This window comes from Sorex araneus, chromosome 2, assembly GCF_027595985.1.
Source record: "Sorex araneus isolate mSorAra2 chromosome 2, mSorAra2.pri, whole genome shotgun sequence".
Lineage (NCBI taxonomy): Eukaryota > Metazoa > Chordata > Mammalia > Eulipotyphla > Soricidae > Sorex > Sorex araneus.
The window spans coordinates 290,536,641-290,608,729 of record NC_073303.1 but is presented as its reverse complement, the minus strand read 5'-3'; positions in this window follow the sequence as shown (position 1 = coordinate 290,608,729).

Here is a 72,089-nt window from a genome sequence, read left to right as displayed (position 1 = left end):
TTTTCTTCCTGTCTTCACTCAATGACTGGAAAGCTTCACTCAATAACCAAAAGAATAAGTGTGAGCAGAATGTAATTTGTTGAGTATATCTTCATGTGACCACATAAGCAGACATGTACTTTAGGAGTTGTGGTGTGGACCCACTTATATAGCAAAGGTTTAGTGCAGAGTGCTGCTGGGACCTAGCCAGAAGGAAGGGCCCTTACCTCCCATTTTGAAGGCCAGTGACAAGCCTCATACATCTCACCTGGAAAGGCAGAGCAGAAAGCAGAAGGTCAGGAGCTGAGATGTGTGTTGCTTTATTTGGGCTGAGTAACTGTGGTAATGAAAAGTGTTTAATTTTCTTTTCTTTATTCTCTCTCTTTTTTCCCCCATTTTGGGCCATACCCAGCAATGCTCAGGGGTTACTCCTGGCTCTGCACTCAGGAATTACTTTTGGGACCATAAGCTCGTGGGACCATATCGGATGCTGGGGATTGAACCTGGGTCGGCTGCGTGCAAGGCAAACACTCTACTCACTGCACTCTTGCTCTGGTCCCAAAAAGTGTTTAATTTTCATGCACTGTTGAGACCCTCTGGTGTTTTGAGTGCCAGGCTTTGTACTAAAGGTTGACATATAATAAGAACAAGACAGACACAACCCTATTTCTTGACAGTACATGTAATCATAAAAATAATAAAGACTGGTTGATTTTTAGAGTATCATCTTTATATCATACTTGAGGAAATGATAGTCATGCAGGTGGTTTATTTCCAGTTCTATTCAAAGAAGAGTCCTAAGTGCAGGACTCAGCTTCAAGGTCAAGCCTCAAAGCAGAGTACACCTCCATACAGCACTGATTGTGTTTTGTTCTTTTTGATACACATGTCAATCTCACTGTGTGAAATGACATCTCATTGTTTTGATTTTCATGTCCCTGGTGATGATGGAGATCAGTATTTCAAAAGCCTATTGACTATACATCTTCTTAAATAAGTTTCTTCATCTCTTCTCCCCATTTTCTACGAGGTTTTTGTTGCGGTTTCAAAGTTTTGTATGAACTAAGAAAATAAGCTTCCCAAGCTGTGTGTGTGTGGGCAAAAGTGCAAAGGGAGGCTAGTAGGGAAGTGTTCATGATGACTATATTGCATGCTGGGATCAAACCCAGGTTAGTCGTGTGCAGGGGTAACACCCTACCCACTCTACTATCATTCCATCTCCTTGAATAAAATTTTAAAACAAACAAACATAGTGATTTCTTCTTCAAAAGCACACCACCAAGACAACAGTAGAGAGAAACAAATATTCTGGTAGAGAATGTGGTATTGGTGCATCATGCATTAAATCTTATCATTAAAAGTATTATTAATCACAGAACCTCAAATTAGGAAAAAACATTTTTGATTTTTGGGTGACAATCGGTGATGCTCAGAGGTTACTACTGGCTCTACACTTAGGAATTAATGGTGGAGGGTGTGGCGTTGATGCACCATGTATAAAACCTTATCATTAAAAGTTTTATAAATCTCAGGATTGCTTGCTCCGCTTCTTTGAAGAATGCCATGGGTATCCCCATAGGGATCGCGTTAAATCTGTATAATGCTTTGGGGAGTATTGCCATTTTGACAATGTTGATTCTCCCTATCCATGAGCAGGGGATATTTTTCCATTTCCTCATGTCCTCTTTTATTTCATGAAGTAGCGTTTTATAGTTTTCTTTGTAGAGGTCCTTTACTTCTTTAGTTAAGCTGATTCCAAGGTATTTGATTTTCTTGGGCACAATTGTGAATGGGATTGCTTTTTTCATGTCCCTTTCCTCTGTCTCATTGTTTGCATATAGGAAGGCCATGGATTTTTGGGTATTGATTTTATAGCCTGCGACTTTACTGTATAGGTCAATTGTTTCTAAGAGTTTCTTACTAGAGCTTTTAGGTTTCTCTAGGTATAGTATCATATCGTCTGCGAATAGTGAGAGCTTGATTTCTTCCTTTCCAATCTGAATCCCCTTAATATCTTTTTCTTGCCTGATGGCTATTGCTAATACTTCCAGTACTATATTAAAGAGAAGTGGTGAGAGTGGACATCCTTGTCTTGTCCCCGATCTCAGAGGAAAAGCCCTTAGTTTTTCTCCATTGATGATAATGCTCGCCATAGGTTCATGGTAGATGGCTTTGACTATCTTGAGAAAAGTTCCTCCAAAACCCATTTTGGTGAGAGTTTTTATCATGAATGGGTGTTGGATCTTGTCAAATGCTTTTTCTGCATCTATGGATATGATCATATGGTTTTTATCTTTACTTTTGTTGATGTGATGGATTATGTTGATTGATTTCCGAATGTTAAACCAACCTTGCATCCCTGGGATGAATCCCACTTGGTCATGGTGTATGATCTTTTTGATGAGTTGTTGGATTCTATTTGCTAGTATTTTGTTGAGAATCTTCGCATCGGTATTCATCAAGGATATTGGTCTATAGTTTTCTTTGTTAGTGGTGTCTTTGTTTGCTTTTGGTATTAGGGAGATATGTGCCTCATAGAAACTGTTTGGAAGGGTTCCTGTCTTTTCGATTTCCTGGAAAAGCTTAAGGAGAACTGGCAACAAGTCTTCTTTGAATGTTTGGAAGAATTCGCCAGTGAATCCGTCTGGACCAGAATACAAAGACTATCTACAGAATGGGAAAGGATATTTACACAATACACATCAGATAAGGGGTTGATATCAAGGGTATATAAAGCACTGGTTGAACTCTACAAGAAGAAAACATCCAACCCCATCAAAAAATGGGGCGAAGAAATGAACAGAAACTTTACCAAGGAAGAGATACGAATGGCCAAAAGACACATGAAAAAGTGCTCTACATCACTAATCATCAGAGAGATGCAGATCAAAACAACTTTGAGATACCACCTCACACCACAGAGGCTAGCACACATCCAAAAGAACAAAAGCAACCGCTGTTGGAGAGGATGTGGGGAGAAAGGGACCCTTCTACACTGCTGGTGGGAATGCCGGCTAGTTCAGCCCTTTTGGAAAACAGTATGGACAATTCTCAAAAAACTTGAGGTTGAGCTCCCATTTGACCCAGCAATACCACTGCTGGGAATATATCCCAGAAAAGCCAAAAAGTATAGTCGAAGTGACATATGCACTTATATGTTCACCGCAGCACTGTTTACAATAGGCAGAATCTGGAAAAAACCCGAGTGCCCTAGAACAGATGACTGGTTGAAGAAACTCTGGTACATATATACAATGGAATACTATGCAGCTGTTAGAAAAAATGAGGTCATGACGTTTGCATATAAGTGGATCTACATGGAAAGTATCATGCTAAGTGAAATGAGTCAGAAAGAGAGAGACAGACATAGAAAGATTGCACTCATCTGTGGAATATAGAATAATAGACTATAAGACGAACACCCAAGAATAGTAGAAATAAGTACCAGGAGGTTGTCACCATGGCTTGGAGGCTGTTCTCTCATCCTGGGCAACTCAGAGAAGGGAACAGCAAGTAAAATGTGGTTGTTGGTCATATGGGGGAAAGATGATGCGGGCCAAATATAGACTAGAGACTGAACGCAATGGCCACTCAACACCTTTATTGCAAACCACAACACCTAATCAGAGAGAGAGAACAAAAGGGAATACCCTGCCATAGTGGCAGTGTGGGGTGGGGGGAGACGGGACTGGGAAGGGGGGGTGGGATGTTGGGTTTACTGGTGGTGGAGAATGGGCACTGGTGAAGGGATGGGTTATCAAACTTTGTAAGGGAGAAACATGAGCACAAAAATGTATAAATCTGTAACTGTACCCTCACGTTGACTCACTAATTAAAAATAAACTATAAAAAAAAAAAAAAAAAAAAAAAATAAAAATAAAAATAAAAAAAATAAAAAAAAAAAAAAAAGTTTTATAAATCACAGTACCTCAACTGAAAGAAGAATTGATTTTTGGTTCACAATTGGTGATGCTCAGAGGCTACTCCTGGCTCTGTACTTAGGAATTACTCCTGGAAGTGCTCATGAGGACTATATTTGATGCTGGGAATCAAACCCAGGTTAGTCATGTTCGGGGCAAACACCCTACCCACTGTACTATCACTTCAGCCTCTTGAATAAAACTTTAAAGCAAACAAATAGACATAGTGATTCCTTCTTCAAAAAAAAAAAAGAAAAAAAGCAAGATTCAGGGAGAAGGAATCTTCCAATGGTCCTTCTTTTTTCTTTCTTTCTTTCTTTCTTTCTTTCTTTCTTTCTTTCTTTCTTTCTTTCTTTCTTTCTTTCTTTCTTTCTTTCTTTCTTTCTTTCTTTCTTTCTTTCTTTCTTTCTTTCTTTCTTTCTTTCTTTCTCTCTCTCTCTCTCTCTCTCTTCTCTTTCTTTCTTTCTTTCTTTCTTTCTTTCTTTCTTTCTTTCTTTCTTTCTTTCTTTCTTTCTTTTTTTGCTTTTTGGGTCACACCCAGTGATGCACAGGGGTTACTCCTGGTTCTGCACTTAGGAGTTACTCCTAGCAGTGCTCAGGGGACTATATGGGATGCTGGGAATTGAACCCAGGTTGGCCACGTACAAGGCAAACATCCTCCCCGCTGTGCTCTTATTCCAGCCCCCCAATGGTCCTTCTTTTGAATTTGCAGCTTCCTGAAATGCTCACCAGGTTCTGACCACACTATGTTCTGAGCATACCATACTATTTTTGGCTTTTAAGGATTTTGAGTGGAGGATTTTGGGTGTGATCTGAAACTAAGGACCCTGGAAGAGTCTTACTGTGAATCACAATCACAAAAATAAGACAGCTTGTTTAAAGTACCAGAAAAGAGGAGTATGCAAACTCATCGATACCTCATATTTTCCAGAAGTAACACAAAAATAAGAATCAATCCCAACCTTCAAGGACTACCTATCCTGCAAGGAAAAACAACAACAACAAAAAGAAATGCAATATGACTTGACAATAAGTATGCAAACTCTTTCTGCAAAAGGCAAATAGTAAATATTTTCATCATTACTAGGCTTGTGATCTTTGCTACCAAACACAACTACTCATTTCTGAGGCTCAACTACTCAACACTGACACTGTAATACAAAAATAGTCAGAGACAAATTTGCAGATGAATGAATATGGTGGTTTTCAGATAAAACATGAGCACGAGAATTTTAGTTGGTTTATTTTTGTGTGTCATAAAACCTTGTTCTCCCTTTCATTTCTTAACTTATTCCAAAATGTAAAAAAAATAATTGTTAGTTTGAAAGCTGTACTCAACGTGTGGAATGAATCTGACCCATGGACATTTGCCAGCTTCTATCTAGAAGTACCTTGGCAGGAAGCATGCGTTACCCAGATTTAGGACATGTAAGGATGTTTCTCAAGGAAATAATACTTTACCTATTGTGTTTCATCTACCTGTGTTTCAGTAATTAGTTATTTTTCTATTTGAAACAAGGCTCAAAACCATAAACTGATTTCAGTATTGTCTTGTAATTTTTCAGAAGCTCTTATTAGCAGAAATCACATTTTAAAAAGTTATGTAATCGAGATAAGGCATAAACGAAGTGAAACTTATCAAGTACAAGGGTGGGGACTGGGGAGGTGGGAGGGGGCGGCAGGTATACTGGGGGGGTTGGTGATGGAGGATGGGCACTGGTGAAGGGAAGGGTGTTTGAGAATTGTATAACCGACATAATCCTGAGAACTATGTAACCCTCCACATGGTGATTCAATAAAATTAAAAAAATAAAAATAAAAATAAAAAATAAAATTGGGGCTGAAGCAACAACAACAACAAAAAAAGTTAATCAGATATTAGCACTGGATGTCTCTCCTCAACTGGTATATAGAATTGAGAAATTCTCTTGATATAAGGGAAAGTAGGGCCAGAGAGATAATACAGGAAGTGAGGCATTTGCCTTGCAATTCAAATCCCATTCAAATCCCAGGCACCACAGATGGGTCCCTGAGCATGAGCCAGGAATATACCCTGAGCATCACCAAGAGTGCTTCTCCCTATGCCCCACACAACGGGAGATAAGAGAAATTAATCCCTGATTTGGGATGAATAAAATTTAAGGAGAGATGAAGATGAGAACATTACTGAGCATCTTCTATGAGCCAAAATCTGTTCCAGCATTTTAAGTTTTTTCACTATGTCCTCACAGTTATCCTACATAGTCCTAACAGTGTTTTTTCCTACAGAAAGTGAAATTAAACCTCAGAGACATAAACTTCCTCAAAATTAGAAATTTAAAATGTGGCCAAGTTGGAGTTAGAACTCAGATTACCACATTTTAAAACACCATTCCCTTTATCATGCTTCTTTTCTTTATGTGATTGTCATTTTATGAGTAAGAAGGTTTGAAAATAGAACTGAAATAGCACAGAAGGTTATAGAAAAATTATAAATTAATCAAGTACTTTGGGAAAATAACTTTTAATTAAAATGCATCTGGAAAATATCAGTACCACTTGCTCGGCAGCCTAGATCAGAATGTCATTCAATTAAAATATTTCAAACAAAGGATGGTAGGAAGAGCAATAAATTTTAGACTGCCTTTATGAGGACTTCTAATATTATTAGAGACTGAATGATTTATATTTCTGGAGATAATTCTCATGGGGTTAGTTTAGGAATCAACCTTTACATAAAGGAACCCCATTTAAGTCATTAAATCCACTATTGCTTCATTAATACTCTCTTTATACCTCTTTTGCAGAAAGAGAGCAGGTAATATTGCTTCCGGTTTAAGGCCAGTTTGTTTCCTAATTGTCAGGACTTATTTGCAACATATGCTTCTTTCTCTAAAAATAAGCCCCTTGATATTCATTAGAAAATTCACAAAAGAGAAATAAAGCCTTAACTGGTATTAGCTTTCACCCTCTCTGGAACTTAGTCCAGACTGGACTCTCAGACAACTGACTTCTAGTTTCTCAGTTATACACCACAGCACTCACTTTACACTTTTAAAATTCCAATAGGGGAGGGAACTGAGAGATGGTACAACAGACAGGGCACTTTCCTTTCACACAGACTTTGTTGTGCCCAAGTTTCAGATCCCCAATTGCAGAGAGACCCAGTCCACACATGATAATGCAAAAGCAAAGGAACTTTATTACTAGCCCGAGCCAGCACTAGCTTGAGCTAGGGTCCAAGTCTTATCCAACACAGTCGAGTCTTGACAAGGACCCCGACTCCAAATCACAAGCAGTTTATATAGGGTTCAGAGTTAAGAAGCAATTTACATAATGGTCTATTTTAAGCAGGGACCCCATTACAATGGTGGTCAGCAAATAGGCAATGGTTAGTAACAGTTTCTAAGGAGGGTACTGTGACCCCTCATGACTGGCCAGACCCCACTGCCCAATTCCTTATCTAGGCACATTATTCTTGCACCAGAAACTGCAAGTCCTGCTCCAGGGAAACAGAAACTGAGGCCTAGTTGAGACAAACTCTTAGCTGTGCTTGTCATGACATCATTTTTGCCCTCACACCTACACCCCATATGATCCCACAAATCCTGCTGGGAGTGATCTCTGAGCTCAGAGCCAGGAGAGAATCCTCTGAGCTCAGAGTCAGGAGAAAATCCTAACTACCCACAGGCATAGCCCAAAAGCAAGAAAGCAAGAGAGAAAGAAGAAAGCAAGAAAGCAAGGAAGGAAGGAAGGAAGGAAGAAAGCAAGGAAGGAAGGAAGGAAGGAAGGAAGGAAGGAAGGAAGGAAGGAAGGAAGGAAGGAAGGAAGGAAGGAAGGAAGGAAGGAAGGAAGGAAGGAAGGAAGGAAGGAAGGAAGGAAGGAAGGAAGGAAGGAAGGAAGGAAGAAAGAAAGAAAGAAAGAAAGAAAGAAAGAAAGAAAGAAAGAAAGAAAGAAAGAAAGAAAGAAAGAAAGAAAGAAAGAAAGAAAGAAAGAAAGAAAGAAAGAAAGAAAGAAAGAAAGAAAGAAAGAAAGAGGGAGGGAGGGAGGGAGAGAGGGAGGGAGGAAGGAAGGAAGGAAGGAAGGAAGGAAGGAAGGAAGGAAGGAAGGAAGGAAGGAAGGAAGGAAGGAAGGAAGGAAGGAAGGAAGGAAGGAAATGTAACTCTAGTACGACTATTTATGTTCCTCCCCACTCCCCACTGCCAAGTTATAGTAACGTCACTGCTTGTCTTCAGGGATTCAGCTCTTCCTTATCCTCAGTCTTTGCACTTTGGTGTAAAGTGCTTGAACTAAATATGTCACTCATATATATATCATATATATATGATAACATTGGTCCATCCTTTCTTCTTTCTGCAAGGGGCTTACGTTTACTGAGTAACACCCTTCACAATGCTCCCTACGCACTCCCATTTATGAACTTCTTTTTTGTACTCTGCCTATCTGTTAATCACTTAGTTCCCCTAATCAGACCTTGTGACTTGTAACTATTCTAGATTTTATATTTGTAAGTGAAATATTGCTTTTTTCTTTCCCTTATGTCCTTTGCATAGTTTACTTTAGAACAATGTCCTTTTTGTATAGACACTGGAAGACAGCTGATGCTATGTTCTTGTTACTTGAGAGTTAATTGAGTACGGATAATATTTACTCCTGGACATCTGTCATATTTACTCAACTGAAGCCATAGTTGCCCTTAGTTCCTAGCACCTCAAAATGAGATTTCAGACAAACGGACTTGGATGGACTCAGGGCAAGCTGTGAGTTACACTGGCATCAGAAAAGGACAGGCCAAGAGCCATAAAACAAAATAAGAGCATGGTCATGGACAAACTCTGTCATGACCCAAAAAGAAGTAACTGGATAAGGACCCTACTGGGGTTAGGAAGGACTAATCTGGCCTGAAGACTGTAGTCTGGAATCTATAAAGAGAGATTCCCAGGAGAGTCACCCTTTAAGCTTAATTTATCTCTTATTGTGTCCATACAACATGACTAGAAAGATTATTAAGTAAATTTAAGATGATTGCTTAAATGAATATAGACTAAGGAAGGAATAAGTATGTCCTTAGATGAAATTCTGCCCTTGAGCAGATCTAACAGGAATAGATCTTGGTCTTAGAAGAAGCTTCCCTGGAAGGAATGGTTTTAAATATGTTGGTTGTGCTACCTCACCTCTGTGCAGTTGCTACCCTTAGCCTTTGAGGCTTGCATCTTAACTAACACTGAGAGTTGGGGATGGGGGGGAGAATGGAACTGGATGGAGTGTGTGAGACTGGGATGAGAGGAGTATGAGTCTGGTATTGAGATGGAGATTGGAATAAATGGCAACTGATGGTGGATCAGTGATGGATGGTGATCCACAAATGGTGTATCTGTTCCCACCTCATGCATTCCTCTGTGGTGGCAGGCAGGGTTGGAGAAGCGGCTCATGGTCACTGAAGGTGTGTACTGAGCACGCATACTTTTTTTATTATTATTGAATCACCGTGAGAAACAGTTACAAAACTTTCATGTTTGAGTTTCAGTTATATAGTGATCGAATATCCATCCCTCCACTAGTGCATATTTTCCACCACCAATGTCCCCAGTATTCCCCCTTCACAACCCTCCCCCTGGCAATTTCCCCCATACTCTCTCTCTACTTTTGGGCATTATGGTTTGCAATACAGATACTGAGAAGCTATCACATTTGGTCCTTTATCTACTTTCAGCACACATCTCCCATCCCAAACGATACCTCCAACCATCATTGACTTAGTGATCCCTTCTCTATTCCAGCTGCCTTCTCCCCCACCTCATGATGCAGGCTTCCAATTATGGAGCAATATTCCTGGCCCTTGTCTCTACTGTTCTTGGGTGTCAAAAATAAAATAATATGAGACTGACACCCAAACTTTTTGAACACACATATATCCACTTAGGTCAGTGGGCACATGTCCAAACTAACTCATTATTAGAAATCTTGCTAGTAAGATAGAGGTGGGGAGTGGTTTGTACTTCACTCTTACTTGCCAGCCAAATTGATACCCTGCAGGCAAAGTCTTCTGGATAGTGATTGCAATAGGAAGGAGAATAAACGGAGAATAAACCAGTTTTGATGACAGATGAGCCTTGCATCAAGTCATATTTACTACATGTGTTAGATGAAGCAGTAAATTTTATCTTGGACTCAGTATTGACCTTGTCCTTCTATTGTTTATAACCAAAGAGACTCTAGCTGAACCCTTAATCTCCACCTTCTAATAAATCCAGACTTCCTGTCTTGATCCCTGTCCCATATTTCTGACTTCATCGCCCAAAAAGTGTCACGGATTTTCTGCTGCTAGGATCCTACCTTGTCCTGGCAATTTCCTCCTCGTAACTATCCTATAGATTGGACACATCTCAATAACTGCTCTAGACTTAGGAGTGGGGAAAAGACACATTTTATTGTTTTATATTTATTATGTACTAACAACAGAACTTTAATACACAGCTTTCTACAGAAAATATGTTATATATAATCTTTCCTTATGTAAGAAGATTAAACACAAAAAACTAGGGTATCTTTTGTTTGCTGATGGAAGACAAAACTCACCCTCGGTCATTTAACTTTAGACACATTTAAAGCTGACATTAATGGGTGAGAAAAGATGTGCAAGGAGGGAATTGCTTTAAAAAGAAGAAATCGTAAGAGACCTCAGACATGTTCCTTGGGAGCAGAAGACAGCAACCAGGAGGCAGGTGCACAGCTAAGGTATATACAGAAACAAATATGAAAGAAGTGGCCATTCTCCTGGGGAATGGAGAGTGAGCTCCTGTGTCCTGTGAAAGAGATGTCTGATTGTCATGAGTTCCACAGTACTCTACATTGCTTATTATTTCTTAAGATGAAGTTAATTTGGAGGGTGCTTGAGAAATGAAAGCAGGAGAATAAAGTGAGCAGCAAGCAAAGGCTAACACATATCATGCACTTGAGTTAAGAAAGGAATTGAGACACAGATTCTATTGGGCAGAGGACTAGAAACTCCACGGTTTAACAATTGTATTTCTTTCCCAGCTGACCTGAAGTTCTTGCTTGATGGGATATGCAGTCTGGCAAGGCCATGCTTTGAACTCCCATATGTACTGGAGCCTGGGTTTTTTTTTTTTGAAAACGATTAGTTTGTGTCCATGTATTAAATTACGCCTTACTAATTGACATGTTTCACATTATTGTCAGTAAACATATTTTGCATAATTTCTAATAGTATTCCAAAATCTTCCCTCTCGGAGAACCCGGCAAGCTACTGAGAGTATCCTGCCTGCACAGCAGAGCCTGGCAAGCCACTGGGGTGTATTCGATATGCCAGAAACAGTAACAAGTCTCACAATGGAGACGTTACTGGCGCCCATTCAAGCAAATAGATGAACAACGGGAGGACAGTGCTACAGTATTTTTCCAAAATCTTATACTTACTTGCATAAAAATTTAGCCTAGGGCTGGAGTGATAGCACAGTGGGTAAGGCGTTTGCCTTGCACGCAGCTGACCTGAGTTCAAATCCCAGCATTCCATATGGTCCCCTGAGCACCGCCAGGGGTGATTCTTGAGTGCATGAGCCAGGAGTGACCCCTGTGCATTGCCGGGTGTGACCCAAAAAGCAAAAAAAAAAATTTAGCCTATATCATTTTCCTGACATCAAGGTGACTTACATAGTTCTTGAAAAAAGCCACACTGGGTTTTGTAAATGAGTTCTTAAAGGTTTTTCTCATAGTTTCCATACAGAAGTTCCTAGAATATAATCTATAGGTCAGAAATATGTATTTTTAAGTGTGGTTAGACATAAAGGGTAGTGGAAATTTTTTTCTCCTTGGGAAAATCTTACAGCCAGAGTATAAGGTCTTGTTTTCTCTGTAGAAGGTCTCACCTTGTTAGGATGAGAATGTAGATTAATATCTCTACTGAGAACCACAGAGATAAGTAAATGATATTGGAACTCCAGAATTTTGGTACAAAGGTATGAATCATATAAAGACTGGTAGTTTCTTCTTATTCTCTAGATTTCCCTGAATAAAATCTACTTCATACTAAAACAAAAAAGAAAACTCAAACTCTTTGAATCGCATCCAAATTTCCAAAGCTAAAAAGTGATGAAATAGAATGATGAAAGGAACAAACCATTCATTTGCAAACAATGATATAATAGTGTGTTATGATAAGGATCATCAAATAAAGTTATGGCAGGTAAAAAGTTATAGGTAACAGAAACACTACTGTTATATTCACAGGGCGATAAACTATAACCACAAAAGTGACCAATTGAAGTGTAAAAATGCAACACTGTAATTAAAAGATATGGTGGTCAATACATCTACTTACATCAAATTTGGTACCCCTGATAATGGCAGTTTAACATTAGATGTTTATGTCCCCAAATTTTAAAATCACCCCTGGTACAGTCTTATGCCAAAGAGAAAATATTAATTTTATCAAGCTTTTCTAGACTTACTTCTAAGTCCCTCTGAAAATATGAGGAATTTAAGAACAAATTAAATGATACCATGAAAAATAATTCAGAAAAATTGGCATTTAGGACAATACATATTTAAGACATTCTATAATGCATTCACATAAGCTCTACAAAAAGTAATTGAATTAAAACTACGAGACCAAAACATTGGTGGGGGAGAATGGGCACTGGTGGAGGGATGTAGGTGATCATTGTTGGCTGAAATGCAAACATGAAAGTTCATAAGTTTGTAACTGTACCTCACAGTGATTCACTAGTAAAAAATTTTAAGAAATATGTGAGAACCTTTGGGTCAAATAAATAACGCAAAGGGGCTGACCAAAAACTTTGCACTGTGGGGAGGCCCCAACATAGCATAATTCTCCATGTACCAGAGGGAGTATGAACCCTGAGCAGCAAGATGAGAGTGGCCTCTGAGCACAACATGCTGGGGCCCCAAATACAAATATATACATGAAAAATTTAAAGCATAGACTAAAAGAATACAAAGGCACATAAAAACTATGATGATTCATTTAATCCATCCAATTAATGGGATCAAGGGGTTTCCAGATATTTTGTGAAAGATTATTTTTGGTATTTCTGGAAGAAACTTTTGTTCGAAGACTGAATAGATAAGATCCCAAATCAGATTGCTTTTCTAGATGTAGGTGGTATTCGTCCAATAATCTGAAGATGTGAAGAGAACAAAAGCCTGCAGAAAAGAAAAATCCTCACGATATAATATTGTTTTATGCTGAGATATTAATTTTTCTTGACTCCGACTTAGAATAAAGCATCAGCACTCCTAAAACTAGTTTGAAGATCTTAAGAATTATCAATCTCAAGGTCTTCATAAGCACATGAGCTACTTCCTTACAATAAGCATAAAATATTATTCATAGGTACATTAGTTATATAGGTATAGGTAATATAGGTATATATTATACATATGTACATTAGGTTCTTTTCTCTGAAGAATGCTGTATGTCAAGAGTTTCAGATATGGTTGAGAAAATAACTCTGTAAAACATATTTTTCGAGGTTATTTGAATGTGGACAGTATAGTATGTAAATATGTTATTATTAATCTTGTTGGACGTTATAATAGTATTGTGGTTTAAGAGTAGTTACTTTTGACTCTCCAGAGAAACCTGCATTTTCCCTTGAGTACATTACTCACTCTTTTTTTCTCTCTCCTTTTCTTTCCTAAAATCTTCCCCAAAAAATCTGGTTTTACTTCAAAAGAAAAAAATGTAGTTACTTTTACTCTTAGGCAATAAATAACTGAGTACTTCTATGCAAACTAACCTTTTAGTTTGTTTTGTTTGGGGGACACACCTGGCAGTGCTCAGGGATTAATTCTGGATCTGTGCTCAGGGATCATTCCTAGTGGGCTTGGGGGACCATATGAGGTATCAGAGAGAGAACCAAGGTCAGCCACATGCAAGGCAATTGCCTTACTGTATACTATACTATTGCTCCAGCCCTTATGCAAAAAATATCTTGATGTCAAAAACATATTCTGAAATGGTATCAATGAAATATACACACAGAGAGAAAGAAAAATAAATAATATATAACAAGATGTTAAAACTGTTGAATTTTATTAAAGGGTACAAAGTGACATACAATTTCTTTAATGTGCTTTGTATGGTGCAAATTAATGAATATAATATGCTGTGTCAGCAAGGGGAAAGATGAAAATCCTATTAATATATGAAGATAGAGAAAATATCAAGACCGAGGAAGAGGTAGAGGAAGAGAAAGAGAAGTGAGTAGGAAGGGGGATAAGGGAAATAAAGGAAAAGGTAGAGAGAAGGAGAAATAAAGCACCCAAGAAAGAGGTTCATGTACATATTACATGTATATATAATATATATCAGCTATCACCTGTATAATTTTACTTGTCATCCCATTGCTCATAGATTTGCTCAAGCAGGCACCAGTAATGTCTCCATTCATCCCTGTTGCATGCTAGTGTAGCCCAGTGGTGTCTGCTCGCTCCCAGGAACACAAAGAGCATCAAATTGTTCATTCAGGATCTTGACGAAGAAGTCTGACCATCTCGTAGGTGGGTGGCCAGGCGTTCTTTTGCAGTAGAATGAGAAACTGAAATATATTTCTATTTGTTACAATGCTTCAACATGAATAGAACTAGCGGTTACTGTAGTAAGTGAAATAAATCTGAAAGAACAAAGCATATAGTAAATAACCTCATGCGCTTGTGGTATATAAAGTGACAAAGAAAGGGAACTGAAAATCTCCAATTGAAAAAAACCCTTACATTCTGACCACAGAACTGAGGTTACCCAAGGACTGGCTGAGGGGTGGGAGGATCCAATAGTCAGTGGGTGGATTAATATCAGCACTTTGGTGGTTGGTGTAAGGTAGTAAAATAGTAACCCTCAACTATAAACAGCTTCACTTTTTTTTATTGGTCTGTTTCTTTCCTTTTGTAAAAAATTGAATTATGTGAGATTAACCATTACAAAGCTGTTCATGATTGAATTTCAGTCATACAATGTTACAACACCCATCCCTCCACCAGTGTACATTTCCCACCACCAATGTCCCCAGTTTTCTTACAGTTCCCTTCCCACACTCTACCGCACCCCTGTCTGTCTCTGTGGCAGGTACCTTTCTTCTTGCGTGTGCTTGCTCTCTCTCTCTCTCTCTTCTTCTCTCTCTCTCTCTCTCTCTCGCTCTCTCTCCTTTTGTGCATTATGGTTTACAGCTGGGTGGTGGCTTTGGGTTGTGGACATAACATCCAGGGCTTCCGGTAGTACAGGGATGTGGGAGCAGGTAGCCCATCCCAACTCTGAGAGAGCCTGGTCACAAAACCCGCATACCAAAATTTTCAGATTAATATATTGGTGAGATCCCTTCGGAGATGATGGGATTCAGCAGGAGGCATGGGGGAAATTTTGGAATTGTGGAAGCAAGCAGTTGCTGGGGTCTCTGCTTGGGCGGGCACTGGCAAATTCACCGCCTGCTAGGCCTCTTATATACTCCATCTGCACAGCCTTGCATGGGTCAAAGATTAACTGTGACTTCTGTTCTCTTTCGAGATTTATGTATGGGTCTCTAAAGCAAGGCTGATAAATAAGCTTGTATGGCTGAGCCAGAAGTGATTTGTGGGTTTTGCTCCAACATTCCTGACTTTGGGTGGTTTAATGTCTCAGGAAACTTGGCCTTGAGTTGTTGAAGTCCAGCCAGTGGCACAGAAGGAAACCTGAGGTCAATATTAGGCTGCTGATGCACTTGCCCTGTGGGTCCCGGTTGACCTGCCGGCAGCATCTTGCCCTGGGGCCCCAGTAGCGACAGCAACAGTGATCCCAGAAGAAACCAGGACTGGGTCTAGGCCTGCTACCTTACATGGCATGGAAACTCTGGGCCGGTTGCAGCCGCCAGTCCAGCCAAACCTGACTAGTGGGCACACACTCCCACCTTGGGTCTCCAGACAGTTGGTCTCAGGAAGGATTTCCTCCATAAGATGCTGAGGGTGATGAGGGCTAGCCTGGGCAAGAATTGGCAGAGGGGCTTCCCCAAGGGTGGTTAATCCCTAGGCCCCATGATGAAGACCTAAGTCTCTTCTAAACTTAGAGACATCAACACTCACATTTTGCAGCGGTACTGAGTTGACTCAGACCTGTTAAAACTTTGCAGCTTCTCATAGCGCTGAGAGCTGCCGACCTCTACCAGGTAGGTGATGGTCTCACAGCTGCCATCCTCAAACATCCTATTTTGGGTCTGCACTCTGCAGTGAGCAACCACCTGGTTTCATTTAATGGTGCTCTCCCTGCATCAGAATACCCAAGGGTCTCTCACATTCACTCATGCAGAGATTTTGTGGCCCCATTGATTGTTGAGAGCACTGAGAGCTACTGTCCCTCCAGAGATTGCTGCTGTGGCACCTCCATCTTCAACAGTTTCGTTCTTATAAACCAGTGTTATCTCAAGGAAAAACAACAGCAACAAAATCAAGATTTGTATGGGAGAAAAACTGACCTAACTAAAGCATCCCATGCTGCATGCGCTGCACACCTGTGCTTCAGAGTCAGGACCATGTGTCCTTCAGATTCCCTTTCATTCACCATTGACTGGAATGGTCTTCTTCACTTCTCTCATTTTATTTTATTCCTCATGTTTTAACAAAGGGTCGCAGTGATGAATTTAAGCCTTCTTTTTCTGATACTTTAAGGCTTTCCTTCAAAATTCTGTTTTGTGTCTCTAAAGTTTTGATGCATTTTCTTTAACCAACCAAAATATTATCTGAGTTTAACAATTACTGTTTTATTTGATCTGTGAATTATTTATGTGTGCTCCTTATTTTTATATTTATGTGGGTTTTTAGTTACCTTCAGTAATTAATTTCTATTTTATGTGCTTTAGAGAGCAAGATCTTTGATGTTTGTTGAAAAAGATGGCTTGTGGAAATATATAAGGTTAGTATTTATGAATATTTAATATTTGCTAAAAAAGGGTTTTTTTATATCTAGGTACAGGGCCATGTGTATATATAGCAAGTTGATTATTGTGTCATTTCAATTTCCTATGTCCTTACTAAATTATTGACTACTTGGTCTACTCTAATATAAAGAAGAAATGTATAAATATCCCCAAATAATTGTAATTTTGCCATTTTATTCTCATAATTTAGATTATTTTTCTCTATGTATTTTAAGAACAATAGGTTCATAGGAGTTACAGGGTTAAAGTTATCATAATTAAGAAAATTCTGAGAAAAGGTCAGTCTAAAAGCTAAGTTTAAGAGAATATGCCAAGTACAATTTTGGGTGCAGAATCTAGGACACACAGAGAACATTAAGATTAAAAAGATTAAATTTAAGTAAAGTATGGACTTTAACAATAATAAGAGAGTTAACGTAAATTCACAACAGAATTAGTATTGGTGAGTTAGTTATAACAAATACACCAAACTAAGTTAGAGATTTTTTTAAATAGGGAGAAGTGAAAACTCTCATGTTATCATACTAACTTTTCTGTTACTAAAACTATTCTGAAACACTATACTTACAAACAAATATTGTATAGCGTTAATGATACTTCCCTGAGGAAATTAAGTTATGAACCAGGATTTGCAATGTTTCCACAAACAAAACCCTACAGATTTTGATCTCAAAACCTAGTGTTACAGAAGAAAAGGAAGCAAGCTGCCCAGACAGGTATAGTGAACAAAAAGAAATGAGGTAAAGTAATTATTTGCTCTACCATATAAAAACTACTTGAAATAATTAAACATGTACAAAAAATGATTATAAAGGTTAGAAAATAGTTTGAAATTGTGGCTGTACTATATTTTTAAATTTATATAAACAGCTTATACAACAGCAATAACACTCAAAATGGCATAAGGTGATATTTTCTAAAATTCAAATAATAACAATCTTTTTCTCTCCCTGTGGTATAAAAAGCCTTGTATTTTTGTATTTTGTTCTGATCTTGAAGCTTTCTATTAACAGAAACTTACGATTTTAAGTGTCAGCTTAAAGATATGTTTCAAAATTTTTTGGTACCAAAACTCTATCTTCTTTTGAAACTACCACTACTCAATAATCATATATAAATTTGAAAAATAAAGAACATTGAAGATAAAAGTTTCCAACTACGTACAGAACTTTAATTTTCTTTGTATTTTTTTCCTCTGGAGGAGGAACTTACTTTTTAAAGACAAAATTACTAGCTTGACTAATTTAATAGCTTGCAACAAAATCACTACAGTTTCTCTGCAATCTGAACAAAGGATTTTGCAGACTCAAAACTCTTACATAAGGGTGTAATGATATTCTACTTTGTTTTCTTATGTATCTGAATCTTTAATTCCATGATCACTAAGGTTTAAGAGTTTCTTCTCACTTGTAGAAAATGATGACTGATTTCCTCAAGAGCACTTCAGAGCATCTTGACTGAGCATGACTTAAACCAGAAGACAATAGGAGACCTTTTCTTAACAAAGGAACAAGAAAACAATGGGAAAGAGTCATGCTATTGATGTTTAAAAAAAGGAAAGAAAAGACTCCCTGGAGTCCTCGGAAAACCCAGCTGTGGTCTACACAACTATGACTCAGTTTTATGATATTAGCTGTCTCACATCAAAAGTTATTTTATTTTTCTTCTTTGTCTAAAATATAACTCATTCACATGGGAGTCAGTAATCACCATTGTAAAAAAGGCTAAGAAATATGCTCCAGTCTGATTAAATTAAATGTTCGAGACATATGGCTCAGTCAAAGGCATCTTATATTCCTGTTAGGATTTTGTTACAGAGAATTTTGTAAATTTATTGACCTCCACCACTTTTCTTAGGTAAACAGTAAAGGATATTTTAATTTTCTAACAAAAAAAATTAAAGAGAAGGAGTTTTTCAGGTAAATAAATGATTAGTGACAGGAACCAAGTTTTCTAACTCAAAACGTAGACCCTAAAAGAATTTTCTTCTGGGGCTATCTGGAAGATGCTAAGATAGTGAAAGAAAGTGTATGTGTGAAATATAAGAGGTAACTGGGATTCCCTTTATTCTCTCTCTCTCTCTAAAAGTGAGAGACCTTGTGGCCCAGTGAGATGCTAGAATGATCCAGGCAGGTGGTAGTTCCTCAGGTGCAATTTGAGGTTACTTTCTGTTTATTCTGTTAAAGAAAGATTTCCACTGTGGCACTAAGAAAACTGTTTTTGAAAATGGGACAGTAAACCAAATAAGTTTTGAAACCTTTGCTCTACAAAATTACTTCAGCAAGTCTAGGTCACATAACTTCCAAAATTCTCATCTGTTCCCTCCTTAATGGATCTCTACCATTTCCTTCATATTCCAAGCTCAAAATCACATTATATTAGCACCATAATAAAGACCAGTCAAATGCCATCTCTGCCTTTCCTGATCCAGTCTTTCAGTCTATTCTTATCATAACATTCAGAGTATATTTTAAAGAAAAAGAGTCATGTACTGCCTCCAACCCTCTTATTGCTTTCCGTTGTACTTGGAATAAAATTGAGCACAGTCTTCATGACACAGCATAATACACTTGGTTTATGTTTATTCCAACAAAACCTATCGATCTTCCCCTTATAACTGCCCAACCATACTTTTCTTTCTATGTGAGTCAAACACAGTATTACCTCAGGGTCTTTGTACAAGCCATTTTCTAAAATTAAAAAGTTATTCTCAAGGATCTTAAAATGTTTGTCCCCTTCTAGTCTCACTTTAAAAGGAACATGTATAACATCTTCAATTCACTGTCATCCTGTTGCTCATCGATTTGTTCAAGAGGGCACCAGTAACTTCTCTCATTGAGAGACTTATTGTTATTGTCTTTGGCATATCCAATACGCATGGGTAGCTTGCCAGGCTCTGCCGCGCAGGCTGGATACTCTCGGTAGCTTGCCGGGCTCTCCAAGAGGGGCGGAGGAATCGAACTCGGGTTGACAGCGTGAAAGGCAAAAGCCCAACCGCTGTGCTATCGCTCCAGCCCGACATCTCCAAATAGTTGCTAATAATTCTTTCTCCCAGAACTCTGTTATACTGAATTGCTTGTACTTGTTATATTTATTTCATATATTTTTGCAATATTCTAGTGCTTGATTTCATCTTTTCTCTGTGAGGAAGGGGCCCTGACCACCATACAGGAGTTAACTCTGTTTTTCTCAGATCTTCTTTATGGAACCCGCATTGCAAAATAACTTGTTTTTCTGCCCCTGAACAAGGAACTCGGATACAGGTGCCCCAAGTTGCGAGCACTTGCAAGTCACGAGAAGGGTGGTGGTCAGACCAGATAACCAGATGCCTCACACAAGACCCATGACTGTCCTAAAAACCAGTACATTCCTAAGCACTTATGCAAATGCTGACCTTTAAACTGTAGGCTAAGGAGTGATGTCCTTTTAAACAGATTGGTTAGAAAAGTATGTGTGGTTACAAATCTATTGGCTATGAAATGCGCGGGCTCTGCTGTAAAGGCCGGGGAAGGCCTATATAAGATCTCCTTTGGAGAAGCTCAGGGTCTTGCCCAACCTTCTGGACCTGCGTGTCCGCATAGGAGGCTCGACCCTGGCTAGCCAGTCTTACAATAAACCCTGCTTGCCATTTGCAGTCTCTGGAGTCTCTTTGTCGTTAAAGGGTGATCTCTAGATAGATAACACCTCTATCTTTTTCTATTCTCTCCTATTTTTCCCTTCTCTATTATTTTTCTTCCTCTACCTCTTTTTCCTCCTTGATTGTTTTCTCTCTGAGTTCTTACAATTCTGCTGAAATTTAGAAGTTAATTGAAAACTTCAAGATGTTTAGCTCCATAATATATTATGCATTAAGTGTTTTAATTGCAAAGATTTTCTTTTATATGATTATAATATGAAGATCAAAATAATGAAATGAACACTGACACAACATAATATAATATTTAGTTATTTTATTTTTTTCTTATTGTTTCCCTATTTAGAGAAATTGTTTTCCATCAAGGTCATAAATTTCCTTCAGTTGTCATGATTTTTAATACTTTCACTGATATATTTTAATGTGTTTATTGTAGATTCCACATGTTTTTCATTTGGTTCATATATCTAGGCAAGAAAGAAATTTGTTTTGATCATTGATATCCTGAGTATCTGATACAATATTTAATATATAAATGGGAAACATATAATGCTTTTGGATAAGTTAACTAAAAATGTAGTATTAATTGTTCTAAATGAAGAGGTCAAATAAAAGTTGGCTTCATATGCAGAATGAGAGCTTATTGCTTTTTAAGAATAGAATTAATTAGAATTTTAAAGAATGCATTTCTTAGAAAATGTGACATAAAAGTTGAAAGTATATTTTATTTTTATTAGGTGCAAAGATACTAATAAAATACCTATTTAACAAAGGTGGCTGCTGTCTATCTAAATTCAAGACACTTCTCCCTTAATATTGAATTAACAGATAGATATAGGATCTCCCAGTCCTCTGCTGTGCATCACTTACTCCAACACCCATCAAGCTTGTGGTTCCATGTGGAGATTTTGATGTGTTCTAGGTACTTAAATCTAAGAAAAACATGTGCCTGTGCCATGCCTTACCTATGGAACGCTGTGATCATTTCCATGTCCATCTGGCAACAATGGAGACAATGCTCAGGATAGCCTTGGAACTACTATGTTAAAGATGGCACATTATCTGTCAGCTTGGACCTGGAATCACTGAATAGAAGTCACGCTGTTCTAATTTTTATCTGCTGGTACTGTTCTCTGAGTAAGAAATAATTTCTCTTGTATTTGAGTTGTTGCAAGTAACCTGATAGTATTGTCTAAGTTTGAAGCAAATTGAAGATACTAAAAAAAAAATCTGATTCCTGGGAGAGTTAAAGTGAATATTTTTATACCAAATTTAGGAGGCTAGCACAAAGGGAAATACTTCAAAACTTAAGCTCACATAGTCATTGATTTCCAGCTGATCCTGTCCTTCCACAAAGACAATAGTAGATCTACTGTTGGGTTGTGTATGTGTATATGTGTGTGTGTTTGTGTTTTCATGTGCATGTGTATGTGATGTTGGTGGTGGTAGGGATGTATTGTGAAAATGGCAATGTTTTTATGGTGATGCAAAGCTCATAGTTAAGTCATATAAAAGGAAAATTGTACAACCTCTAGTCAATCATAAGCTTCATTAGCTTTCTCCCAAAAAAAAAAGTATTTACTTTTCTGCAACAAGAAAACTAGCTCATAGCTTGGTTTATTCATCAGTTCTATTGAGCTACTTTATCTTGATGGATCTAAAACTTTTACTCTCAAAATGGAGACACAATGGCTAGCAGTTCAACTGGGCATTGTTTTCTACTCTGATACTACATTGAGCAAAATAGATTTATTATCATCAGAGTGATTCAATGTCAGACCTCACGCTTCTAGAGAAACAAATCTCCAAGAACTCACTCAGTGGTCTTTGGGGTGTTGGATAAGTCTTAGACTCAGAGAAAGAAAAATACATTATATGGGCTCTGTTAAAGAAAAATAAATCTCTTGCCATTTGAATGATATTAATTCTGACTGAAGACAGAGGCAAAAACATTGAGTCCCCTGCTAGTCTTTGATAGTGCTTGCTCTGCTCTCCTCTGCATGTTGAGGCTTGTACTCAATTTCCTTTTTATTTCTTTTTCTTTTTGTATTAAAACACCATGATCAAACCTCAAAAAAATAAACAAAACACCATGATTTACAAAGTTATTAACAGTTAACTCTTAGGCATAGAATGTTGCAGCTTCAGCCTCACCACCAATGTAAACATCTCTTCACCAGCACCCCCAGGTTCCCTCTCACCCCTTTGCTATAGTTTGGATTTCCTATTTTCATTGTCATTGACTCTGCAGTTTGGATCTTTCTCTACATCACCAACATACCCAAGACAACTTGACCCTTGCCTTCCATTACTTCAAGTCTGCCTCTTATTACTTTCCCCTTTCTTTCTTTCCTTCTCCTTATCCTCTGGGTTCAAGGGTGATCTGGGTATTTTTTCCCCTTTACTATACTTCATTACCTCATTCATTTATTGTAAATATCACAGATAGGCAAAATCATTCTGTACCTGTCTTTCTTCTGACTTCACTTAATATGATATCATACAATTTCTATTGTCTTTCTATGTAAATGACTTCTCTTTAAAGATAAAATAGAAGTCCTGGTTCTTTATTATGAAACTATTACAATGTACAAGTTGTGTGCAACATCAGTAGGCACATTAATTATCACAAGTCAATCTCCTGATCCCATACAATAGGAGCATCAAGTGGTTCTCGCTAAGGGTCTTAAGTTTCAACAGATTTCATGGACCTACAAAAATACTTGGAATATAGCCTCATCTATTTCCTTATGCAAAAAAGCCGAGCTATATGAAAGTACAACACCACATACTTTGTGGTCAGATGCTCAGAATGCTGAGATTCATGTTTACATATAATCTTTGAAACATTCTTTGAGAATGTTTCAAACAAGCTTTGAGAACACTCTTTGAAAGACTAAGACATGGCTTAGTTTGAATGAACTTATAGATCAAGGTAGGCTTAATAGAAGCTGCAGGAAACTGATTTTATTTTCAAAGCAGAGGGTTTTCCTGGGAGGAAGTGAGATTCCTCTTCTAGAGGTTGCTCGTGTAAGCGTGAAGAATAGCTCAGAAAACATTATACAGAGGTGGATCCAAGGTGGATGTTTCAGAGAAGGAATTTTGTCTTAGTATTATAAACAATTTTGGGAGTGAGACTAGGTTGAGTGAAAGAAAGAGTTACCATTATAAAAATAATTTAAAGAGTTTTAAAATGACGGAGACTCAGAAAACATTCCTGAGTTTATTCAAGTATTGGAAAGTGTGGTTCTATGTATTTTTAGTTTTATTTTACTCAGAGCCTTTAACTTTTTAAGTGGGATTGAATTGATATTATTTAATTGAAATGAAATATTAGTAAAAGGCTCCTTAGAAAGATACAAATTTCTTATGATCTTACTTGCCAGCCACACATTCTTATCTGCCAGCTCCACACTCTTCCATAAAATTCACTCTTATCTATTTATTTATTTGTTTATTTTTAATTTTTCATTAGTGAATAACCATAAGGTACAGTTATAGACTTACAAACTTTTTTGCTTGCATTTCAGTTATACAGTGGTCGAGTGCCCATCTCTCCACCAGTTTTTATTTTCTACCACCAATGGTCCCAGCATCCCTCCCACCACCCCCACCCCAGTCCCCTTCACCCCACCCCACCTCTGTGTCAGGGCATTCCCTTTGCTCTCTTTTTCCTTTTGGTTGTTGTGGTTTGCAGTAGAGGTATTAAGTGGCCATCATGTTCGGTCTATTGTCTACTTTAAGCCTGCATCTCTCATCCTAAATGGGCCCTCCTAGCACCCTTTACTTGGTGTTCCCTTCTCTATCTGAGCTGCCTTTTCCCCCAGCATGCAAGGCCGGCTTCTAAGCTGTGGAGTAATCCTCCTAGTACTTATCTCTACTGTTCTTGAGTGTTAGTCACCCATTCTGTTACTTTATATTCCACAAATGAGTTCAACCTTTCTATGTCTATCCCTCTCTTCTGACTCATTTCACTTAACATGTCTTACCTATTTATTAACTAACATTTGTAATCCTATTTCTAGGTAGTACAAATTTAGCAGAATGGTTATAATAGTATTAACTAGAATGGTGAATTTGATGAACAAATTACTGGACCTTCACCACCACCAAAGTGTTAAAGGTCCTCCACCACTGTCTCTGTAAACCCTAGTCTCTTTTCCCTTCCCCCGCATCCCCCATTGCTTGATAATTTTAGTTTTTCCAATCAAAGATGAAGAGTTTCTCCTCACTAGATATTGTCCATTTACTTATTATGTTTCTCTATCTACCATGAATGAGTAAGATCACCCGGTCTTTGTTCTCTTCCCTCTGAATTATTTCACATAACATGATATCCTCTAGCTCCATCTAAGTTGAAATCCATTTTGTAAACTTTTATTAAATACCTGCATTTCTTTTTTTTTTTTTTTTTTGCTTTTTGGGTCACACCCGGCGATGCACAGGGGTCACTCCTGGCTCGTGCACTCAGGAATCACCCCTGGCGGTGCTCAGGGGACCATATGGGATGCTGGGATTCGAACCCGGGTCGGCCGCGTGCAAGGCAAACGCCCTACCCGCTGTGCTATCACTCCAGCCCCAAATACCTGCATTTCTTAAGCTACTTCCTTAGTGCTCTTCAACAAGAAAATCACTAGAAGTGTTTCCATCCTGTGCATAAAAGTGGCCTTAATAGAGAAGTCGAAACCATTAGGAGCTTCTCTTAGAATGCAGACTGGCTATTCTTTGAGAAATCTGAAGTGCAAGCATCATCTGAAGTTAGGCTTGGACCTTCAGTTGGAGGTCTGAAGTTGGAAACAACAACTGATAGAAACACCTCCACACCTCAGCCGTGAGGGTTTTGTTATTTCACCATCCTAACCAGTTTTAGGAGAGCATCTTCATTTTCTGGCTCTATTATTTGAAAGTCTATTCAGACCAGAAGGACAGCCATTTGGCTCCTCCTCAATGAGGGATCGAAGCAACTCAGTTACTTGAAAGTCACAACCAGAAGAATCTTCCATATGAAGAAACATACCAGTGCTGTCATACACATACTTTCAATCAGCTGATGATTTGAGTTATTTACTTCCAAAGCTTCTGAAACTCATCTTGAGGAATATTAACATGCCCCTCTTTCTTTTAACATCTTTTTTTTCAATTTTTATTAGTGAATCACTGTGTGGTACAGTTACAGACTTACAACCTTTCGTGCTTGCATTTCAGTTATACAGTGGTCGAGTGCCCATCCCTCCACCAGTGCCCATTTTCCACCAACAATGGTCCCAGCATCCCTTCAACCACCCCCACCCTGTCCCCTTCACCCCACCCCGGCTCTGTGGCAGGGCATTCCCTTTTGCTCGCTCTCTCTCCTTTTGAGTGTTGTGGTTTGCAGTAGAGGTATTAAATGGCCATCATGTTCTGTCTATAGTCTACTTTCAGCACACATCTCCAATACCAAGCGGGCTCTCCCACCACCCTTTACTTGGGGGTCCCTTCTCTATCTGAGTTGAAACATGGCCCTCTTTACTATACTTCCTCCCCCAATTTCAGTTCTCTACAAGAACATCAAGGACACCTCCTCACATTTGTCTGCATCAAGAAGCTTCCTCCATCTAAAACTGACAAAGAACCAGGCAGACTGGAGAGCTTTTCTCCTAGGGGGCTATGAATCTCTGCTCTTCTCATTAATTAGAGAATTATATTTCCTTGGGCAAAATGCAGCATAGCTGTCAGTTATCTATGACAGACAAATCACAATATTATTTCAGCTTACCTTCAGCACTCCTCCCACTCACTAAGGTATTTTGGGTGTGATTGGGTTATTTTTGACTCTTCAAAATAATTATCTTCATGAAGAAAAATTGGGGAGAAGAGAGTTGGAGGAGTGGCTAGAGAGAGCAGGGAGCAGGATGGAGCTCTGAGAGATGAGTGGGAGAGACAGGAGGAGACAGGAATGAAGGGTAGTGTGAGACTAGAATGGGGGGCTTAGAGAGACTGGAACAGGTGCATGGGGAGAATGGAAAAAATGGCAACTGATTAAAAAAAATAAAAATTGGAATAGGAGATAATTTAAGACCTCAGTGTCAGGAATACCTGGATTGAAATTTTATCTCCTTAATTACAGCCCCTGACTCTGCTTTTTAGATGTGATCTAGAACATGGGTGGAGCGATAACAGTGGGTGGGGTGTTTGCCTTGCATGTGGCTGACCCAGGTTCGATTTCTCTGTCCCTCTTGGAGAGCCCGGCAAGCTACCAAGAGTATCCCGCTCGCATGGCAGAGCCTGGCAAGCTACCCGTGTTGTATTTGATATGCCAAAAACAGTAACAAGAAGTCTCACAATAGAGACATTACTGGTGCTTGCTTGAACAAATCGATGAGCAACGGGATGGCAGTGCTACAGTGCCACAATTACCTAGCTATGACCTTTTCAGCATCAGAACCTACCATGTTTCTGTCTAATCTGTGAAGTGGATAATAACAGCAACTCTTCAATAGGACAATAGACATATTGTATGATAAATATATATAAATATGGACACATCACAATGGACTACATATACTACAATGACCCTGATACCAATGTGTTGTCAATACAGTGTTCACACTCATGTGTTGAATCAGAAAGAATAAGCTATACCATATAGCCTAAATTAAGCTATTTCATCTAGACTTGTGTAATTATACCCAAATTTTCACACAACAAAGCAATTACTTAACAATGCTGTTCTTGGAACATATCCACATTATTATATGATGCACAACTATAGTTTATAAAGCATACAATATGTCCTCAATAGTGTTATTATTATTGCTATAGGAAAATAAAACACAAGTATGTGTAATTTTGATAGGCATGTTATAGTAGCTTCAGAGTTTAGTAGATTTATTATCACCAGTGTGATGAAATTGATTTTCTAATAGCTCCAGACCAACACTCATAAGAACACAACTCAATGGAGTAGTCATGCTGTTTCCCAGAAGAGTTTTTTTTTCTGCTCAAAAGTAGCCTATATCATATTCAGAAATCTCAACTCTTAGAAAATTGTTTTGATCATAACCAAAAATATGGCTACCTATCATCTTCATATATATTGGTTAAGCAATTGTTAGTGAGCATATGGTACAAATTGATCTGGCCTACAATTCATCTTACTTCGAGGTGAACACGTATCAAATACCTCCAGGAATTTTCTCTTGACTGAGGTTTTGAGGTAAGCATGTTTATTTATTTCCAGAGTTTATCTCATGTCATACTTAAGGCTCCTCCTGAACATTCTTTTTCCTTACCATAAGGGATACCTCAGCATGAGTAGTACCCAAGGCTGAATGTGTAAAATAAGAGTACTTTCACCTGGGTTAAATACACTCATCTCATTCTTAAGAAATTTTAAACCTTCTGAGAACCATGAATATTCCAAAGTGGCTATCTAAGGGACTGGAGGGAGCAATAGTACAGTGAGTAGAGCACTTTTCTTGCACACAGCTGACCTGGGTACAATAGCCACCAGCACATATGGTTTTCTGAACCTACCGGGAGTAAGTCTTGAGCACAGTGGGGTGTGGTCCCTAAAAGCAAAACAAAGACAAAAACAAAAAACAAAACCTGAAATCTATAATTCAGTAAAATAGAGCCTATTAAAACTTTAAGTTGCACAGAAAATTATAGTTAAAAGGTGGTACCTGTGCCTTTATTTATCACAAAGTGTATTGAGTAACTGTGATAGAGAAGCATAAAGAAGATGGGATTCCTAGGTTTTCTTTCCAACTCTCCATTGTAAAGAACTAAAATCAAATTGGTTTGAAGTTATGTCTCCATCCTTCATCAAAAATAAGGATTATAGGTTGTATGACCTTGTTTGTCTCCCTGAACTTTTGTTTTCTCAAATCTTTGAATCGAGATCAATAATTTCTCTCCATCTCTCTCCCCATCTCCCCATCTTTCTCAAAGTGAGAAATTTGGATCAATGCTTTCCTAGAAATCCCCATGAAGAATCTATAACAGAAAGTGTTCCAAGTTACTACCACATGTGTAACTTAGTAATCTCAGCTCTTAGAAAATTGCTTTGATAATAACCAAAAATATGGCTATCTTTAAATATAAAGACTATTCAAATTGGAAGGATTTGTTCTGTTTTCCCTTTTTATATTTAATTTTATTTTGTTAAAAAATTAAGGTAACATTGATTGTTCACAAGTATAAATGTATATGTTTGAAAGGTTTAATTTTCTTATACTACGTCCACTACCAAACGCCAATATTCCTCCATCACTAGTTCACTTCCTAAAAGGAACCTACTAAAAAGAAAATCAGTTACAAGACCTTACTCTGAGTGAAAATACCTGAAAATGGTAGTAGGAATCCTGAAATCTTGTATCCATTACTGTGACTTTGAGTAAGTTTCTGCCTTCGCCATGGTCTCTGTGTATTTACATAACTGAAGATTCTGGTGATGATAGCAAGAGTCCTCCAAAACCTGATATACTGTAATTCTAATTTCCTGGTCACACCATTTCTGGTCACACCATTTTTCATACTTCCAGGAAGCATACTTCAGAAAGCTAAATTTTATTTGTCTCTAGAAATGTGTTGAATCAGAGAATAGAGTTCCTGGAAGCACTTGAGCTAATGTCCCAAATAGTAATTTTAATGATTTCCTCTTACTCCATTCATGACTGGATAAAGTACAGAGGTGCAAAGTGTGCATTATTTTGACTTCCCAGATGGTGAGGAACTATTTTAAGATGGTCAAAGCAAGATCATTCATCACTCAGACCCCTTGAAGACATTCAAATGCATTCCTGGAGAGCAGCTGAGGAAAACAAATTCTCTACCCAGTTGCCTATAAGATTTTAGTGAGATAAGACCACTAGCCTTCAAGCTTGCCTTGCAAGACTGCCTAAATGATGACCTCTCAACAATATACACATAGTTGGAAAAAGTGACCAATTAAGTGTAGAAAAAACACAAAACAAAACCAAGAACTCAACATTTTCTCTATAACACCATAAACTTTTTATCAAGTGTGTATCCCTTGCAGCACTATTAATCCTAACATATAGTTTTATAACTTGTTAGATAATTTTGACCCTGGTTTTTAATATAATAGGGTATAGTATGGGACAATTTATGAAAATTTAAATTTTAAAATGCCACTATATGGTAAATGTTAAGAATTGCAATGATATGAATAACTCCATTTCTCCTGCTAGACTTCTCTGTGTGGACAGAGGTCAGAAACTGTGGTTATCCTGAGAGAATAAAAAACCTGGCTATTAAAGTTACTGTTCTAGAAGATGGATGAGAAGTTTTCACACCGGTGGCATTCCCATTTGTGTAGTTGTGATCCGAGTCCATTACCAAAGCTGTCTTTTTTAAAAAAGTTTTTCATTGATTGAGATTTTGTGATTTTACAGTCCATTTCGGATTATCAAAGATTTTAAAACTTTATTAGTTAAGACCAGAATTTCAGATCTTGCGAGTGATCCTGTGAAAGTAGGCATGAACTTCACACCTTGTGCTAGTGAAATAGAATAAACATGTAAATATTTCCTGGCATCTCTTTTGAATAGAAGCTGTCCTCTCTCGCATAGTTGACCGCAGTAACAGCTGCGTGGACTCCAAGAAAAGATGGTCTTGGGCAGGCCCTGTAGCTGAAGGGAAACCTGCTGCTGACATCAAAGATGGTAACTGAGGCAGCATTAAGTTGCTCACATGCATATTGACTCTTAGTGTAAGAGGTTGCAGGTATACCTGAGATTTTGAGCTTTGTGCCCTAAATGCTACCTTTGCTTTGGCCTTCATAATAAATTTATACCAAGTTACCGCTGAAGGGACAGGTGAAATTCACCTTCAACCATTTTAGCCCTCCAGAGCCAAATCCAGTCACATCCCCAAACTCATTGTACCACTTCTTTAGATTGGGGAGCACTGCCACATTGTTTTTCAGTAAATGGTGATTGTTATTACTCTTTTTGTGTGTGTGGTGTTGGCTCTCTTAATTTCTAGTAGTGATTGGGGTTCAAATGGTTGAAAAAGATTTCTCTATCATCTTCCTTCCTTCCTTCCTCCCTCCCTCCCTCCCTCCCTCCCTCCCTCCTTTTTACAATGCTGAAGACCATATGGGATGCTGGGCTATTACGATGATAATTGAACCCAAGTTGGCTGCATGCTAGGCAAGCACCCTACCTGCTCTACTATCTCCAGCTCCCAAAACATTTTCTTTTAATTTAAATAGTGTAATTTACCACACCATATTTGATGAATTTCAGACAGTGGGCAACAAACCATAGGGAGTAATATATATGTGTATATATATGTATATATATACATATATATATATACATATATATGGGCTTGAGCGATAGCACAGCAGGTAGTATGTTCACCTTGCATGTGGCCGACCCAGGTTCGATTCCTCTGCCCTGCTCAGAGAGCCCGGCAAGCTACCAAGAGTATCTTGCCCACAGGTCAGAGTCTGGAAAGCTACCCGTGACATATTCATATGCCAAAAACAGTAACAACAAGTCTCACAATGGAGATGTTATTGGTGCCTGCTCAAGCAAATTGATGAGCAATGGGATTACAGTGACAGTGATACAGTGATATATATATATATATCACTGTATCATCCAGAATATTACTGTATATATATATACATATATATATGCTCTGGATGAACAGTGATTATATTCCGAGACAAACAGAATGCAATACATGCCAGACGAGGGCAGGTGGTAAGTGGGAGGCAAAAGGTTAGATTAATGGTTACATGGGGAAGATTGGTATAAGCAGAAGCAAAATTATTTGTCTAGATTCCATAGGTGTCAACATCCCATGTTCCAAACCTGACACTGATAATTGCCAATCATCAATCTCTACTAATCTCTGGGAGATGTCAGACCCCTCCTGTCCCCACCCCCAATCCCCCCATTCCATCACCCCCGGTCTGGGTCCTGGGAGCATTCTTAAAGTTCAACTGGTCTAGTTGGCTTTGGAGCTTTGCCAGGAGGAACTTCAATATTAGTAGACAAAACTTTTCACTTTTAAAGAGAGAAGAAATTACATATAGCCAGTAAAACTATTAGTATAATGTAAAAGTGAAATAAGACACTTTCAGAATTCCCCAAACCCAGGAATTTAGTGCCCTGCTATGATTGAAAATATTATTTGAGATGTAGCTCTCCGCCAAAATTGAACAAACATCTGATAAAAATGATTAAATGGAAAATCTGCAATGGCAGCAGATAATGAATTAAGAATAAGAAGTCACAAAAGTGGACATTCTAAGGTCGACTAGAAGTTAAATTTGAGAGGATTTATTATATAGGATGACTCTTTAACTTGAAATATATTATTGCCGTAGAATATGTTCATATGATCTATGTCCCCATGAAATGTATGACTTAGTCTGTGTAGCCTATTTTTGTATGAAACAATACTTATGTAATAATAATAATGCATAAATTCTGATAAGTATTTTTAACACTATTCATCTACTATGTAATAAGATGTCATAATAATAAAAGGTAATATATATAACAAATTTAGATAATATAAAATTGCAAATGAGAGAAAAATTTAGAGATAGTATAATTTTGTCATTTTATTTATAGTGGACTTTATAAATGTCTAAAACATATAAATGACAAAATAAAGGTTATAGTATTCAAATTCATAAAAAACCTGACAGCATATCAAAAAAATAAGATTCAAGCCAATAAAAATTAGTAAGTGGAGAGGGGAGAAAAATACAGAATTCACAATGGTCAAACTCTTTAGTTTTCATATCTGGATAAGAACAGCTCTTCTAAGTTCAAGAAGTCCAAGCATTGAGAAACATGAGCTAAGTATACTATTTGTTATAATGATAATTACGAGTAAAGCTGAAAGGCGACATACTGACAGTGACTGTCGCTGAGTAGAGGGACTGGTGATGAAATGAAGGATGATTTTACATTTTATTTTTGTTCTTCTATACTGCTTGCATATTTTAAAATTCTATGCATGCATTAATTCTATATTTAAACGAAGGACAATTCAGTCTATTTGAATACATAATAACATGTGGGTAAAAATCCGGATGGCGGTTTGACAAGATGTTGGCATATACTTAATATTCTACTGAGAGAAGAAAGGGAAAATGAAAAAATCAAATTTATCTCCTTTATTTGAGAAAAGAAGAAATATCAGGGTGGGGCAGATAACACAGGGGTTTAGACACATATTTTGCATGCTATTGATGGATTTATCCTCAGTTCCATCTGGCTCCCTGAGCACAGTAGGGTGTGGACCTGGAGGAGACCCCCATGCACTACAGGGGTATCCCCAACGCCTCTTGGAAGATCATCCCCCCAAAAGAATGAAGTATCAAGAGCCAAGAAAAAGCAGTGCCTTGATCTATAGAACTGAGCTTACCAAAGTAGGGAGGGGGTCACACAAAGGGAGCACAATAGCAATGGAGGAAGTAAGTTGACAAGTACCTCAAGTCCCAATGAGCATGACTTTTTGGCCATCTTCACAGTTCACTCTTCCTGCAACACTTTTCCCGCACATAATTCAGATACACTTCCCTGTCGTTAAGTCTAAACTCATGCTTTATCAGACTAAAGCTAAAATGTAAGGGTAACCTGCATATGAAACATCATCCTTGGTACTGAAAATGCTATATAAGTTTTTGTTTCCACAGATAGTCTATATGCTCCCAACTTGCAATAATTGTGTAAAAAAAAGTCAACACTGAAGTTCCAGAAGCATATCATATGCTCCTGTGTGCTATACTGATTAATGATTGTGTTTGTGGTTTCATTCATATGTGTCTCATTAATACAGACCTTATTTCTGGAACATGTTTTTCATGTAAATAGTAAATACAGTAAACCATTGGTCAGTATAAGATGTCACTGCTCATCACTGTCTCTATCACTGTCATCCTGTTGTTCATCGTTTACTCAAGCGGGTGCCAGTAACATGTCTATTTGTCACAACCCTGAGATTTTAGCAGCCTCTCCCTCTCATTAGTCGTTTTTCTCAATGATTGGAGGCTCTGTTCAGGGTCAGGGGAATGAGACCTGTTATTGTTACTGTATTTGGCATATCGAATACACCACGAGGAGCTTGCCAGGCTTTTCCATACAGGCAGGATACTCTCTGTAGATTGCCAGGCTCTCCAAGGGGCATTATATATATATAATTATATATTATATATGTAATATATGTATTATATATTATATAATACATATAATTATATATCATATATAATATATGATATTATGTATAATTATATATTTTATATATAAATATATATTTTATAAATAAATATATAAATGAATATATTTATTTATATATAAATAAGTAAAAATATATATTATATATATATATATATAATATCCCTCCCCACCCTGAGCAGAGCTCCTGGTGACCACCGGAACCTAGCTACAGCCATGCTGGAGGCCCCTCTCCACACGTCCAGACAGGCCTCATGCATGAAGGTACCGGCAGAGGAACCCAGGTGTGTGTAATTCCATCAACGGCCAACATCCAGAGAGAGACTTAAAAGCAAGCTCTCAGATATCATGTAGCCTGCTTCTCCCTCTAGGAGAAACTGGCAATCTTCTGAGAGTTTCCTGCCCACATGGGACAGCCTTGCAAGCTTCCCATGGTGTATTCATTCATATGCAAAATCCAGTAACAAGCTGGATCTCATTCCCCTGACCCTGAAGAGCCCCCAGTGCAACATCGTTAGGAGGGCCGAGTCGAGATAGACTTCTAAGATCTCAGGGAAAGGACGAAATGAGCCCACCCGAGAAATCGGTGATTAACGGGAATTTCGTGATTCGTGATATAATATATATAAATGTACTATATATACATATATATTTAAATGGGAGTTTTTGCAATAGAAGACTGAAATACCTAAACAGATATTTTAAGATGTTGTACTTATTTTTCTTATTTTTCTTATTTAATTTGGGACTTGGGACTCAGCTCAAGTTTGAGTCCTTGATTAAGGCCTAAGCATTAAGTATATGCTCTTAAGAAAGAGCATATACTTTACTACTGAGCTACATCCCCAGCCATGATGATTGTTTAAATACATTCATAGATACAATGACTGTGGTCTTTATTTTAATGAGTTTAACATGCTAGAAATAATGGCCAGTGCAAGTATATATGACTGCAAAGCAGAAGCTGGAACAAAGTGTCACTCAGTTGAGCTGAGAATGAACTGTTCCGAACATTTCAAAATTCTAAGACATAACTACAAAAAGGAATGATTAAAGTACTGGACCAATTTGAACAAAACAAAATTTAACCCCCGTAAAGTTAAAATGAATTATTACAGATTAAAAAACTGAAGATAAAAAATCTACATTAAGAATACCAGAAAAATAGAAACAGATTTATAAACTATTTTAAATGATTATATGTCTAGAGAAAAACACTGCTCACAGGAAAAAAAATGAACTCATTTCTGCACATCAGGGACTACATCCTTTACATCTTTGTTGATGTACTTCACTTACAATCTAAGCAATAGTTCCCTCTTCTGCTTGCTATAGCTCTTTAACGAGTTTGTTCTTCAGCACATGTGTCAGCTCTCCTTATGCTTGGTAATGATGCCTGTGCCTCAACATCTTACTATTCTATTGAAGTTTCATTCTGCATTCCCCTGTTACATAAGTTCTATGGCATAGTAGAATCTCAGTAAATTACTAGTGACTACCATTGATTTATCAAGGTTTATCACTGCATCACTGTGTCACTGTCATCCTGTTGTTCATAGATTTACTCATGCGGGCACCAGTAACGTCTCTATTACACTCAGCCCTGAGATTTTAGCAGCCTCTCCTTACTCACCTTCCCCAGGATTGGAGGCTCTTTCAGGGTCAGGGAAATGAGACCTATTGTTACTGTTTTTGGCATATCGAATATGCCACGGGTAGCTTGCCAGGCTCTGCCATACTGGCAGGATACTCTCAGTAGCTTGCCAGGCTCTCCGAGAAGTATGTATATATCTTTTACTGTACTGGGGATATAAATATGTCATGGGGAGCTTGCAAGGCTCTCCCGTGAGGGCAATAGACTCTTGGTAGCTTGTCAGGTTCTCCAAGGGAGAACAAGGCTATTAGATGTCACTCGGCTGCCTTGCGGCCGCGCGCTTCCAGAAGTTTGATAGTCTCTGGATGTTGGGCATGGGTGGGATTACATGGCACTGGTGGCAGCCAAGCTACTGGAAAGTGGGGGATCTGGGTGGAGAAAGCCTGAGCAGGCTTGGAGATCTCAGCCCAGGGTCCCGCACACCTGGATTTCTCTACCAGTCCCTTCATGTGTGAGGCTCGTCCGAATGTGTGGAGGTGGCCTTGAGCATGGCTGTAGCTGGGTTCTGGAGGTCTTCAACTGTCAAGGCTCTGCTTGGGGCAGGGAGGGAAAGGCAACCCTTATATATCAAGGTTTATATACTTCATACATGATTCTTAGGACGAGGGCCAAGGTTTGGGGCCGCTGCTCCAGCTTGCTTTCCAGTGCACTGCAGGCCTCACACGGCACCACATATTTAAGGAACAGATTTGAGCATTTTGAATTGCGGTAGGAAAAGTGGAGAAATAGTCATGACTCATTCAGCTTGATATCAATTCAAGCTGACAAAGTAAAGCATAAAGTGTAAAAAGTGTCCTTGGGTAAAGCTACCGTTAGAATTTGCCATTTTGATATTTCATAGGTAACAAAAACATGTCAGACTCCATTAGGCACCTTCAACATCCCTTAAAGAAAGAACAGAAGATGTTTTTCAAGTGTCATGGCTGCTACCTACTTTTTAACCTTTTGTCCTCGGGTAAAGAAAACTATTTTCCAAAAGTGATTTGCACTTTGCACTGGGGAAATGTTCAGAGGGCCATAGGCTTGATTACTGTGCTTTCCCATTTAAGAGGTAATTTAAAAGTTAAAAACTGAAAAACTAAGTTATTTATTCAACCTTTCTTCAAAACTGTAGCAACTGTTCATGAAGGCTCCCAATCAAACCTGAACAGCTTAAATCTCTACTCTTTCACAACACCCATCCGAGTCCCCTGTTTTTCTCATTATATTCCACCTACTCAGATGAGAATTCTGTTTACCTAATGTAATTCAGGTGCTTATATTCTATTTAAAAATTTGAGGCTTGAAGAGACACACTATCTGAAGTGCAATGTAACAAGACTTCTCAAATAAAACAAGTCCAGTGGTAATATAAAAGGTCTTCCGAATCTCTGTAAATGGACACACTTGCAAGCACCCACAAAAGCCTCCTTCCTTTTTCTGTGAGGTGGGGGACACCCAGTGGTACTCAGGGTTTACCTTTGACTCTACACTCAGGAATTACTCCTGGGAATGCTCAAGCAACCGTAGGGGATGCCAGAGATCAAACCCAACTTGGCAGTGTGCAAGGTAAGCAGCCCGATGCACTTCACTATTTTCCAGAGCCAAATTCTTTTGCTTTCTCCTCTGAAAAACAATATGGAATCTCATCATTTCTAAGTTCCCTTCCATCTCACCACCTCAGGGGTAACTGACCAAAGTTTCACTTTTTTAAACATAATTTGGGCATGAGCTGCGAAAGTGCAAAATATTAGAGCCATGAATCAGATCTCAAGTAGCTTTCAAGGTCACCAAGTTTGAGTGACTATTTCTATTTGTAAACCTTCTCTTTTTTCAAAGCATAAAAGAAGTTGAGAGAAGTCTTTATTGGTGACGTCCTCAGGAAAGAGCAGGGATGAATAGGGTAGGAGATTTTAGTTGATGGTTTATCAACTAGCTTGTCTCCTGTCAATTTAAAAAGCTTTTTGACTGCTCACTTTTCATTTCCTAAGCTTCAAAGTCAAATTGCTGTTCACAGAAACAATTGAGCCAGATAAATTGACATAACCACTTAATGAAGCCTACTGCCCACTACCACCTACTTTCTGAACTCCTAATTTTATTTAACACTGCTATAAAGAAAGGAAATTGCCATATATTGAGGTACTTGTCACCTGTCAAGCACTAATGCAGCACTTAACATAGGTCATCTCTTTGAAAGCTCTCAATAACCTTATGAGAAGTCATTAATATCTCCATTTTACTCAAGAAAAATGCCTGATAAAAACTAACCAGATGAAAGAATTCCCAAGAGAGACTATTACTTACTCGGTTCACCAATAACTAAATGGACATAAACTTTAGCTTGGATCTTCATTGCAAGTCGTCTGTATGCTCATTTAGACTCTTTTATGACTCCAGAATTATAGTTTAAACTGTATCTCTTAAAACCCATATGTTGAAGTTCCAACTGTCTTAGCTGTGACCTCAATTGTAGCTATCTTCTTTACAGAGCAGTCAAATTAAAATGAACTGATTAAAGTGAACCCTATTTTAATCTGACTAAACCCCCAAACAGACATGCATGGAGAAAGAAAGCAAAAAATCAGAGGAACGCACTGCCAGCAAATCACCAAAAGCTAAGTCAGAGCCATGAACAAGTTCCTCCTCCAAAATCCTCAAGCTTTGTTTCAAAAGTCTAATCTACAGAATTTATGAAATACTTTCTGTTGCCTAGGCAACTTGGTCTATGATGACATCGTGGTTGTCCTAGCAAGTTTATAAACTAAGCACAGTTTCATGGAAACCAGAAACCAGTATGGTTTTTAATGCATGCAAATAAATGTAACCGAAGTGGACCCCCACATTCAGTGCAAAGTACTTTCCATCCCATTAGCCCTCACCATCACTGGCACAACTTGGTCTGTACGTATCAGCCTAGTCAGAAATGGCAAAGCCAAACTTTGCACTCAAGGACTTATTTTCTGTGTGTAGTATGAATTGTGTGGCACAATAATAACCCCTGGAGAATGGAAGGGGAAACTGAGCAAGCTCATATTCCCTAGAGTACTAGAATATTAGTGCCTCTAATCTTATTTCTGTGTTTCTAATTTCCATTGCTATAACTTGAATTCTCTTAGGGCTATAAGCGTTCCCTCAGGAAGGATAGTATAAAGAAATGAACTCATTTTCAGAAGACTTACACCAAAAATACTTTTTCTTTCAGCCACACCTGTAAGTACCCAGGGCTTATTTCTGGCTCTGAACTCAGGAATCATGCCTGGCCATGTTCCAGGAATTATAAGCTATGCTGGGGGTCAAACCTATATTGGCCATGTGTAAGGCATATGCCTCATCCACTGTACTATCTCTAGAGGCAATAGAATTTTTTTTGTTTCCAATTTTTATTTTATTTTATTTTAGCACTGTGATTTACATAGTTATTTATAGTTGGGCTTTAAATGTACAATGTTCCATTACTGTTCCCGCCACCAGAGTTGACTTCACTCCTGAAGTGTTTCCAAGTCTTAACTCCCTCCACCCTCACCCAGCCTTCCATCCCGACAGTCACCTTTTAAAGTTTGGGTCTATTGACTCTGTGGTTTGGATATTTAGCTCTAGCATTCCTTAACATCATTTATTTTTCTTTATGCTGTCCCTGTTACTTCTCATCTGTCTCTTCTCCCACAACCCTCTCCATTTGCCTTCTTTCCTTCTCCCTATGTTTTGGGACCAAGAATAGGCACTCTCCCCTTGAAACTACTGAATTTTCTCACCCACTTACTCTTAATACCACATAAGTGATATATCAACCTGTGTTCATCCTTATTTTCCTTAAATGATTTCTAGTTCCATCTATGTTGCAGCAAATTGCATGGTTTCATCATTACTTATAGCTGCACAGTATTCCATTATGTATATATAACAAAGCTGGTAGGGTGTTTGTCTTGCACGCAGCCAACCCGGGTTTGATTCCTCTGCCCCTCTCCAAGAGACTGGCAAGCTACCAAGAGTATCTTGCCCACATGGCAGAGCCTGCAAGCTACCCATGGCATATTCGATATGCCAAAAACAGTAACAAGTCTCAGAATGGAGATGTTACTGGTGTCTGCTCGAGCAAATCGATGAGCAACGGGATGACAGTGACAGTGACAGTGACATATTACACGCATCTTCATGATCCACTGATCTGTTGTTGGATGTCTAGACTGATTCCAGATCCTAGCTATTGTACTGAGTGCTGCAATGAATAATGATGTGCATACATCTTTTTTATATGTTTCTGTCCTGGGAGTAGAAAACCAAAAGTGGAATTGCTGGGTAATATGGTAGCTTAATTTTAAGTTTACTGAAAACCCTACATACTTCTTTCTATAAAAATTGAACCAGACAATATTCTCAATAGAAGTAGATAAGAGAGTTCCTTTTTCACCACATCCTTAACAACACAGATTTTTACCATTATTTTTGATAGGCACCATTCTTGCTGGTGTGAGATAGTATCTTTTTGCTGTCTTGATTTGGATTTCTCTAATAATAAGTGATGAGCATTTTCTCATGTGCCTATTGATCATTTGTTGATCTTCCTCAGAGAAAATTCTGTTTATTTCCTCTCTTCATTTTTTGATGAGATATTTTGGATTTTTTTATTGTTGTCGTTGTTGCTGATATTTGTATTTAATAGAATTTTTTTAATTTATTTTTTATTTTGAGCGGGCACCAGTAACGTCTCTCATTGAGAGACTTATTGTTACTGTTTTTGGCATATCCAATAAGCACGGGTAGCTTGCCAGGCTCTGCCATGCGGGCGAGATACTCTCGGTAGTTTGCCGGGCTCTTCGAGAGGGGCGGAGGAATCGAACTCGGGTTGACCGAGTGAAAGGCGAAAGCCCAACCGCTGTGCTATCGACATTGAGCCCATGTGGCAGAGCCTAGCAAGTTACCCATGGCGTATTGGATATGCCAAAAACAGTAACAATAAGTCTCTCAATGAGAGATGTTACTGGTGCCCACTTGAACAAATTGATGAGTAATGGAATGACAGTGATAATGCAGTGATAATTTTTTATTAAAGGACTGTGATTTAGGGGCTGGAGCGATAGCACAGCGGGTAGGGTGTTTGCCTTGCACGCGGCTGACCCAGGTTCAATTCCCAGCATTCCATATGGTCCCCTGAGCACCGCCAGGAGTGATTCCTGAGTGCAGAGCCAGGAGTGAGCCCTGAGCATCGCTGGGTGTGACCCAAAAATAAAAAAAAAGAACTGTGATTTACAAAGTTATTGATAATTAAGTTTAAGGTATATAATACTTCAACACCAATCCCACTACCAGTGTCACTCTCCTCCACCAGTATTCCATATTACCTTCCACACCCCAACTTCTATCCCATTCTCACCTGACAACTTGGCAGGCACATTACAAAGTTTCAGTGGCTGAAGCTTAGATCTTACATTTTCAGAGTTTTGTTGAAACTGTGTTTTGGGTATGGTTATGCCACTCATCCATATCACCACTATATACTGAAGTATATACTGAAGCTGTGTTAGGTATAGAAACTGATGCTTGTATACCCATTGCTTTCTCTCATTGATTTCTTCCCTTTTCTGTCCTTCTCTCTAAACACTGGGGTCAAGAGTGATCGAGCATTACCATTTTACTACATTTCCTCATCCAGTACTCTATATACCACAGATAAGTGAGGTCACCCTGTGTTTGTCATTCTTCTTCTGGCTTTCTTCACTAAACAAGATACCTTCTAGTTCCAACCAAGTGACACCAAATTGCATGTTTTCATCATTCCCTGCAGCTGCATATCATTCCTTCAGCACTCAATATGGTCTCCAAGTGTACCTGAGTGCAGAGCCAGAACGTAGCCCTGAGCACTGCCAGGTGTCTCCTGCCCCCTCCTCTAAAAGGAATCTGAACCAACTGCCATAAACCTTTGTATCCCCGTTCCCTTTTCCGTGCTTCCTAAATTATTAACATTCATTGGCAGGTGCTCCTGAAACAACCCTGAAACCAAGAAGATTAACACTTACCCACAAACATGCATGCATGCACGCATTCACACACAGACAAACACTGATACACGCACACACAAAACTGAGCAGCATAGCAGGTCTGAGTGTTACCACTAACACTGATAAATGACTTGCTAGTGTGGACTACCCATTTCTGGATTTTTGATGGCTTTATAGAAAAATAAATCTCCTTATGCTATTCTATTTTTATTTGCTTTTTTTCTTACTTGCAGTTGAATTTATTCCTCAATGAAACACATAAATCCAATCAGTGATAAAATATTACTTGAAGGCATCTTTCTGCCTCCAATATTTATAGCCACCAAAGTGTCTCCTTGATCTGAGTAAGGCAGTGATGTGTTCAGAATGCATCATTAGAAAACAAACTGGACAGGTAGGAGAGGTGCCTGGTACAAAATCAAATTTGAGTTATGCTGGAAGACCAGCAACTTTGCATTGAGCACTAAATGATTGCTGTCACCTCTTGGACTTCAGTTTCTTCAGATTTCCTATGAGAGGTTAAGTTAGAGATCTCACGATCTTAATACCAATAAACTAAGTTCAATTAAGTTTAAAGTTCAAATAAGCTATAAACTTATAGATGCAGGCATCTCATATTTCCAGAGTGTAGAATGTGAATTTGGACTGGAGCGATAGTACAGTGGGTAGGGCGTTTGCCTTGCATGTGGCCGACCCAGGTTCAATTCCTCTATCCCTCTCAGAGAGCCTGGCAAGCTACGGAGAATATCCCACCAGCATAGCAGAGCCTGGCAAGCTACCCGTGGTGTATTCGATATGCCATTACTGGTGCCCACTCGAGCAAATCGATGAACAGGATGACAGTGATACAGTGCAGAGTGTAAATTTATGTGAAGTTCTTCCCCAGGAGTGGGGGGCAGTGGGGAAGAAGGTTATCTATCACCTTCAATTCGACTCACCCCCTAGATTATTGTTACTCTTTCACCATTCCACACTCCCATATACCAAAGAGATACATGAGTATGTATCTTACCAAGGAAACCCTTTCTCCTATTAAAAAAAAGCCTTTCTCTGTCTGCACGAATTTGTGTCCACTTCTCTTCCATCTTCACCCTTTGTCTCCCACATTTTCACACAAGAATGCAGCCAAATCTAAGAGACAAAACAATTCCACTCTTACAGGACTAATAAATCACACTTCCTAGAGGAGATCAAAGAACTACACAAAATTATATACTTTCTTTTACAAGTGTTCCAAGAACTTTATAGTTATTTGTCTCTTATATATAGCAATTTATTATCAGCAAGCACACTGAGATTTTTTAAGCTCCGAATTCCCTTTATAGAATGAGACAGCTTACAAAGTACAAAAGTGTAATATAATTGGAGAACAGACTTTTGAAAAGAACAAAAAACAAACAAAAAGCCAGAAATTGTTGGGTTGGCATTGTTAATATGTACCACATGATCTTACACTGACGCCAGAAGCCATAACTTTGGTTTTAAACTTGTTGGTTATGAAGATAAAACTCAGTCATAGTTTCTTAGCTGCATGTATCCTAAATGTCACACTGCCACACAGCAAGCCTGTAGCCAATTTCAACAGAAATTTAATCCTCATATTTCCTCCTATGCTAAACTCTATTTCCAATAAGCCCCTTGGTGGCCACTTATAGATAGGGGAGGCAAGAAGCTGGAACATAAGGCTCCTCCTAAATTCTTCAAAGCAGAGTACTTTATCTAATAAAAACGTAGTGGACCAAGTAATAAGTGATTGACATTTCTTCTAGAACCTGGTGCTCAGTCAGCTAGTAAGGGTAACCACTAGAGTAACAAGGCCACACGAGGCATGAGAACAGAGGAAAGTTTAGACAGAAATATATCTGAAATGCAGATAATGACAGTGGCTAAAGGTGCCCATATGCACCAAGCTCTGTCTTCACAGTTTTGACTTCCGGGACCCTAGCACCACCTTTGGTGGTGGTCACCTAAAGTGTGGTCACCTTTGGCATATAGACAGGCTTATACAAGCACAACTGAAGTGTCTGATCGTTGAGCATTACAATTACAAAATTGTGTGAGTACTGCAGTCAGCACATGTGCAAGCACATAGCAGTTCCCTAGCAACATCACAACCTAGAGTGTGAACACAACACCCAGACATGTGTGACTCCTACCCATTTCACAACAACAGTGACAAGAGGAAGGGAAAGGAGAATTTTTTAAGGAACTTTTGAGAGGAGAGCAGTTGGAACCCAGTCAAATAGTCTCTGAGGAAAGGAAAGTTATTGGACAACTGAAACTTTGCTTGTTTTCAGGCTACACATAGCAACACCTCAAGGTTTACTCCTGTCACAGGAGGGCTGAAGGATTTATGGGGTGTCAGGGATTGAATCTGGATTGGCCATAGCTAGGGCAAGTGCTGTACCCAATACAGTGGCCCTTACAACTGGGACTTTTGTTTGATGGTCAGCCTGATGATACTACCATTGGTTAAATAGAATTCCTCTTACTATGGTTTCATTCTCAACAAGCCATTCTGATCAGCAGTTAGCCTCCTTAGGACAAAGTCTTCCTCTAGGACAAAGCAGTTGTATCATCTAATGTTCTGATTCCTGTGGCCATCATTCTTTGTCGCTATTCCAAAATTTATATTGCAGACTTATGAGCCTGATGAGTTTGAGTCTGCCCAGGGGCAGGGAAAATGTTTGCTCTGGTGTTCATAGAATCAGTGCTGAGCCCGCTGGCTGGAGGGTCAGATGCAAGGCGCACTGTCAGAGGGAAGAAACGCCTGGAAGGTTTCCAGCCTGCGTGTCCTCCCTCCAGTGGTCACAGGAGTGAGTACTGAGGAGAGCTCAAGTTTCCCCAGCAGTTCTTGACCCACTTGCCTCATCCTTCCCCATACTAATTTATGTAACTTACAGAAAACCTTCGGTCTAGCTGGGACAAGTCTCCAGACTCATGCCTGCCTCCGACTCTGCACATTGATGTAAAAAATCATTATATCTTAAGCAACCAAATAGCGAGTATGTTACATTTATTATGCACATTACCCACAGGCAAATTTGAAAATTATAGCTCTTTCTGGGAGTTTTATACCAGATTTCAAACAGCCCAGCCCAGCATGAAACTGCCAGGAACTGAAAAGAGGATGGAGGCGGAAGGTGGAAAAGGATGGCCTTTATCTTCTGATTAGTTGAGATGACAAATAACCTGAGACACAAGTGGAATGACAATAATATTGTTCATTGGCCTGTTGTTCATAAATAGATAATGGACTCCTGGAAACTTATGCATGCCAAATCTATTTGTGATGACCAAAAAGGACTGGGAGCATTTTAACTGGACATCAAAAACATCCCTCAGCTAATGTAGAATGCCAAAAAACAAAAATAAAAAACCCTTTAAAATAAAATTAAGATTCACGATACATCTAGTAGGAGGTCAGAAGTAAATTGGAAACAAAAGACTAGAGTTTTGTTTTCAGACACTCTCCCGAGGGACCCTTTGCTGAAACTTGTTTTCAGACTACAAGAAGGAAGCAGCATTTAAATTCTACTACCTTTTGAAGACTACATTATTAAAGTATGATTAACACACAATTTTCTGTATATATTTAGTGTACATAAATTAATGAGTTTGGATAATGATACACCTGTAAAATCATCATTATAGCCTGTGCAATAAACCTATTCATTTCTTCTAAGCATTTACTATTCCCCTATTAATTTTATTATAAGAACATTTAATCCAGAAAAAATTTCAATCTACAATGCAATATTGTTAACTATAATTCTCTAGTTCTTATGCACCTTGTATAACTAAAACTCTCTACCCTTTGCCTAACATATCCCTCTTCTTTTTTTCTCCACACCCTGGCAACCACCACTCTGCTCTGTTCCTTTGAGATATGTGCTATCTGTCATGTCATGTTTTCTCTTCTGTCTGTCTGTCTGTCTGCCTTCATTTAATACAATAGTCTCAAGCTGCTTTTCACTTAGTCTCTTTAGTATATAACTATATAACATTCTATTTATGTATATATCACATTTTCTCTTTTTTGTTTTGTTTTGTTTGGGGATCATATCCAGCTGTGCTCAGGGCTTACTCCTGTTTCTGTGCTCAGGTACCACTCCTGTCGAGCTCAGAGGACCATATGGGATGCCAGGGATCTAATACAGGTCAGCTGAGTGCAAGGCTAGCACCCTACCCATAGCACATGCCTTCCAGTTCTCTATATTTTCTTTAACCCTTTATCTGTTAATGGACTTTCAGTTTGTTTCCAGTCGTGATGTTGTGAATTATGCTGTAATGAATCTGGGAGTGCATATTTCTCTTCATGATTCTGATTTCAATTTATCTGAATACGTACCCAGAAGCAGAGCATGCTAGAGCAATCAGTAGCATTGCTTTTAAGTTTTGGAACAATCTCCCAATTTTGTTCCAGAGTGACTATCTCAAGGAAATTGCTAGAGCAATCAGTAGCACTGGTTTTAACTTTTGGAACAATCTCTCAATTTTGTTCCAGAGTGACTATCTCAAGGAAATAGGCATAAAAGAACAAATTTGACCCAAAGTGAGCAAAATAAAGGAAGAAGTAAAATTAGAGCAGAAATAAACAAAAGAGGAAACAAACTCAACAAAAAATCTGACAAAACTAAATGTTAACTTTCCATAAAGATAAAAATATTGACAATGCCTTAGCAAGACAAAGAAAAAAGAGACAAGACTTAAATAAATAAAATTAGAATGGAATAGGAGCTATTACACCCAATTACCTAAGAAATAGAAAACTTCCCACAAGGGACTATTACAAACGACTATGTGCCAATAAATTAGAAAACTCGCAAGAAATGTGTAAGTTTCTGAAAATACGCAACGCTCCAGGACTGAATCAAGAAGAAACCGGAAGAGAATAAGAAACAGGAAAGCAGTGAGGGTCCGAGTCCGATATCCTCACTTCCTGGCACCACACGGTCTCTTGAGTAGCAGTGGGTATGTCACTGGAGGCTCTCAGCTCCAATGGGCTAGTCCAGCTCTCTCTGGTATTGAAGCAGCATCACATCCTTGGATTTTTGTATTGAACTGAAGGCTCAGTTGGCAGAGAATCACTTGTGGGACCCCAGAACCTCCTGAGCACTTCTTGGGATCCTCCCCCCCAAAAAAAAGTAGAAAGAGAAAACCTGAAATAACTGATAACAAAGAAGACTGAATTGATAATCAAAATATCCATACCCCCCTCAAAAAAAGCACAACACCAGATGCCTGCACGTGTGAATTCTCCCAAATATTAAAGAACTATAAAGAATTAATTAAAAATACAAGAGTAATAGGGCTGGAGCCATAGCACAGTGGGTAGGGTGTTTGCCTTGCACGCGGCAGACCCAGGTTCGAATCCCAGCATCCCATATGGTCCCCTGAGCACCGCCAGGAGTAATTCCTGAGTGCATGAGCCAGAAATAACCCCTGTGCATTGCCGAGTGTGACCCAAAAACCAAAAAAAAAATACGAGAGTAAGCACTTCAAACTTCATTTTATATAGCCATCATCCATTTGACAAAAAAGTTATGCAAAGTTCCCATAAGAAAACTATAGATCAAAATACCCAAAGAAGACAGATGCAAAAATCCTGAACAAAATGCTACTAAATAAAATACAATAGCACATTAAAAGATTCATTCACCATGATCAAATAGCATTTACCCTGAAATGCAAGAATGGTTCAATATATGCAAATAAGTGTGGTAAATCACATAAAGAGAACGAAGGCTAAAAATGTTATTATTGTCTCAATAGCTGCCCCCAAAAAGTGTTTAACAAAATTCAACATTGTTTTATTATGCAAGTTTTTAAAAAAATATCTCCAAAGGAACTTTTTTCTAAACACAACAAAGGCACATTATGAAAATTCCATAACTAAGATCATTTTCAAGAGTGAAAACCTGAAAAAGAAACAAGTCAAGAATGTCCTTTCTTACTGCTGATAATCAACACAGGGCCTGAAAGTCCTTGCAGGAAATATTAGGTGGGAAAAATAAAGTACATCCATGGTTAAAAGGAATAACTAAAATTATGCTCGCAGTTGGCATGATCTTAAATAATATACTACTTTAATTGTTCTTCTGACCTTTACCCATTGCTCCAGATAAAGAGGATTTTGTATTTACAGTTATTATTTTCATGGATTTTTTCTAAGATGGTGATAATAATAATAATTGTCTATAAAATGCAATGAAATAAAGAATTAATGTATTTAAAGGCATTAACAGAGTCTGATACATAGAGGCATAGAGGATGCTTAACATTTTTTGTTGTTAGTTTTCACCAATAGTAAAATTTAATTTTTCTTCTTCTTGTTTCATCTGGAATCGGGTCCCTGGGTTTTCCACTTTAAAATCTAGGGTCTTTCCATTTTCAAATCAGAGGTCTGGAGCATCTCCAGACCTGTGGCCCAGCATTAATCAAACCTGTGCAAGTCACTTCCTGCTGTCAACTCCACGTCCTCATCTATGTCACAAACACATTAAGAGAGTCTTCACCAGGAACACTGTCTGCCTTTCCACATACCCAAATTAATGAAGACAAATAACCTTCCCTTTCTTTTTTAAAATTCTATTTGATTGAATAAAACTTTGCACTGTGACTTACAAAGTTTTCATAGTTGAGGTTTAGATAAACAATGTTCCAGCACCAATCCCACCACCAGGGTCAGCTTCCCTCTACCAAAGTTCCCAGGTTCTCTCCCATACCAGCCCCATTCCAGCCTGCCATCTTGACCAGAAGATTTTTAAGTTTGGTTGTTAAAATTTGGGTCTCATGATTTCAGTGCTGTTGACTCTGAGGTGTGGGATTTAGCCCAATCATTCCGCTGATGTACCTGAATCCCCTTGACCCCTGACCCCCCAATGCTTCTCATCTCTATTATTCCTCACCCCAACCTTTCACTCAATTTCTTTCTTTTCCCTATTCTCTGGGGCTAACATTGCTCTAGGCATCCCCCCTTTAAGCCACTGCATTCCCTCATTCAATTATTCTTAATACCTCATACAAGTGCTATCATCTATGTTTACCCTTCTTCTGACTTACTTCATTTAACATGATGCCTTCCAGCTCCATCCACGTTGTAGAGAATTGCATCATCTTTCTTTTCTGAGTAGCTTCTTTTTCCTCCTGGTTTCACCTCTTCCCTTCCAGAGAGGGGAAAAAGAAGAAGGCCGTTTGCTCCTGAAGATTTACAGTCTTTCAAATTTCTTCTAAACAGCCTTCTTACTGTCTGCTTATCTATGGGACCAGCAGTACCTCAAAGGGCAGAAAATCATTGATTGTACTTCCTCTGCAGAGAAATGATGAGACATAGTGAAGAGCAAACAGGCCCACACTAACAGTTAGGAAGCTGTTTGCTCAACATCTCAGCACTGATGACAGATCAACTCGCCTGGCTCCTTGGGAAAAAAGTTTCCCTAAGGTGGACTGCTGTGGCTTGAAACATACATTTCTAGCCAGGATTGCTGGGTGTGTCAGCTGTGCTATAAATTGCTTCTCAGTTATTAAAAAGTCAGAAACTTCTTATTTTTTATTTTTAAAAATTATTTTTGATAAGTATTATTGTATCTTGTAGCCTACTTCTCCGTCTGGGAGAAACTGGCAAGCTTCTGAGAGTTTCCTGCCCACATGGGACAGCCTTGCAAGCTTCCCATGGTGTATTCATATGCTAAATCCAGTAACAAGCTGGATCTCATTCCCCTCACCCTGAAAGAGCCTCCAGTGGGACATCATTGGGAGGGCCGAGTCGAAAGAGACTTCTAAGATCTCAGGGAAAGGACGAATGGAGAGGTTACTGAGCCCGTTTGAGAAATCGACGATTAATGGGGATTTCGTGATCGTGATCGTGAAGTATTATTGGATCACGTGAGACACAGTTACAAACTTGCATGATTACACTTCAGTCATACAATGCTTGAGCACCGATCCCTCCACCAGTGCACATTTTCCACCACCCTTGTTCCCAGTGTCCCACCCGCCACCCCCACCCCATCCCACTCCTTGCCTCTATGTGGCTGGTACAATCCTTCTTTCTCTCTCATTTTGGGCATTGTGATTTGCAATACAGATACTAAGAGGCCTTCATGTTTAGTCCTTGGTCTACTCAGAAATTTCTTATTTGTTAAAAATAAAAGATAAACCTCTAAGTAATAGACAAACACCATGTCTTAGAGATCTGAACACAGAACTAAAAGCTGGATTTATCCTAATAGAAACATTTCTTCATTCTCACACCCCTCTTGTGAAGGCAAAGTTGAAGATCCTCACCCACAGAATTCTCAGCAGAAGGACCTTATCTCTCTTTTTCTTATGAATGCTCCTGATCCCCCTCTTTTGTTTGTCTTACAGGGAGACACTTAGATATTCCTTTACTCTTCCTGCTAACAATTGCCAGCTTGGGATGTTAGCTCCCCTGAACTCCAGTATCACTCATTCTATAGAGCTGCATGCTCTGCTTCTATAGCTCACAATTTGTATTTCAGTGTTTGTTTTCCTACAAAAAGACCTTCTCTACCTTCTCCCATAATTAGTTTTTGAATTCCACTAAAACAAAATGATGTTTTTCCATCCTTGTAGGCCCCAAACATAAAATTTATGAGATCAGAGAGGAGGCTTAGTTATCTCAAGTTATGTACAGCACACAGACATTTGCTCATTAATTGAATGGAAATTCTGAACTTAGAGCAATTCCCAAACAAGTCCAAGAGACATTTTTAATTTATATAATAAAGTGAAACTATTTATAGGCATCAATATATAACATATGTCCTGGAGGACTGGATTTTGAGGAATGTTTTGATTCATGATAGTCATATTTTTGAAAGCTCACTATTTTGGCAATACAATGAGTCTCAGAAGTTCATAAACCATAGAATGGGGTTTGTTCTTAAAGTAATGCATCTAGTTCAACATATCTGATAGAAGAATATTCTGCCTATGCAGATGTGAGAGTATGTAAATATTAGTTCCACAAGCAAAAATTCAACTTTTAATTAGCTTACTTATTTTTAAGAAGTATTTTATTTAATTAATTTGGTATGGGGAGGGCTTGGGGACCACACCCTGCAGTGTCAAGGCCTTACTCCTGTTCTGTACTTAGGGATCAATATCAGTGGTGCTCAGGGGGCCAAATGCAGTGTCAATTGTTAAAGTAGAAATGGCCAAATGGGAAGCATCTTATCCCCTGTCCTATCTCTCCAATGCTGTATTCAACTTTTAGACAGCGATGTTAGAAAGTGCTTCTATCAGTCATTGTGTAGAATGATTAAGAGGATTCTGTGACCCAAATAAAGTTGTTTTATATATAGACAAAGGAACAAAGAAGCAAGGCAATAAAGTCGACCTATCTGTGTAAAGATGCATGTGGGAAAGAATAGAAGCCAAACTTAAAATTCATTACTCCTCTGCTCAACAACAAAATTATAACCCCAGGTTCCATTCCTCTGTCCCTCTCAGAGAGCTCGGCAAGCTACCAAGAGTATCCTGCCCGCATGGCAGAGCTGGGCAAACTGCCCATTGTGTATTCAATATGCCAAACACAGTAACAAGTCTCACAATGGATATGTTACTGGTGCACACTCAAACAAATTGATGAACAACAGGATGACAGTACTACAGTGCTACACTCATCTATCAAACATTCTTAAAGTGTCACTTGATTCTATCTCTCATTCTAAATCCAGGGCTGGAGCAATAGCATAGTGGGTAGGGCGTTTGCCTTTCATGCGGCTGACCCAGGTTCAATTCCTCCACCCCTTTCAGAGAGTCCAGTAAGCTACCGAGAGTATCTAGCCCGAATGGCAGAGCCTGGAAAGCTACCCGTGGCATATTCGATATGCCAAAACAGTAATAACAAGTCTTACAATGGAGATATTACTGATGCCTGCTTGAGCAAATTGATGAGCAATGGGATGACAATGACAGTGACAGTGATCCTAGATCCTAAGGTTATTCTGCAAGTATTACAGATAAACTATTTCTCCTGGTAAGAGTTCCCTGGATGACTTATGTTTAGTAGCAGGGGAAAGAGGAGTGGCAATATTGAGAACATCTATTGCTTTTTCTCTACCCATGTCTGTCACCCTGGAAATGCCTGGGAGATCTAGGATTGGATAAAATATTTTATAAACCCCTGCACAGCACAGACTGCACATCACAGCAGCCCTTTGAGGCAAACATCAAGCTGCACTTAATGTCCACTTTCTTTGCATTGCATGGGAGATAGATGATCCCTACCACCCAGTTTCTCGAGGAGCCATGGACTCAAGCTGGAGCGAGAAATTGCTCTTTGCTGAAAAGGAAAGTCAATCCTAGACCTTAACCAGGTTTTCAGGGACCACTGCTTTGCCCTCCCTCACATATAAAGAATTTTAGGTGGTGACAGAAACTGGAACACATCAAAAAGAATAAAAACAACCAGTGTTGGCACAGATGTGGGGAGAAAGGGAGTCTCATTCACTGTTGGTGGGAATGCCAACTGGTCTAGTCTTTGTGGAAAACAATCTGGACATTCCACAGAAACTAGAAATTGAGCTTCCTTATGACCCAGCAATACCACTTATGGAAATATATCCCAGGGATGCAAAAGGACACAGTAGAAATGACATCTGCACTTGTATGTTTATTGAAGCACTGTTCACACTAGCCAGAATCTGGAAACAACCGGAGTCCCCGATAACAGACGACTGGTTAAAGAAACTTTGGTACAGCTACACAATGGAGTACTGTACAGCTGTTAGAAAAAAGTGAAGTCATGAAATTTGCTTATAAGTGAATGGACATGGAGAATATCATGCTAAGTGAAATGAATCAGAAAGAAAGGGACAGGCATAAAATGACTGCACTCATTTGTGGAATATAAAATAACATAATATGAGACTAACACCCAAGGATAGTAGAGATAGTGGCAAGGAGGATTGCTCCACAATTTGGAAGCCTGCCCCATGTGCTGGGGAGAAGACAGTTGGGATGGAGAAGGGATCACTAAGTCAATGATAGTTGGAAGGATTGCTTGGGATGAAAGATATGTGCTGAAAGTAGACTAAGGACCAAACATGATGACCCCTTAGTATCTGTATTGTAAGTCATAGTGGCCAAAAGTAGAGACAGAGTTAGAAGGAAGGTGTCTGCCACAGAGTCAGGGGGAGGGATGGGGTGTGGGTGGTAGAACGAATACTGGGAACATTGGTGGGGGAAAATATGAACTGATGGAGGGATGGGTGGTGATCATTGTATGAATAAAATTCAATAATGTAACTGTACAGTTTTGTAACTGTGTAAAAATGTATCTCATGGTGATTCAGTAAAAGAAGAAAACAAATTTAAAAAAATAATTTTAGGTTGAGTGAAATAGAAACAGCTAATATTTGACATTTTTAAGGAAGGGGAGAGAGAGAGAGAGAGAATGGGTTTCTCCAGAGGCAGAGAGAGCACACATCTCAAGAGGGAGAAGAAGAGAAGAAGCAGACAGCATGTGCAACAGGCAATAAGTGCCTCACAGCATGAATGCAGTCAGGCAGCATCAGCTGGCAACACATGTATGCTCTCTTTCTGTGCCCAAATTAGATTACGTCCACTTTGCCCAAATTTCCCCTCCACGGGGCTTTCTACCAAGTTAGGAGTCCATTGCTATGGCATTGTCAAGCAGAAGAATTTGAAACTTTTATTGGTCCATCTCCATGTACTGGCGCGATAGCACAGAGGATAGGGCCTTGCACAGGGCCCAGTAGGGTTGAATTCCTCTGTCTCTCTCAGAGAGCCCGGCAAGCTATCGACAGTATCCCGCCCGCACGGCAGAGCCTGGCAAGCTACCCTTGGTGTATTCGATATGCCAAAAACAGTAACAACAAGTCTCACATTGGAGATGTTACTAGTGTTTTCTGCAGCAAATCGTGAAGCAATGGGGTGACAGTGATGATGACAGTGATGATCTCCATGTACTTATCACAACCCTTTGTTCCTGCTGGAGCTTCTCTCTTGGGGGGTTTGAAGCTTCTCCTAAGCTGTCTCTGGTGCCAGCTAGAGTCTTATAAGACCCCAGTTACTATGTCCACAAAGTGGGTCCTGGCAATCATTCTTTTAGCATCTAAAGACTTGAGACAGAGTAATTTCTTCAAATCCCCAAATCCATGGTTTAATTAGGACTCAAGACCTCATTGCCAGAGGGCTCCCCTAACTGCCTGCTTGCTTCACTATAGCTTAGCCTGGTGATGAAATTGAATTGAACCTGAAAACAGAGCCTGTTTTCTCAATATTCCACAGTCTCTGATTAGGTTAATGTGACTAAAAATCTAAATAGAAAAAAAATAATCTCTTATAATCCTAAAGGTCTCAGAAGGGATGTTGCATCAACAGTTTTTCTCATAGAGAATAAACCAAGCTTCTTTTGAGGAGGAAATTATTAGTTTACCAAGTTAGTAAAGTGTAACATGTCTGCAGGGAACTTACCAGGAAGACATTTTCCACTCATTTTAAGGAACAGAACAACCATACAATTCTCAAGCTGGAAAAGACCTTCCAGTTTATTCAGATTGCCTCGATTAAGCAGCAGAACTACTCCAGGGTGTCCTAGGACAGTGTTATAATAAGATTTCAATGGCAATGGTGGGGAAAAAAATCTTATAGTTGGTCCCTAGTTTTGATGCAAAATCACTTCAGAATCCTCAAGGGACAAAACATTGCAAGTAATTGGTCAAATAATTGCAAAAAGAGGTGTTTTTTTTTTCCACTCACTTAAAACTTCATGCTCATTGTGGACAGCTGTTCCTTCAGAATTTGGTTGTGGGTGGTACTTGGGCTAGGATATGTGTGAGCACCTACTTTCCCCAAATGATGCAAAATAGTGCTCGTGAATTACTACAGATGCATGTCCTTCCTGTAAAACCGTTGCTGGTGGAGGTTCCCCAGGTAGCTTCTGTGAAGTGGGAAGAGAGAGTTTCAGTAGATTGAGAAGGAAATCTACCACTTTTCTCTACGCACCTTATCCACCTGGGGAAGTGCCTGGAAGATTTCAGACTGATGAAAGTCTGCTATGAGCCCCTGCACAGCACAGACTCGCACATCCCGCCAGCCCCACGAGGCAACCATCAAGCTATGTCTGACATCCACTTGTTCTGCAGGACGTATGAGATGGTCTCTGCCGTCCCATTTCTCCAGGCGCTGTGGACTCAGGCTGCAGTGCAGGATGCTCTTTGCAGAAAAGGAGTCAGTCCTAATCTCATCCAGGATTTTTGCGTTTTGTTGCCTGGCCCTCACAGAAAAGAATTTCAGAAAGATACAAACAGTGAAGCTTAACAAGTTTGCTGTGAAATGCAGGGATGTAAAGGGGAGACTGACAGGGAGGAATAAGAGTCTTAATTTTTTTTTAGAAGTTTAATTTTTAGCTGATTTAACTGTGTCATTCTATGAATACACTGAACTCTCCTCAAGCGTCCGAAGGCCCGTCATAGATTGAAAATAGGAACAGTGGGCCAGTGTTATGGTTAAAGATAGCTGATTGTTGCTTCATGTACTCCTGCTAGAACCATTTTTTTTCTCATTTCTGTAACAATTCTTACTGGACTTGCATGAACTTACAGGGCACCAGGATGTGGATCCTGGGCAAAAAAAAAAAAAAAATTCGCAGGTGTTTATGAAAGTGATCAGGGTACCAGGATGAGGTTTTTTCCTAATAAAAGGCCAGTGTCTCTGTTGTGGAGGGGCTGCTCATGCCTAGTAGGACAGCCAGCCAGTTGGGGTCAATAAAGACTCCTCTAAATTCTAATTTTTGTTCTCTGGTGGTCTTTTCATAACAAGCTCACAACAGGGAGAGAAGGAGAAACAGGTAAGGATATAAGCTCAAGAGAGAGGACAGGGGCTTCTCTAGAGTGGAGAAAGCTTGAACTAACATTTTTTGGGGGAAGGTTAAGTATAGATCTTTTCCAAACCAGACTTTGCTCCAAATTCTTGCACAAGTAGGACTTAATGGGGCTTCCCTAGGGAAAAGCATTTAGCGTCTGGTGGTCCATTCTTGCATTCAAGTCATAGCTTTTGTCAGTGCATGTCTGGTGTCTGTCCTCTCAAGGATTCCTCAGAGCCTGGGGCTGGACTCTTCGTCCCAGTAGCTTTTCAGGCCCCAGAGATGTGTCCATCATCTCAAAGGCCTCCATGCCTTTGGGCTGGCTCAGGTTTCAGAAACTTTTTCACAACACACATTAAGTAACTCTTTCCTATTGATGACATTTTCTCTGAACTACAAGTCCCGAAATGAATGTCCCTCTATCTTCCTGCCTGGAGTGAAATGTTCATGAAAGATAAGCAGGATCTTCTTCATAAAATTTCTAAAAGAAAACAACTACCACTCAGACCAAGGCACTTTACCAAAATTATTAACAGAGTTTGGAGAGGAAGACCTATGAGCCAGGGTGCCTCCGGAGAAAGTCCCTGAAAGTCAGTGAAAATATCACCCAAGTGTTAAATTTACCAATAATAGATTTCAATTAAATCTCCTTATTGGTCTATGCTGACAACTTCAAAATTGAATTTTGCTTGTGCTTGCTGGAGCGAATAAAACCATCCCAACTAATTAGTTGCTTTAGTAAGTTTTTCCACCTTTGTTTTCACAGAAGCTTTATGTCAAAACCTATATGCTTCTGGCAGGGAGAGCTTTGATGGAATAAACATGGGGGTATCTAAAAAGAGGTATGTTTGCCTGTGTCTGATGAGATTAAAAATATTGGTTTCATAAAATTCACAGTTCTGCCACAGTGGGTTTATGCCTCTATACTGTAATGCAAGACAACATGTGAGGGTGATAGCAGTCCGTTACAGGTATGGTCTTGCCTTCACCAAATAAATTTCCCATCGGCAAGACCCAACAAAACTCCAGGTCTCATTGGTTCAGATCCTTTTGAAATGTGCATTTTTTAATATGAAGGGTTTTTTTAAAATCTTTGGCAGTTTTCCGCTTCAATTGCTTTATTAAAAAATGATTAATATAATAATTCACTCATAGTTCTATAAGAAAGCTCTGAGACTGCTAGGAAATTAAATAACTCTTTCCTATTGATGGCATTTTCTCTGAAATACAAGTTCCCAAAATGAATGTTCTTAGGAGGGCTCTAACTCACAAGAATTGGGAAGAGTATTAATTGTCCTTTTGCTATTTATAATAACAATGTCACCAAACTGAACAAGTCATCCATAAAAGGAATGAGTAACAACCATAAATGGTGCCTATTCTGTGAAGAAGAACTCAAGAGAACCAAGATACGAAGATCAAATGTATCTCACTAAAGTCAAAATGGATGATCTTTCTGCTCACAGTCTCTCAGAAATTGATTAGCACTGTGAAAGCAGAGGAACACCTGGTTCTTGAAGTAAATCTATTATTAAGTCAAATTGTTGTGTTGCTTAGTCTCCTATCAACAATATTTTTTTTGCTTTTTGGGTCACACCTGGCAATACACAGGGGTCACTCCTGGCTCTGCACTCAGGAATTACCCCTGGCGGTGCTCAGGGGACCATATGGGATACTGGGAATCGAACCCGGGTCGGCCGCATGCAAGGCAAATGCCCTACCCACTGTTCTATCGCTCCAGCCGCTCCTATCAACAATTTATCTGCTCGTGTGTATGCCTTCCTGGATTCAGAAGTAAAAGACACTCATCCAGTTAACACAAAATGCCAAAAATGAAACAAAGTGCATGGGGTCCCATTCTTTGCCATGACTCAGCCACTTGACACTGGTAATCTAGACAACCTCTGTGCCTCAGTTTCTCTACTTATAAAATGAGATTCTTGCCACTGTCAAGAAGTTTCAAATAAAATAACAGGTATGGAAAAAGTGATGTAAACTAGAAAGTGCTGTGCTCTCCTGTCACTAATATTATATTTGGTTGCATGGATTTGTTTTGTAGTGGAGCAAAAAATTATCATTTCTACCGATTTTATGCTCATAGGCTGAATCACTTGAAATGTACTAATAGGGAATTGGCAAGAGAAAAACATTTCAATTATGTATGTACGCATTATAGTCACAAAGAAAAGTGTTACTCCAAGAGTCAGCTGGGTAGATGATTGAGATCAGATATACAATTTTAGCTTAAACAAAGGAAAGGGATTTAGGAAAAAAACATGGCAAATTATGACAAGGGAGGGAAAGGAAGGTTAAAAAAAAGTTTGTCTTGTGATGCAGAAAACTGTTTCAGAGATAAGAGTTGTCCTTCAAAGTAGCTAGCAAAATATCTTTATAAATGAAAACTTTTTTATAACTATAAGTTTATTTATGCAAAGGGAATTGTTTGTGCTTTCTTTTAAACATTTTGGAGGAAGCTATAGCTTTTCTTGCATCTGTTGGCTATCAGTTATCTTTAGCTCAAAATAATTCCTTTGCCAAAGAGATATTTTGAGATGGCATATTCTTGTTCTCTCAGCATCATAATTTATATAAGTGCATGTCTGTTTCCCTAATAGGTTATGAGACTAGATTTTATCAGTTTATATGCCAAATTAACAGAATATATCCCTTTTAAAAGATTTGGTCTACATGGCACCAAATGATGCACAAAGAGAAAAAAAATCGATTAATCAGTTTCACTTCATGGAGAACAAACATCCAAATATTTTATTGCATTATTTTATTTTCTTGACAGCAAGCAAATATTTATCATATAGTTACTAATTAGCCTGAGATATTTTTCAGTCTATAGATGTTTCTGGAACTAACAAGAATATAGTTATGCACATGCAAATAACAAATCCAGGGGATAGTGTAAAAAAAGCAGCAGGGCAAAGGGAAAATGAAGTTGAGACATAAGCACAGTAAGAGCTCAAAGAAGTACTAACAGCTTTGTTATTGTTGTTAAGTGGATCAGACAGACAGGGGCAGGGGGAGGGGAAAGAAAAAGTAATACAATGAGAAGTCCAGAGTTGGCTTAGCACAAAGCATCACTTAAGTGCCCTATATAATTTCTTGGGTACCAAGGTCCTGAACCTCTGTTCCATAATTTTCTGAATGTGTCAAGAAAAGAGAAGACAGAGTAACATAAGCCACAGATGCAGAATCCACATCTACGAAATAAGCACTGGCTTCCAGAAGCAGCATATTTTAGTATTGAATAGTCTCTATAAACCCTCATAAGGGCATACTACTGCGGACAACACTGACATGCTTTCAATCAATATGATGCTTTAACTGTTCCTTGCCAACATCAATAGAAATAATTCTACGAGTGTCTGGCACCAGCTAGTTGGCCCCCTGTCTCATAGTAAAGCTCAAGCTCTGTGTATGGCCTGAGGTCTATTTCAGCTCCAAAGCTGGAGCACAGTGCAGAATATTTTTTTGTTTTGAGTTTGTGCCTCTGAGGAAGGAGAATAATATTTACACTGACCAGGTTTCTAAGTGAAGAATTCAATGCACTCAGCCATCGTTTTTTCTCAATAAATCTATACACCCTTCCAGTTCAACCTCTCCCCTATGCTCTTCTCCCCCGCGCTCAGCTACTCTGGAAAGCATGCCTGTTGTTATGGTCCTAAATGAGAAGCTATAGAGTATAACTTGTCTGACTCAAAAGCTTCGTGGAAAGTGGACATTTCTCTCATAAATCAAGCTTCACTCCAAAATTAGGTTTCCTACGCACATCCTTCAGATCCAGCATCTTTTTAATGAGCCCATTACATTAAGAGTTAATTTATAACTAGTGACTTAGTAGCCCAGCTCTTAGCTCTACTCTCTTTTCATCTGCTCAGCAAGACCACAGGCATTAACTACATGAATATATTCTGCATTTGGAAAATGGAAAAAAAAAGACACCCTACCACCCCTAGATACTTATCCCTTCAAGGAAGCCTTAGACCTCAGCAAAAACAAAGCATTGGTGTGTGGGGACTCCCACAGAGTTCATGAATTTCAGATGCTTGTAAGAAATTATGTGTTTTGCTGGACCCTCGCTGGGATCAATCAGCCCCTCGGTGGTTGGTGCCAATTAAGAGCTAGTGTGATGCAAAGAGAATATTTTAAACACGGTTTGACACCAAGTACTTCTCTGTTCTCTCCCACTCCTTCCCTCTCTCCTGCCTCTCTTTCCTCCGTTAATTTTTTTCTCTCCCTTCCTCCTCTCTAATTCTACCAGTCACCTTTTTCATCATTTTGTTCTTTCATCTCGACGCAGCTCTAAAAGTCAAGGAGTGGAATGAAAAAAATGACACCTGTCTCCGTTCTGAAGGAAGAGAGATACCGCTTACAAAGTGAACTCTATCATCTACCATGATTTCCCAAGCAGCCTGCTATAGGACAGCAGGCAGGCAGAGTTTATCATCAGCGCAGCCTCGTACCTTCCTTTGTCATTCCCAATCCATTCCACAACACTGCCAAAACTGCCTTCTGAAGATCAAATTGAATGTCATTCTTCTGCTTAAAATAAATCCCTGGCTCCCCTTCATTGCCCAAAGGATAAATTCCTCTGAATACTGATCTTACCCTCCTCCTAAATTTCATCTCTCACAACCCTTTATTTCCTACTTCTTTCAATTCCCTGAATATATTAAGCTACTTCTTATTGTCTTATTCTTCCAAGTCCCTAAATCACCCACACACTTCAGCCATACCAGCTGATAATTCATAAACCTCCTCCTAAATTATAACTCAAATCTCAAAACAAAAACTCACAACAGCCTTGGCTAAAAGAACTAGTTTCTCTAAATCTAACATTAATCCTAACTTTCATTCACAACATCAACCACAGTCACACCTAAAGCCTAGCCCTATACCTCTCCTTAACCTTAACTCCAACCCTAACTTTCACAAAATCCTAACTCTTATACTATCCCTGATCCTAGCCTTGGCCTAATCCTACCCATTATGCTAAATTTAGCATTCACCCTAATCCTGGTATTGACATCCTTTTTGTATAATGTGACTATTGGATGATAGATAACTTCAAGCTCAGCCACTTGATGCAAAGAAGTTCATCTTTGCTATCTATCATGGTAAAGGTAGCAGAGAGAGTTTTGAATTGCCCAGGGTCCAGCTGCAAATGTTAGGCTTAACAATGCCGACACTTCACCAGCCTGAATTCCATTTGCAGTTGGGAACTATAAAGTTCCAAATAATAAAATCAGAAAGTCCTGCATACAAATCTCATGTGCCTTTGAGCTTTGTATGCCCAGCACAAGTAAACTCTATCTTACAACAGTAGCTATAATATTTTTTCCAGCCCATCTCTATTTTCATTTCTAAACCCTCCATTCTCCATCTTCCTATGTAGATGTGATGTTCCTGCCATTTCTTGTCTGACAATCAAGTTTACTTCCTGTCATTATCAATTTCTCTCATTAATCTTCCCACCTGCCTTAGCTGAAGTTGTTAGACACAAACACACAAAACTCTGAAAAAAAATTATTTTTCTCAGCAAGATAATGGAAACTCCTTGCATTTCTTGATAATCTTTTTTTAAATTTTTTTTGCTTTTTGGGTCACACCCAGCAATGTAGAGGTTACTCCTGGCTTTGCACTCAGGAATCACCCCTGGCAGTGCTCAGGGGACCAAATGGGATGCTGAGAATGGAACCCCGGTCGGCTGCGTGCAAGGCAAACACACTACCCGCTGTGCTATTGCTCCAGCCTGTCTTGATAATCTTTTATCTAAAGTTTTCAGAACCATTTCTAAATGTCAATAGAAGCATACTTTTTTTATATTTGAGAGGCCAATTTTGTCATTTCAAAGCACCAAATGAAAAAACTCCCCCAAACACTAAGCAACCATCTTCATCTTTGAAATAAAATTTCATTGGTTTACTTCTGATTTGCAATGCTATCTTAGATTCATACATCTCTGTCTACAAAATTTTCATCACATTCACTACCAAAGTTCTAGGATAATTCCATACCATCCAACTGACCAACTCTTCATCTTCTCCCCCATTCCTTCTTCATCTGGTAACCACCATTCTTTTCCCAATCTTAAGTGTTATTTTTATCGCTATTTGTTAATTCTATTTACTTATTTTGCACATATAAGAGAAACCGTCCAGCATTTTGTCTTTCATCTTCTGATTTATTTTCTTTAGCATAATCTCTCCAAGTTCCAAAACCTCTTGCTCCATTTTTTAAATATCTCAGTGATGTCCTCTTGTGTATAAATATCAAAACTTCTTTAGAAGTAATCTGTAGATGGTCATTTAAGTTGTCTCAATGTTTCAGATATTGCAAATAATCTTGCTCTGAATATAGAGTTGCACGTATATTTTTGAATTAATGTTTTTATGTTCTTCAAATATATTCCTAGGACTGACAGTTTTGTATCATGTATTATTTCTTTTTGGGGGAATGGGGTCTCCCAAGAAATACTTAGGTCCCCCAAGGGCCTCAATACTTAGCAGGACCTGAGAATATTAATTGGGCCTGAAGATGAGGTGTTTCTCAGATTACATTATACTGGGGACCGCCAGGCCAAATTGGTGGGGCATGGGGGCCTCTAGAGTTACATCTGGTGATATTTGGGATGACCTGGAGCCACAGGTCAAACCATATTTGCAAGAGATGTCCCCTAATCCCTAAACCATATCCCCAGCTCAGTAATCACATGGCATGATAAGGTATAGTTTTGTTTTTGTGCTTTTTTTTTTGCTTTTTGGGTCACATCTAGCAATGCACAGGGTTACTCCTGGCTTTGCACTCAGGAATTACCCCTAGCGATATACAGGGGACCATATGGGATGCTGGGAATCGAACCCGGGTTGGCAGCGTGCAAGGCAAATGCCCTACCCACTGTGCTATCACTCTAGCCCCTGGAATAGTTTTTTTTGAGGAATTTTTATCCTATTCTTCATATAAGCTGCACAAATTAGCATTACTACCAACAGTGTGCAAGAATTCCTTTTTCTCCACATGTTCTGGGCAATTGTTTATATTCTTTCTCTTGCAGATATAAAATGTTATCTCATTGCACTTTCCTAATATTATGTGAAGTTGATATGTTTTTCATGTGACTTTGTGACCATCTTTCAATCTACTCTGGAAAAATATCTAAATATCTTTTTAGATCATTGCCTAATTTTTGATTGGGCTATTTTTATTGCTGTAGAGTTAAAGAGATATTGTTGCAGAGATTTTTATCATTGTACAAATAATTTATAATGTTGGATATTAACCTCTTATTAAATATATGGCACCAATATCTTCTTTCATTCAAATACGTTCCCTTCTGGTTTTGTGTGGTTTATTTTATGTTTAAAAATACGTTTTCTAGTTCAATGCATTTCTGTGTATTATTTCTTTTGCTTTCCCTGCAGTTGGAAACAAATCCCTAGAGAAATTGCTGTTGGCAATGTCACCTATGTTTTCTTCTATACAGTTCATGATTTGAGGTTTATGCCTGACTTCACTAATTTTGAGTTAATTTTTGTGTGTGCTGATATTTACTTCTTTCTTTTGTCATCCTATTTTCTTCTGTTTTTCTTTGCTTCTGTCTTTCATTTCTTTGGTATGTGGCTTTTCAGTTCTCCCAACACTGTTTGCTGCAGAGGTTGTTCTTTTTCTAATATATGGCTTGGCACCTGTATCATAAATCAGTTATCTGAGTATGTTTGGATTTATTTCTGAGTTATTGATTCTATTCCACTTATCTGTCTATTTTATTCCAACATTGTTCTGTTTAATTACTACTGCTTGTTAGTATAATTTAAAATCTGGGAGTCTTATACATTTAATTTTTCCTGTTTCGTCAGTGTTGTTTTGACCACTGGGGTTTTTGTGGCCCCAAACAAATTTTAGAATTGTTTTATTCCCTTGAATAATGTATTACATCGTGTTTGTGTTAAATCTGCAAATTGTTTTTGAGTAAATGATCATGAAACAATATTATTAGTCTAATACATGATTGGGAGAGCCTGGCAAGCTCCCTGTGGCATATTCATATGCCAAAACCAGTAACAATGATGGGTCTCATTCCCCTGACCCTGAAAGAGTCTCCAATGTGGCACCGTTGGGAAGGACGAGGAAAGAGAGGCTTCTAAAATCTCAGGGCTAGGACAAATGGAGATGTTACTGAGACCGCTTGAGAAAATCCACAATCAACGGAATGGTGATGTTGATGATGAATACATGATTTTTAAAATTTATTTTTGTCTATTATTTATTTTATTTTATGCTTTGTTTCTTATAGTTTTCAGTGTATGGGTCTTTTGCCTCTTTTGTTATGTTTATTCCAGGCATTTTAGTCTTTTCAATGAATTTTTTTTGTAAGTGGGATTTCCTTTTGTAAATGTCCTTTTCTTTTTATCATTTGACATAGAAATGCAACAGATTTTTGTTGTTAATCTTTTTTTAAATTTTTATTTTATTGAATCACCATGAAAAAAGTTACAAAGCTTTCAGGTTTAAGTCTCAGTCATGTAATGATCAACCCCCCCATCCCTTCACCAGTGCACATGTTCCACCACCAAGAACCCCAAATATAACCCCCTCCCACACACCCCCCACCTGAGTGGCTAATGATCTTCACTTTATTCTCTCTATACTTTGAATACGTTCAATATTTCATTTTGTTGTTAATCTTATACACTCCCACTTAACTATATTTATTATTTCTAGCTGATATTTGGTGAAGTCTTTGAAACTTCCCATGTGTGTTATCATATTATCTACAAATAGTGGTTATCAGAATGCAGGACAGCTGCGAATTTGTTTTATTGATTTGCTGGTTGCTAATAATTCTTTTGACATAAACTCAAAGGGTTCCGGAAAACAAATATTAATATATATTTAAAACTTATAAAACAACCTCCTTGCACCTTTCTTCTAGAGGCTTCAGGAATTTCTGAGAATTGATATAAGCCTAAAGAAAGACTTCTGTGGCACTGAGCCACAAGGATACACATTAGTCATATACTCTGGTCTCAGATTAGATTGATTTAAGTATAATAATAACATGCACTTAGATAATACTTTACTTATAAATATAAGGCATTTTCTCACATATTTCACACTTAGCACTTACTATTATCTCTGTCTGGAAATTTTCTCAGATAACTGCTTGACTTGTTTGCTAACTTTCTTCAGGACTTTGTCTAAATGTCAACTTCCCTATTACCTTAATCAATGTACACGTGCAATATCTTTTCTTCATGGCACTATAAATTATACATGTGGAAGCAACAGAATTCAGATCTTGGTGTAAGAGTCAGAGAAAGGCTTGCACTCCCTTCCCATCCAACCCTGCACTTCCCAAAGACTGCCGCCAAGACCAGCCTGGGGGGCATCTGCCTTCACCTCTGCCCACAGCGCCTACGCAACTATCCAACTGTCCTCACTCTTCTCAATAGGTCTGTGAATCCCCTTGCACTCCCTTCCTGTCCATGCCTGCACTCCCCAAAGACAGCGCCAGGATCAGCCCCGGGAGCATCTGCCTTCACCTCTGCCAGCAGAGCCTGCGCAAGTACAAGTACCATCACTCTTCTCAGTAGGTCTGTGGACCCGGGCATTAACACCTGGACTGGCTGGGGGTGTGGCCTCCACTTACGGGGCGTGCCCTCATCAAAAGTGGGCGTGGCTTTCTGTGGGGCGGGGCCGCAGTTATATATCGCATTCCCAGCACTGTCCACTCACATCCCCACCTTTCTTACCTAATTCTGTGGAATCTTGGAGAGATTCACGTGCCTCTTGACCTGACATGTACTTGAGGCCTTTTTCCCTCTAGAAAAGCCTGTATTTTCACTAAAACCACACCCTCTTCTCTAAATTTCTTTAAATAAAACTTTTTCAGTTTATAACAAGAAAGAGATCCCTAAGGAATACGATCCCTATTATTGTCATTGCTATATCGCCAAATTCTAGCAGCATCTAAAATATAGCACGTGTCAGTTGCTTAGTTAATACATGCTAAAAAACTAAATGAGAGATCATTGTATTTGATCCTTCCAGCAACCTTAAAATGGACACATCATTAGCATGATTTTGCAGTAGAGTCAAAAGCTCAGAGAGGTGAAGTGTTTGAGAGACTGGATTCATCTCTCCTCAAACAATCTTACTCCAGAGTTACACTAAAACCACACACATATAGCAATAAGAGAACCCTCCCATTAAGGAAGAAGCTCTATAAGGCATAAGTTTGTAAATTCTAAGCTCAGCCCCATACCCTTACCACTGCATTAGATCTCTTCTTGTCTTACCTACCTTCACTTCCAGGAAGATGAGTTTCCAGGCACCCATTATATTTGATGATAACCTGAAAAACCATAATCACTCAATTAAGGAAGAGTAAACAAAGGTAAGGATAAAATAATTGTTAAGTCAACAAAACTGACAGGCCTACCAGAAAAAGGTCAACAAGGTAACTACTCTTTCAAAATAAAAAACCTGGAGGCTAAGTATTTCCATCTAGCACTTCCTTCTTTCTAATACAAAACCTCTTTTCCACGGTGATTCAATTAAAAAAAAAATCTCTTTTCCCAGTTAACTGTAGAGCAGATCACCTGGGTTGGCAGCTTACCCAATATCCTCTTCCCTATCTTATGTCCACAATGAACAGGCACAGCCCATTACTCTTCACAAATAGTCTTAGTTCACACACTCGAAAGACACTTGGCTACACTCTGGAACTTGATCTGCCCATACATTTTTGGAGCAAAAATTAAGGCAATTTGTCCTTTTACTGCCTGCCCATCCCTCACTAAAATCTGAAGGGATTAAATCACTGATAAGATAAAAATTAAGTTGATTTTCCAAAAAGGAAAAAGTTTTCATGGGAAGAAAGCAATCAAAATCATGGGAAGAAAGAAGTTTTTGGTTATACATCATTTTTAGTACCTTTCTGCTGCTCTACTAATTACAAGGAATAGCCATATACATTTTCCACAGGGTTTAGACATCTGTGAAGAAGTGTGTGTGCATATTGGAGTGTGTGGTATCTGATTCTCCATTTCTAGGAGGACTAAGAACTACTGATTTCCCCAAGACCACATGCCAGTAAGCATAAAGACAAATATTTGCATCCAAGTTTAATGATTTTATTTATTTATTTATTTATTTATTTATTTATTTATGTATTTTAATCTTTTAAAAAATTTTATTGAATCACTGTGAGATAGTTACAAGCTTTCGTGTTTGGGTTACAATCTCACAATGATCAAACACCCATCCCTCCACCAGTGCACATCCCCCACCACCAATATCCCGGGTATAACCCCCTTTCCCACCCTCCCCCTGCCTCCATGGCAGACAATATTTCCCATACTCTCTCTCTACTTTTGGGCATTATGGCTTTCAATACAGACACTGAGAGGTTTTTAAATAATTTTTTTAGTCACTAATACAGTGTATAAATGTGTCTCTGTGTATGCATGAATGTGTGCATGTGTGCACGCACGTGTGTTGGGGGGAGGGTTATGTGGGAAGAAAGATATTATTTTCTCCCCACTGATCTCATACCTTTCAAATGGTTTTCCCATGCATTCTTCCCCTAAAATAAAATGTACCTATACTTTTTAGGCAGTATTCGGCAGTACCATAGGTTCCTCTTTTTTCCCTATGCTAATAGATTTTACTTTTTATTGTTTCAAAAATGTTTTTAGGGGCTGTAGCAATAGCACAGCGGGTAGGGCGTTTGCCTTGCACGCGGCCGACCCGGATTCGAATCCCAGCATCCCATATGGTCCCCTGAGCACCGCCAGGGGTAATTCCTGAGTGCATGAACCAGGAATGACCCCTGTGCATTGCTGGGTGTCACCCAAAAAGCAAAAAAAAAGAAATGTTTTTAGCTCCCATGGTTTACAAAACTGTTATTGGAAAGGTTTTATACAGAAACTCTTCCAGCACCACATCCTCCATCGGAGCATCTGTTTCTCTTCAGCATTGTTCCAGCATCTCTCTATTCTCTATTTGTGGTAAGTTTCCTACTGAAGACCAGCTCTCACCTCTCCTTTGTCTTGCCATTGCATATTTGTTTGTCCCTGCTACTTTTCTTTGCATCTGCATATCAGAGAGATCAATCTGTATCTGTCCCCCTCTTTCTAACTTCATTCAGCATGAAATCCCAGATCCATCCACATGGAAGCAAATGGCATGATTCCATCTTTTCTTATAGCCAAGTAGTATTTAGTTTATCTATTTGCAGCCCTAAAAGCCAGACTCCCAATTTGTATGTCCTCTATGTTTCTTCCTACATTCATGTTCTTTCTAGCCTGACTACTTCTCTAAGGGACTCAGCCCTACTTGTTCTGTTGGCCCGAAATATTTGTCCTAGCATTCTCCCTATATGTATTATATATATTATATGATTATATATGTCATAGAGTCAAATAGTATTTAACTATATGTACTAAAAAAAATATGTAAAAGTGGGCTGGAGCAATAGCACAGCCGGTAGGGCATTTGCCTTGCATGTGGCCAACCCGGGTTTGATTACTCCATCCCTCTCAGAGAGCCCAGCAAGCCTTCGAGAGTATCTCGCTCACAAAGCGATATGCCAAAAACAATAACAACAAGTCTCACAATGGAGATGTTACTGGTGCCTGCTCAAGTAAATTGATGAGCAACGGGATGACAGAATGTAGGAGTACTGCATTTGTTCAGCCATTGATTAAGCTGATTGAATTAGGCATGAACTCCACATTACATGTTTATTTTATTGTTTCACTATGAGATAGAGTTACAAAGCTTTCATGTTTGAAATTCAGCCGTACAATGATGGAACACTTATTCCTCCACCAGTGCACATTTTGCACCACCCATGTCCCCAGTATCCATCCTCCCCCTCCCCCATCCCAGTCTTCACCCTTCCTCTATGGCAGACAATTTTCCCAATATTCTCTCTCTAATTTTGGGCATTATGTTTTGCTTGAATTTTCCCACCACCATGCAAGCCTACCTGCCAGGGGAAGACACTAGATAATTTATTGTCTATTGATCATATTGAATATTATGAGAGCTCACATGGCTATGATTATAAATGTAAATTTCTAGATTGTAAATGGTTGGGTTCCAGAGACATCTCTGTATGGCACTAATCCATTCTGGGATTTAATTGGGAGTCTCTGGGCCAGGGCTGTTGGTGTGCTAAGATGGTGCCTCGAGGCAAATTTGGGGCATGTCAGTCAGTCTTCTGGGTGAGCAGGGACCTGGGGAAGGACAGCCCGGTACTCTGCTACCATGGAGCCTGGAGATTTAGTCCTGGAACCCATATATCTGGGCCTTGCTTGTGGAAGTTCTTGGTCCCCGGGATTCCATCTGGAGTAGGTGGGAAGACTGCACCAGCTCCATCTGAGGTGCCCTGGTGATATTGGCTAGGTATGGGGCCCAGAGAGATCTCCGGTGCTGTGGTGTTTTCCAGGACTTGCCTCTGTGTCTCTGAGTCAGGGCTGTTGGTTCGCTAAGATCTACACTACAAAATTTTCAGCAGATTATATCTTGTTGAGATCCATTCTGAGACAGTGAAGTCAGGCTGGGGGTATGGCGGCGATTTTGGATTGTGGAAGCAAGTGGCTGCTGGGGATTCTGCTTGGACAAGCACAGGCCAACCTGCCCCTCCAATTTACTTTGGTCTGTTCAGTCATGCATGGGTCTGAGCTTAACTGCGGCTTTTGATCTCTTTTGAGATTTATTAGGGGTATCTGAAGCGAGGCTGGTAGTAGAGCTTACAGGGTGGTATTGGAGTTGGTTCGTGGGGGTGACTGCCAGTGCTTCCATGTGTATTGGGAAGTGGGCGGTGGTAGCCCATCCCAACTCTGAGAAAAGCTGGAGATTTCTGTCACAAAGCCCGCATACCAGAATTTTCAGAAGATTGTATCTTGTGAGGTCCATTCTGAGACGGTGGAGTCAGGCCAGAGGTATGGCAGTGATTTTGATTTGGAAGCAAGTTGCTGTGGGGGTTCTGCTTGGGGGGCCACCAGGCCAAATCACCCCCCTCTAATTTACCCCAGTCTGTTCAGCCATGTGCAGGTCCAAAATTAAGTGTGGTTTTTAATCTCTTTCAAGATTTATCTATGGGTCTCTGAAATAAGGCCAATAAATGAGCTTGTATAGCTGAGCAGGAGATGGTTTGTGGGTGTGGCTCCCACATACCTAATTATTGGCCATTTAATTTCTTGGTAAACTTGGTTCGAAGTTGTTGGGGTCTATCCAAAGGCACAGTGGCAATTTTGGGCTACCAGGAACCCTAAGGCACCATTAGGTTGCTGATGCACTTGCCCCACAGGTACAGGCTGACCTGTTTTTCAGCACCCATATAGTTTGTTTTTTTTTTTAATCCAATCATCTGTTCTTGGACAATTGATTTTTTTCTAGGTTTTGACTATTGTGAATAGGGCTTCAATGAACATAGATGTGCAAATTCAAATATCTTTTCTGAACAGAGTTTTGGGGTCCTTGGGAGTAGATGCCAAGACATGGAATTGCTGAGCCAAATAGATTCTTTTTTCAAAAGGAGAAAAGAAAAAGAAGAATCTTGAGGCTGTTAATTCTTAATGTATATTGGGGGATGTTGAAATTGTGCCCCCAAATATTAAAAAGCATGAGCACTGTGACACTAAGTTAGAAGGGCAGTGCATTAAAAATAGGTTATTTCATCTATTTGTATCCTTAAAAGCCAGGCTCCCAACTTTTATGTCCTCTATGTTTTCTCCTATATCCACGTTCTTTCTAGGCATGACTACTTCTCTAAGGGCCTCAGCCCTCGTTGGCCTGAAATATTTGTCCTAGCATTCTCCCTCTGGAAGCTTGTAGCTTAGAGTCATTACTGTCTTCTCTCCTTCCTAACCACCACCCAGTCAACTCTTCCTTATCACTCAAGAAATTATTGTTATTTTCACCATAATACTTATCACTGCCTATTTTATTGCATGCTCTCTATTTCACGAATCACAAATCATGAAATCCCATTGATTGTCGAATTGCTTGAGCGGTCTCAGTAACCTCTCCATTTGTCCTATCCCTGAGATTTTAGAAGCCTCTCTCTACTCGGCCTTCCCAATGATGCCACATTGGAGGCTCTTTCTTTTAGGGTCAGGGGAATGAGATCCAACTTGTTACTGGCTTTGGCATATGGATACACCATGGGAAGCTTGCGGGGCTCTCCCATGTGGGCAGGAAACTCTCAGTAGCTTGCTAGTTTCTCCCAGAGGAAGAAATAGGTTATAAGATACGTGTGGCTGCGAAGTGGCTGTGCGCTTCTGGGAGCTTGCTTGGATGTTGGCCATTGTTGGGATTACACACACCTGGGTTCCTCTGCCAGTACCTTCATGCATGAGGCTTGTCCGAATGTGTGGAGAGGGGCCTTGAGCATGCCTGTGGCTAGGTTCCGGTGGTCTTCAGCCACTGGGAGTTCTGCTCAGGGTGGGGAGGGAAGCTGGAGCCCATCCCCTCCGAAGGGCCAAGGGGAAGACAGCCAGGCGCATGGGCAAGAGACTCTCTGCTCTCTATTTAATATCACAAAATGCTCTGTATTCTAAATTAAGAGTCTAATTCAGAGACACTGGCTCAACCCTATTAATCCAAACCACATTTAGATCACATCTGAGATGTGCTAGTATGTTTTGTGAACTGGAATTAGGGGTGTGTCTCAGGGGGTAATTTGTCTAGTCCCTAATTTCAAGAAGTTTATATACAAATTTGAGAGTGAGGACATGCATCTGGAAATATAATTGAAACAATAAATCCAGTGATCAAGGACTTGAAAGGGTTTATGGTTTCTGGCAAGGTAACAAATAAGTAGATGCCACCTTACTTCCTTGCCACATTTTTAACTAAGTGAGGAACGTGTAGAATGATAGGCCCTGAAAAATAACCAAAGGACTCAAGAAGCAGTGTCTTACAAGAAGAGACAGTGGGAAACTTTGAAGGAAGTTGGAAACACTACCACATAAGGTTTCCCATGAGTCACCTATGAGACAACATGGAGAGAAAGAGAGAGATGAAGTTTGTGATTCATAACAGTGGTTTCAAGTTTCGAGAGTAGTGAGGAGAATGTACACTGCCAGCTATGTAAAATGGACAAGTTTCTTCTGGAAAACAATGGAACACTGGGGAACAGAGCTTTATGGTTGAGCACCAGCATGTGTTTACCACTGAGCCACATTTCCAGTCCCTAGATCACTGTGCAGATCCATAAGTGTAAGGGGGTTAAAAAATACTGGTTTAGATGAACACCTAAGTCTTGCATTATGGTTGCAGTTATTTAGGTCAGCCTATCTTACAGCTGTCTCAAGCAACATGCCAGCATGTAAACGGGCCATAAGGCTACCGCAGTGCTTCATAGGAAAAAGAGAACGCTCAAGCACTATTGGTGGAAATATAAATTGGTGATGTCATTTTGCAGCTTCCTCAAGAATTTTAAAACCAGAGCTACCACGTGAGCCTTCTGTGTATACAAATACCATAAAAATATTAACACAAAATGTTATATTTACCCCAGTGTTTATTGCAGCATTATTTACTATAGCTAAAAAGATGGAAGCAACTAAAGTGCCAGTCAAGAGAAAACTATATGAAGAAGAGTTTTCTAAAAATTAGGGAAACAACCAAAGTGCCCAAGAATAGATGAATAGATAAAAAAGCAATGGCACATCTACACAATGGGATACTATGCAACCATTAGAAAAAAATTGAAGTCGTGAAATGTGCTAATACATTAATAAACTTGGACAGTATCATGCTGAGTGAAATGAGTCAGAGGGAGAGTAACAAAGAATGATCACACTCATTAGTAGAATATAAAGAAATATAGTAGGAAAATAATACCCAACGACAATATAAATAAACACCAGGAAGACTGGTCCTTAGTAGAAAGCTTGTCACAATCAG